At 41.2% G+C, this 55,813-nt stretch overlaps 1 protein-coding gene across 1 annotated transcript; it reads left to right on the top strand.

Moving 5' to 3' along the window:
- The first annotated feature begins 2,192 nt into the window (after positions 1–2,192).
- LOC129113538 (rho guanine nucleotide exchange factor TIAM1-like) lies at positions 2,193–54,841 on the top strand. The gene is given in 30 exon segments (XM_054625894.1): positions 2,193–2,412; positions 17,286–17,391; positions 18,888–19,320; positions 19,322–19,553; positions 20,275–20,552; positions 21,669–21,941; positions 22,028–22,259; positions 22,935–23,107; positions 23,833–24,057; positions 25,562–25,747; positions 28,296–28,442; positions 28,789–28,863; positions 31,621–31,791; positions 32,753–32,857; positions 33,789–33,870; positions 34,149–34,235; positions 36,737–36,949; positions 38,066–38,199; positions 46,579–46,803; positions 47,166–47,234; positions 47,383–47,508; positions 47,861–47,969; positions 48,347–48,526; positions 48,690–48,808; positions 48,921–49,029; positions 50,213–50,271; positions 50,690–50,786; positions 51,765–51,852; positions 51,935–52,107; positions 52,217–54,841. Coding segments are annotated over 28 exon segments (5,055 nt in total). The 5' UTR covers positions 2,193–2,412; positions 17,286–17,391; positions 18,888–18,894; the 3' UTR covers positions 52,879–54,841.
- The last annotated feature ends 972 nt before the right edge of the window (positions 54,842–55,813 follow it).

The following is a 55,813-nucleotide window of genomic DNA, read 5'->3' as shown; positions in this document are numbered from 1 at the left end:
TCACCCCTGTGGAGGCTGTGTCAGGTCTTTTTGTTGGGTAGATCTGTTACCTTCCCTGCCCTTTGTCCCGACATGTTTGTCCCTATAAATGTTAAATACTTCCAAACAGCAGCTATTTTAAGAGCTGCACAGTGCAGCAGACAGAGACCATGGGGATCATCAGCATATTACGTAATTGTCCCTGTTTTTTCTCATAAAATCCTCTGTCCTCAAGCCAAACATTTTGGTAAACTATTTGTTACTATTGTTTTGTATTGAGGATACAGAACAAGTTATCTTAAAGAGAAAGAAAGTAACTTATTATTGGAGTATGTTTCATTTAACTATTAGTAGATTTACAGATTTTTCACAATTTCAACAGTGAAACTGGCCACTGAATCATTGTAGGACCTCCTCAACTCACACATTAACAGGATTTTTCAAAAAAGCCTGAAGGATACCTGTTAAAAACCCAAATGAGAATCTCTCCACAAGTCATGTCATTTCATGTGGACAGTCAGTTGCACAGTATATTAAGGGCTTTTGTAAATGAAATCAGAAAATTTTCCTCAACAATGTGTCTTATAATATACAGAGTTTCCACCAAAAAAGGAAAAAAGACTGGAGGTTACATTAACAAGAACATGGTCAAATGTGAAATGCTGGGTAGCAAAATGCACTATTCTCATGACTACAATCATTTAATTTCTGCCAAACATAAATATATTGTCAAACACATTTCACTGTAATATGATTGTCCTAGTCTTGGTACAAAGGCCCTTCCAATTGTGTCAACCTTTACACTGTTTGTATTTACCTTTGTCACATGCACCTTTGTTTGACTGTGTTGATGACAACAGCAAATAGCTAACCACACAAGTGACAATACGAAGCCTTGACTTTACCCATATTATGTCCCATCTTAGCAAAAAGTGTCTGGAACATATACTGAACATATGGACTGGACTATGGGATGGTGCTGCAGGAGGGGTTTGAGCAGTTTATATGGATATCTTAATACTTTTTTGGCTATAAAACTGGGTCACTGTTGGAATCAATGATTTCTTGATACTCAAAACATAGGCGAAAAAAGTAAAAAATAGCTAAACCTCTTCAGGGGTTCATTCTTTTTTTATTTAATGCCTCTGTTACAAAAAGCCTGGTGGGTTATAGGAAAGAAAAGGAAAGATGGCTTTAAAAAAAATACGAGATTGAAGCAGCAGCATAGCACAAGCTTCAGCTGCTCTCATGGAAGGTTTCCAAGGAATGAGCTGGACTCTTCTTGTACACCTCACTGCACCTTTCTGCTGCAACCACATCTCTATTCTGACACTTTTTACTATTTTACAAGTTGCACAACCAGCTCTGCTCCCAGTAGACCTCACATACCAAAAAACTGACAATATCAATCCAATATATCCACTGTGCAATACTAACAATCATTCTGTCCATTTATATAATTTTATATATTTATTATAAACATTTTTTACTTATTTATTATACTTTAATGTGTGATTACTTATTTATTATACTTGTTTTTATCTACTTATGCCTCTTATTTGTTTGTTTGCACTATCCACTCTGCTGCTGTAATCCTGCAAATTCCCCTGCTGTGGGACTAATAAAGGATTATTTTATTTTCTCTTAGTTTATCTTAAATTAAGAGATTTTAGGATGATATTTCCTTCGTGAAAAAAAAACAACCTTTCTTCGATTTTTAAGATGACACTTCCTGCTTACTTTTATCTCGGACATTTTTCAAAAAAATAATTTACATACATTTACTGTATTATTCCATATATTTTAATGTGTTTATGCTTGTATTCCTATATTTGTTATGCATGCCTGTGCTTGTCCCGTCTATCTGTGTGTCTTTATTTATTTTTTTTGTGTGTAGAACTTGAGGCCAGAGAGCCAGCAATTAAAAAGAGGACTGGGACATCTAAAAGCTTAGAGGCACAGAACCAGCATACATGCTGGCAGTCAATTGGCAAGCCGGGGGAGGTGAAATTGGAGAGAGAGAGAGAGAGAGAGAGAGAGAGAGGGGAGCAAGAGAAGCAAGAGAAGGAGAGAGGGGAGAGGAGAGAGGGAAGAAGGAGGAGGGCAGGGTGAGTGCATGTGGGAGAGTAGAGAACCAGAGAGAAGGGGGCGGGCTCAGACTCAGCCAGCGCACACACACCCTCTCCTCTGCCTTCAGTCTGGTCTAAGCGTGCAAGAGGCAGCATGTGTGAGTATGTGCTGTAATGTGTGTGTGTATGTGTGTGTGTTTGCGTGTGTGTAGAGTGGAACGCTGCGCTGGAGTCCGGGAGACATCTCACTGATGCAAGGATTCCCCTGTTTGCTCTCGGAGAGGACACACGCGCTGACTGGGTTTAAACCACCACAGGGAATTAACTGTTACTCACACAGGAAACACTGGGAGCTTAAGTAAAGGTAAAGAGATTCATTACATTTTTTTTAGGATGTTTTCGGGGGGCTTTGTGAGTGACAGAGATGGAGTTGTTTGGGTGTTTAAGATAACTGGCTTCATGTTGTGTGTGTTTAGATGATTAGTTACCTGCTTGGATGAATGTTAATGTTTGTGTGAGACTAACGGAGGTGAAGTTCTAGTAAGGAGTTCAAATTAGTGCATCTGACTGCATGGTCCATACATGTACGTGTGCCAACATATTGGTCTCTCCCACTCTCTCTCACACAAGCACACAAACACAGTATATATTTAATACAAGAGAACTGAAAAGCAAAAAGCATTTCTTACATTTTGTTCAAGTAGCCAATCCAGTGTGTGTGTTGATTAAAGGACTTTATCAATCATTAATGTTCTCACTGGGACATTGCCTGGTTTCCTACCCGAGGTGATTTAGTGATAACAAAATCGCTTAATAGCCCTCTGGGCTGGTACCACCTGACATTTCCCCGCCGTTGAACAAACCACTCAGCTCAAAGGGCAAACAAAGTAACGCATGTGCATATTTGACAGTGTGCTTTTACCTAAGAAGTAAAGGAGAGATGAAATTACGATAAAGAACTTGAGCGGTACTTTCATCAATCCGGACTAACCAAAAGCTTGTAAAGAGCTGTACTACATGCCAGTCCTGAACATTTCTGGTTATGCCATTGAAGGTTCACAATGCAAAATGACAAGAGAGGGATCATACGCTGACGCATTTGGATCTGATAAAGACATTAGCCTACTTTGTGTTTATGTGTGCCTGCTGTGTCGTGTGGAAATATTAATAGAGGATAGGAGAGGAATCACTAAACAGACAAAGAGGGAGCCCTAAGAGCTTCTTAAAGACTTGGGAAAAGGCAGTGAAGACTCGGCAGAGAGCGACAGTAGCCCACAAGACAGAGTAAGAGAGAGGGGATAAGTTGCAAGTTAAACAAAAACAAAGGAGAAGCGTGTGCAAATGTGCACTTTTACCTCCGACTGATTACTTCAGACCTGTTTACCATCTGACACTCAAATGTGTGTGGGTTGGAAGATATGTTAGTTCTCAGCAGTGCAGAGAGTCATCTTTAGGCATCCAGACAGACAAAGAATTATGATGTGTTTAAGGGCATAGTGTCTCCGCTGTCCTTTCTCTGCCATCACTTTCATGCTTTTCTTGAGAAGAAAAATTGATAGTTGGTTTGGTCCCTTAAGAAAGTTAAGTACATATCAGATGAAATATAGTATAAATAAGATTATGTGAGTTTTGTGTGTCAATTCGATATCAGGACCTTTTGATCAACAGGACAAGATATTTACCACTCATCATAGTGTTTACAGTTTACGGCTTAATATTGCTGTGGCATGCCAAGTCCAGGTTTTTGGCGAGCTTATAAAACACAACAAGAAGTCAAAATACCTTTGATTTGGTAAATGTTTGGCTTTTGTCAAAAGAGATTTTCAATTTCCTGTTCATTCAACCTGCTACAATGCATTGGACTGGCCTAACCACCGGGAACAATTTAGTAGTTACTTAGTAAGTTAGTAACCTATTTCAACTTCAATTGAATACTGATAATGCATTTTTTAAAGAGTATTTGCACTCAGAATTTGCTATTATCTTTTCTTCATGTTATCTTTCTTGCTACAATTCAATGCTTCAGTTGCTGCCAGTAGGAAGTTGCATATTGTCAGTGTGTTTTGAGGAAGTGATCCGTGAAAGGATTTATAGTGGCAGATAAAAACTGGTGTGTGTGTGTGTGTGTGTATTTTTGTGTGTCACACTTTTTTTTCAAAATTGACAAAGACCTTGCAAAAGCCTGGGGATGTGAAATGGGGGGAAGCCATTATCTCACACACACTTACACACACCCCTCATCCAGGTTTATTTGTACGTGTGTGTCCATTTACTACGTGTAGTGTGTGTTCAGGACAAATATGTGTGCATCCACACAACCATGTGCTCCATCTGTGTACAGTAAGCTAATATAGTATGTGAGCGTGAAAGGGGGGATGGGGCTCCGCTAAGTGAGCCCTGTGGCTGTGCGGGTGTGTTTGTATTGTGTGTGTGTGCATGTGTGTGTGTGTGTGTGTTTAGTGACCCAGATTGTTACACTACTCTCAGGCTAAGTCAGCTCACCTATAGGCAGATATATGTCCTCTTTTACACACACATTCAGCCTCATGTCAACAGCCTAACTGAGACCATAACTAGATGAGTGCTGTTACTCCAACCCTTACCTTAACCTTAATCAGATAGCAAGTCTTAAACATAACGTTAGATTATAAACCTTGTATAGGGACCAGATTTTTGTGATAGGAACAATTAATCTAAGTTACAGAGTGAACAAGCTTTAGATATCCTACAGCCGAAGAATATACTATGCTTTAAGTAGATATATTTAAAGGTAGTGTTTTTAAATTATCCAAGCAAAAAAAAACAACACAGCCCTGTTTAACTCCTTTTCAGATAATGTTCCGCGCTCCAAAAGTCCTTAAATCTAGCAAGAAAGTTGCCAAGTCGACAGCTCGTCCCTTCAGGGCTCCCTCCAAGCCCACTCCCCTAAGGCAGGGTAGCCACAGGCAGGTAGCCCATCTACCTAATCATTAAATCAGGGCCGAATGAAATGATTGGATGGGCTTATTACACTCCTGGGACAGCCACAGACAACACATTTCATCTTTCCTTTTTTTTGTCAGAGCATTTGAATGCTATCAGGATGTAATGAGAACTACAACAAACATATCAAAAAATGTTTCGAAGAAAGATTACGAATCCTGCCTTTGAGTCGTACTCATCCTTTGATCAGCACATGTAACGCTCATACAGCGCTCCAAGCCTCAAATAATACATTATAGAAATAGAAATATTAATCATCGTCACCACCATGAACAACATGAAACTCAAGCTCGTTGCAAATACTCTCACATCTTTATCCTCCGCAGTGAATATGACTCTTCTGACCTTGTGGCAGAGCAGACGGACGCCCTCTCCTTATGATTATAGATACAGTACATAAGATGCAGTTTGATGAGCGTGTGGCGGGCATGATAAAGGGATGATGCAATTAACATGAAAGGGATGATCTCTCTTTCTCTCCCTCTCTCTCATCTTCTAACCGTTGTTAGAAAATGCTTCTCTTCCTCAGAGGTCTTCTTATTTCTGCTGTTAAGCAAATATAAGGCTTATGCAGCCCCCAGTGCCCATCTCCCCACATGCAATCAAGCTGTTTAAATGTTTGTGTTCGACTGTGTGCCTCTCTGTGTGTCTGTCTTTTGTGGACCCGTCTCTCAGTCTCCCAATTCCCTGCTGCTGTCACTTACAGCCCAAACTACCAGACCGATATCGTTCAAGTCTGTTTTGGGAAAAACCAAGACAAAACTGACAGCTGAGGGTGGAGGGACACTGAAATGTTTTTCCTCATCTATGGTTTCACTCAGTGTGTCTAATTAATGTGCCGGTTCTGTCATGGCTGCATTTAATAGTAGGGGGAATCCCTTTGCAGTGTAGTTATAGTACATGGAAATGCTTCATGGGAGGTAACAAGCTACATCTGAGTGTTTGTGAGATGATTTGAAAACAGGAAAGTGGAAAATAAACTTGCTATTGGTGATGATGATGAGACTTGTTTAATATAAAAGGCACACAAGTCAAATATGCTGGAAACCACTGGGGTTTTACATATATGTGTGTCTTTATTCCCTGGTATTTTGCACAACCTTTTGAGAATCTGAGTAATTGTGCATGACAAGAGAGGCTGAATGAGACGGTGTGAACATTATGTCACGCTGACGTGTTTGCTTATGTGCGTCCGTTAGTAATGTCACTCGTCTGGTTGAGCAGGACAACAAGCGTTGTTAGTGGGGGAGTGGGAAACATCAGGTGAAGAACTTTTGTGTTGTGCTAGACGCCTCAACACCAACCCCCTGATGAGAAGAAGGGGGGAAAAGATGCAAAGGGAGTGGGAGAAGCAGAAGGGGATGCCTGTAATTTGTGGAGAGGGTTCAGACGGGGGAGGGGTGTCTCAGAGCTGACATGAGCTGGCATGTTCACTCATTTCCCATCTTTTGTCTGTTCTGTGTCTATTGATGAATTGGGAGTTACTTCCTTCCTTCCTTCCTTTGCTCCCTCCCTTTTTTCTTTTCTCTTTCTTGCTCTCTTTATTTTCTTTGTCTCTCTTGCTATCTCATCCCTCCTTCCTTCCTCTCTTGGTGCGACAGCGTTGCCATCCCTGTCATGTCAGCCCATTATCTCTGATCAGTGTTGCGTTCCAGCCCACACATCAGCCCTGGCTGCCTACTGATGATGTGTAAATGCATGTGTCTGTGTGTATGTGCACGCATCTACATCTTATTTGATATACAGAAGGTTAGATCTGTATATTGTTCTAGGGTGCCTCCATATCAGAGGAACAGCAGGAGAAGGTGAAAATGTATACTTTATTTTACTGAGCAATGGGCAAATAAAGGACGTGTGCGGTTCACACAAGCTGATATGTGTCATGCCAAAGAAGTAAAATTTTAAGTCCATACATTGAAACAATGTTACCTGAACAGGAAGCTGGTGTAAGAGAGAGTGAGAGAGTGGAAACACATTTGTGTGTGAAGTGCTGAGTACGGATTTAAAGGAGGAATTACTGTGGCAGTGCGAAGAGTGTCTTCAAAGATAGTCTTTATGCTTTGTTTGCACTTGGGAGATTTAGCCTTCCTAGGATTTCCTTTTTTTTTATCTGCTTGGAAATCTTTACGCCCCCCCCTTTCTGACAGTGTTTCCGTCCAAGTTTACGTCCACGACTGTGTAATTAAAGCAGAGGAAACAAGCCACTTTGCCTTTGTCTCTTCTCTCCTCCTGCTTTCTTAAACCCCCCCACATTACATTAGTTACATAAAGAGAGTGCTGACCAGCAACTCAGTGCTCATCACATAGTCACACTTCACGTTCCTGCCTGTTGACCTGGAAGTGATGCAGTGGGATTGTACAAGGCGGTCTCAAAAGCCTGTATGTGCATTTGTAAGTGTGTGCATGTGCAAATATGCATGTGAAGATGTCTGAATATGTGTGTGTGTGTGTGTGTGTGTGTGTGTGTGTGTGTGTGTGTGTGTGTGTGTGTGTGTGTGTGTGTGTGTGTGTGTGTGTGTGTGTGTGTGTGTGTGTGTGTGTGTGTGTGGGGAGTTGACAAGAGCAAGGATGAAGGCTTACGGGCAGAGCTGCATGGATTTTTCTTTTTGTTATTTGGATTGGGTTTCTTTTAGGATAAAAACCCTGTGGTGAGTGCTCTATAAGGTTTCTATTAGACTGTGTGTTTTTGTTTTTGTCTCCTGGTGCGTTGGTTTTTAAGACACGTGAGTGTGTGTGCATGTGTGGTCAGATTGCCTTTGTCCTCTCCCCTCAGGCCTGCACTCAGATGTCAGTGAGTCGTGTGGAGCTTATACAGGTCACTAATGCACTGAGAGGGGAGGCTCTATTCACCGTAGCCACTCAGAGCCCAAACAATAACCCCCAGCTCAAGTCCGCACAAGAGCTCAACTCCCAGGAAATGGACCCATTGACCTAGATCCAAGCCCATCCACAGAAGAGACGCCGCATCGCTGACATGTTGTTGACGTCCTTGTCTCAATGATAGTTTTTGATGATTTAGTTTTTTTTGCCATCATCTTTCAAACACTGGCTAAAATCCGAGGGGACTTCATTACAGTTTACCAACCTTTTATATTGACTGAAGTATACCCACAATGGCTTACGTTTGTTACGATGCAAAATGAATAACTCCTAACCTGATAAGTAGCAGTTTCCGCAAAACACTGCTTTGAAAAAAGGGAAATTAAGGTTTTTCTTCCTGGAAATGACTTTATGTTGATCACAACCTGAAGGTCATATGGTAATGTGACACAAAATCACAGGGTGGAACTTGTTTCCATATCTTGTTTCTACTCTTTCACTTTACAACACTGGTTTGTGTTATTATGGTTCTGCTATGCAGCAGAAGTATTTAATACTACAATACTGTGCTGCGTGTGTCTGTTGATACACAAGGGATATACACAGGGACTTGCTTTCCAGCCTTAATCTCCACTGAGTTTAGTTTTAGTCTAGACTAGCTTAATCTCTGAGTGCGAAACTTGACCAATTGTTTGCTAAAGGTGCTGAAGCAATTTGTTGTCATTGAAATATGCAGAACCCTGATGCAACAGTCTGGGTGTTGGTTCACTCTTATTCTCTGAATCTGTCACACCTTACTGTCATGTTTGTGTGCGATGCACAAATGAAGAAGTAGGTAGCAAGAGGAAGGGTTGCTTTTTGCTTGGTGAACAGCAGACAAAAAAAACATGACCATGTGATAAGTACAGTTAGCAAATGTGTACATTCTGCATGCTTGATTTTAATGTAAGTATAGATTTTTGAAGTGCAGACATTGGCTACTACTATAGTTGTAGATTTTAGTTTAGTTATTATTGTAAGCTTTATTTTTTGTGCAAGTAGAAACCTTTTTAGCATTCTTCATAAAGTTTGAAATGAATCTTACCTTATCTTAACCCCCCCATCAGTGTAACCAGACTGTATTATTGTGGTGGTCTCTGTCCTCTGTTGGTCTGAGAGGCAGAGACACAACATAATGAGCTGCTGTTTGTCTGTCACATTCTTGCCGAACATTTCTTACCCACATCCCTCACCGCAGTGCATTGTCTCCTGTCTCTTCCTCAATGGGATGCTTTGTTTGCAAGCGCTGCTGTTGACCCAGGTGCAGGGATCCTCTAAGATAACTTCCCCTTCCACATCCCACTATCCCCCTCCCCCTCTCAGTGCGGCACACCTCTGTGTTGCCCGTTCCTCTGCCGCTAACTTCTTTCTTTACACTACCTGCTTACTCGCCTCTGTCAGGTTTACACTGTCATGGTGTCTCCTCTACTCTTTCCTCACCCTTAATCTTTCATTTCCTTTCTCCTCTTTCTTACCCCACAGTACCCTCTCCACTTTTTCTTCCCTCCCTATACCTATACTTGTGTGGTCAGGCTGAAGCCTCGCTCTTGCTCCCTGGTAGTGAAGTAATCACGAAGGATTTGCAGAGCCTCAGCAGAAATCTTAATTAATGAAGTGATAACATTGTCTTTGCATTACTCTAACAATTTCATTATTCCAGAGTAAGCTGATACCTGCATATTGCATTGTTGCAGCAATTAAACCACAATCACGCTATCTCTCTCTTTCTCACAGACGATCTTGTCACACTAACACACATAAACAAAAACTTACATTCACAATAACCTCGTCAATAAACCTCTTTAGATAGTCTTACCCCAGTCACATTGTTACTGACAACAAATCGGGCCTGTTCACATGTGCCCTACTTTGAACTGACACATAATCCATCTCTATCAACCCCTCAGGACCTATCAGCACCACTCCAGCTCTTTACCTCTCATGTCTCCTTCCACCTCGGCACACATCATTCATCTTTCTACCTGTGGCCCGACACTCAATTCCACCAGCTCTAACAGCCTCTTACCCCTTCAACACCATCATTTTTTTCCAGACCCTCTAGCTTCTCTCATCCTATCCCCCTGTCTCAACCTCGCACCTCAATCAGTCTACCTTTGCCTAAAACCCTCTTATCCCTCTCTCCCTCGCTCACTCACCCACCCTGTTATTTCACTGTCCTTTCAGCCTGCACAGAGCGGAATAGGGAGTATTACCCGCCAATTTGACTCCATTCACACCTGTCTGTGTTTGTCTGCGAGTGTCTGTCCGTGTCTGACAATATATGGTGCCAAAATTAAGTATGTTTAAATTCAAACCAATTACTCCAATAAATGTAATTGGTGTACTCCTTCACAGGAAGGAATGTAAACTTTGAATGGATTTTAAACTGCACTTTTTAAACTAAAAGATGAAATCAATACTATTAATAATAATTAAAGTATTAGACCCTTAATGTGGAAAATAGCAAGATAGTGCAACAAGCCATAGCACTGCTCAATTATTTCAGGCTTAACAGCTCTTTACAGAAGTGTGTCTTGTCCCACTTCATTACTTCATTGCCATGTCAACCAAGCTGAGAGGAATTTGTCTCAGCGTGACTCAGATAATACAGAAAGACAGGATAGTTTGCACACATCACGATAAAGTAAAAGAAAAGAAAAATCTGGTTGCACTAACAGCGCAGGATTCCAGTGTGTAAAACAGATTATTTAAGAAACACAACAGATTGATTTGAGAGTCAAAAAAGTATATAATTTATTAATAAGTTAGTGATAAATTTGCTGGGATGTTTTGTTTAGTTTTGACCTGATCAAATATAAAGGGAATGCCTATAATGTATTAATGTTTTTTAATAAAGAAAGGATTGACATTGACAGGGGGAAACCACACTAATTTTGGCTACAGATGACACTGGCTGCCATCTGTTGTTTAGTAAAACCCTAGTTAAGTCTTACAAATATAGGGGGTCTAAAAATGTGCCTGTGTCCTGTAGTTTATTTTGCCATCAAGCCTATTCAAATACGCTGCCACATCCTCATAGTACTCTTATTCTTTTTCTAACGGCTTACTCTATCTTATTTCCCCACTCCCAGCCGCTCCTCCCCCAGGCTGCGTCTTGCCCCGCAGGGTTTCTACGGTTACCGGCTGAATCTGGAGCACAGTCAATGTTTCGTCCCGCTCCTCCTGGATAATTAAACAACACTTCTTGTACTGCCGCTCACATATTTGGAGCAGCAAATCACCACATGAATATTCAGTTGATTGGTTTTGACGACTGGGTGGCGATTGTCTGTGCAATCACTATTTCATTAGGAAGAACCAGGGAGCGTTGATTGAGGACTAGCAATAAGACGATGATGATATATAATGATTTAACAAAAAGAAAATGATAGTTCGCCATTTGTCATGCAACCTGCTGCTTGCTGATTAATGTACTCTTAAAAACAAAAGGATTTCAAGTGGCATGGTAACCTGCAACAGAAGTCCAGCATGGATTTAATTTAGGCTTACGCGCCTTGATCTCCTCCTTCATCTCAGAACAAGCGGGAGAATAGAGCACTCTGATCATCCAGTGTAAATGGCCTCACAGTAAAATATACATCTTTAAAGATCATAATGGGAGGTTTAAATCTATGGGGTTTCCTGTCTTTGAATTCATACAGGGTCTCACGGATCGCTGAGTTAGCACTCAGCAGCAGCAGCAGCAGCAGCAGCAGCAGCAGCAACAGCTACAGAGTGTAGCGTCAAAAGCTCCACACACATACTCATTGATTCTCCCTGGGCTCACACTCAATGCAGGACTTGTGGAAGGAGGATTTTCTTTAAAATATGGTAATCCCTGACTGCACCGTGCTGCAGAGACGCTCTGAAATCTGAGTTAAGGAGCGTACAGTGTAAGCTGCTAGAAAGACGGAGGAGCGTATTTAATGAAGTTAGTGACACTTGAGGAGTAAAGTGGAGTGAATTGGCTGACACTGAATTCCACTGCCCTTTATCTTCTCCACTTGATCCTCAGATGTCACACAGACACTGACCCAAAATCTATAATCCATTGTATGTGTCATTTTGCAGATGATAAACTGCGCTGTATAAGAATGTATTTCCTCCTGTTTTTTAACTGTCATCTATATTTTTATTTAGTTGAGCTTGGTTTCTTGCTCTTTTCAAAAAAAGATGAATTAGCAGTGAATTTGTTTTACAACCACTATCATCGCAATCCCAATTATTGTCTCTTTTCTTCCACTACTTCTCTGTAAGGAGATGACAGATGGGGGGGGGAAACATAGTAAATGAATAGCAATCGTCTCATTTTTTCTCCCTCTCCACTTTGTTCTGTCATTTTAATGCTCTGCCCTCCTCTGTGGCCTCAAAATGAAAGCGCTCTACAGGAAGGAATTATAATTTTTCTCTCACTAGTAAAAAAGAAAAAAATTAGTGTTTGATTTAAGCAGCAGCCAAGACTCAATGCTTGCAGGCAAGCTGTTTGTGTATGTGCATGTGTGTGTTTAAGCTGAGAGAGGGGGGATGTGGCGCGTGTCTTGTCAGATCCCGAAAGGATGAATAAGAAGCTAATCTCCCTCTTCCAGGGAATTCTCCCAGTGATGTCTGAGACAGTCCCGCCTCAGAGGGACTGTGGGAGTGCAGTGGAGTGTGAGCTCCCATCTCCACAATAGAATATTTTCCGAGCAAATCTGACCGTTATCTCGACGTCGGATACATATAGTTCCTCTTCAACTATGAACAAGGCACACACGCCCGGACAGGCACTCACAAATACGATCCTTATTTGTTTGGACCACTGAGCCTGCACCCAATCCTGATTTGCATGTTATTCACAGTGTGTTTGTTATCTTTCATAGCAGGTTTGCGTGGCATAAACAACAACAACAACAACAACAACAAGGAAGCCAGATGTACATGCATGCATGCTGCAGGTGTGTCTGTGTGTTTTTCTGCAGGGGTGTGCAGGTGTGTATGCAAAATAGAGGAGCATGGAGGCTCTCTGATAAAAATGGCTCCCAGATTCCCATGGTATTCTATTTTGACTTGCTTGGAATGAGGTTTGCTCCATCAGGGAAATTCCTTTGTTTACCCCCCGGAGAGAGGGTTAACCTCAGCGACTTTATTCCCTGCCCTGAGGTAAGGGGTATGGTAACCATTTGAGGAATGTAAAAGGTGCGTGAAAGTCTTAAGGGAAGGGTGGGTCCAACGGCTGCATCATGTGATTTAATGCTTGATGGAGGGGTTGGGTGGGGTGGTCGTGGTCCAAGGGTGCAGTTAAAGGTCAGGGAGATCAGTCAGAGCTTCTCTGGTTACACCAGTGTCTAGACTACTGCTGCTTCCTTTAATGTCTCTTTTAGGGTTGGACTTTTGTCTTTGAATCATTTATTGGGGTGTCTATGTTACTATGGTACTAGGGTCCCCCAAGAATCTTCATGTCAAAAGAGACTGTGGGAGTGTCATCAATAGTTGTTCATTGATAATAAGAAACTATAAATATCAAATAAAAGAAGTTGAAAGTTAATATTATTGAAGCCCTTTTTAAACTGGAGAGGACTTGCTTTTTTTTATGGTTGGGACCCTGCTCACATGTTAGAGAAATGTATTTGCAACAGGTAATTTATTGTTGCTATAGACCACAGTTCGTAGTAGGGTTACACACATTCTAGCAGCCATTAAATCTTAAGTCGAAGAATATTTTAAAAGCAAGTGCATTTATGATGTTTTTTTTATCTTTCGGGGACGTAATTGATGTGCTCGTCTATGTCATAATTTAAAGTCTGATTTCAGCAGCCACTCCATGTGGTCTAGACAATGACAGGCTTATAAAAGCAATGGGACAGGTTTTGTTTGGCTTCAATCACGGTACGGTGCAGTACAGTAGCGCACATCCACGTCATGTGTGGTGCGAAACTGGAAAGCTGAGCTGTGTGTCATGTAGGGTGGAGCTGTGAGACAGGTGCAGAGATGAAAAGATTGGCGGGGGGGGAGTAGGGTGTGCCTGCTCCATGGCTGTTCTGACAGGCCTTTGGTATTTTTCCAAAGAGCGCGAGAGCATGTGTGTGTGTGAGTGTGAGTCGGAAAACCTGCTCACATTTCTCTTGGGATTGTGCAGGTGTGTGTGACTGGAAGCATGTCTGCCTTTGTACTATTTTACTCTATTGTTTGCTGCAGAAATATACCAGCTTGTGTGTGTGTGTGTGTGTGTGTGTGTGTGTGTGTGTGTGTGTGTGTGTGTGTGTGTGTGTGTGTGTGTGTGTGTGTGTGTGTGTGTGTGTGTTCACGTGTTAGGTGATGGACGTGAGAGCACATAGCTGTTGAGCATCTTTCCTAACGCAACTGTGGCAATCTGGCAATAGGAGTATGACAGCTCCAGTACAGAGATATCTCCGACAGCGTAGTTAAGTGGCATATTCAGTCCCAGCGAGATGCTGATCCGTGTCTCTGTCTCTATCTGATTTTGTGTCCAATATACTCAACCAGAAGAACTTCTACTGTGCTTGGAAAACAGTAGATGTGCTATTTAAACCTGTTGGGGTACATTCAGTAAATAAAAATCAAATACAGAGTTTAAAATGGAGTGAATGGACTCTTTTTAAAAAAATTTATAGTTGTGTTTTGCATAAGACATTTAACCATTATGGAGTTTTATTTAAAATCAACATTGTTCTTTGTCCGCTCTCAGTGCGTATGTGTGCTCGTCTATGAGGGGGCATGTCTGCCTGGTAATGCTTTGGCTGCTGTTACACAGTCCATTGTATTAATACGCTCTCTCAATGTGTTAATATACTGAGAGAATGAGAGCGAGAACGAGAGACTGAGAAAAAGAGAGCGAATAATTATGTCTCCCCCTTTTGTCTCGGCTCCCTCAATTAAGCCTGAAGAGAGGCAGCCAGAGCACATGTCTACTTATCCACTTAAACCTCGGCAACAATAGGACCCCCCAATTTGTCTCTATCTATCTCTCCCTCTCTCTCTCGTTCTCAGTCTTTATTTCTTCCTCCCCCTGTTTTCACAGTTTTCAATATCAACCATCTATTCATAGCACAGGACCTCCAATATGTGTTTTTTCTCCCTTCCCGTCTGGGTTGCACAACATCAACACCCCCCCACCCCCCCCCCCCCCCCCATCATGTGTTTCACCTCCAGCCTTGCCTCACCTCTCAGCTCTACGTGGGTTTAGCATGAGCCCCTTCCTCTCCTTGTTACCCTTCTCCCACTTCTGTGCTTTGCTGCAGGGCACGGGGAGAGGAAAAACGAAGAGACTAAACATTTAAGACTGTACACCGCCAGAGGAAATACAGCGTTTTGATTTCCCATGCGTTGTGTCGGACAGGATTGTTTTGTTTGTTTGGCCTGTGTGTGTGTGTGTGTGTGTGTGTGTGTGTGTGTGTGTGTGTGTGTGTGTGTGTGTGTGTGTGTGTGTGTGTGTGTGTGTGTGTGTGTGTGTGTGTGTGTGTGTCACACTGAACTCAGACTCAGACAGATAGACGTAAAAATGAACTTTGTGGCTTGGCAACTGTAATGTAATGTCAATGTAAATCAGCAGTAAAATAAAATATTCTTGTAATAGTTTTACAAAGCAAATGCTGTATATTTGTTTGTTTGTGTGGTGGCGTTTTTTTTTTACGAGTGAGTTATATTGCTTTTCATTCACCCACTGTATCATCCATCTATCTATAAAACATTTTAGGTATCAAGTCCTGTGTTTGCACTTACTGTCAACAAATTACACCAATGCCAGATTTAAAAGGAAAGCAGAACTAGCTCCTAAATAAATATCCAGCACCTGTCATGCATTGTGGGCGCATTTTTAATATGTGTGATTCTGTTTGTTTTGGGGGGGTAGGTGGCCAGCATGTGGGTTGGGATAAGTCCCATCAGGCCGGATGGGATGGAGGAGGGATGAGAAATAAAGGGTGGAGGGAGAGGAAGAGGAGGAGAAGTATCAGGGTCAAGTTAAGCTTATGTAACTGCTTCCCACAGCTGAGGAGAAATGTGCTGCAGTTAAGTTTTGAATACATGAACACACATGCTGGCATGTTGCAATTTGACCAGGTGAACAAAACACTGTGTATGTTTTCTATGTACTTGGCCTTCCCTTCTCTTTTTGTCCTGTCCAATTCTCCTTTTCAGAACTCTCATTTCTGTATATTTTCCCGGAACTGTAACACGGTTGATTTATTGTGTTTCTGCCCTAGAGAATAAACAAATTGACGGTACGTTATCTTATTGTTAACAACATTAAAAGCAGCAGCTGTCGGCAAAAATGTAGTAAAAGTAACAAGGATTAGTATACTCAGTCCAGCACTGTAGAGCTAAGGGAACACATGCTTTGTTTGCATTCTGAAATCACTCACCAGATGTGAAGGATCTAAAGACACCCTGTGCTGATTGACATCTGCTTTGCAATTGATAAAGGCTGTATTTCTCTCCCTCATTTTCTTTGTTTTTTCCCTGCTTATACGCTTATTAGAACAAAAATAAATCCGACAATATAATTTTGCAGCATTGAGATCAGCAGCCAGTCACCCAGCCTCCGAATGCCAGCCAACTGAGAAATATCATCAGTTATATCTGCCTCGTTCTACATATAAATCTACATTTTCAAAATATATTTATGAACTGAAAATATGTGCAAAACTACACACAATGATTGTGCTTGCATACCTTCACACTATACATAGCACATTATGGAAATAATGGTCTACTCTAAGCAGCTCAGGGCTGTTATTCGGGACAATTAGGTCATGTTGGAGAAGATCATTTAATTGAGTCTTAAGCAGAAAATCATTCTCCATAGCCGCTTTCATGTTCTGTCATTTTACCAACAGTGTGCATGTGTGTGTGTGCGCATGCACATCTCTTTGTCTGCAGGGAAACACGGGGTGTTATCCCAAAATGATTTGTGCACAGGCCTGTACATGCCTGTATGGTTTCAGGTTGGCAACGAGTTTCAGGGTGGAGTTTAAAGAAATTGCAGTTGTTTGGGATATTTTTTCTCCCCCTCAGGCTCAGACAATGACTCCGCTCTTTGTTTCTGATGATCTATGAGTTTGTTTATGTGTGTATTTAAATTTGTGTTTCTTGGTCTTACTTTCCTCACCGCATTATCTTAACTCCAGGCTTACTGACCACAGTGTCCTTTATTGTCTTTCATCCTGCACGCTGTCTCTTATCCTGTAGACCTCCTCTCTAGTGTGCTTCACAGCTTTCCTTTCAACTTTGCTTCACCTGCTTTATGTGCTGTACCTGGCAGATGCATTGCAATAGTTTTAGAACTACCTTCCCCTTCTCGTCTTCCTTCTCCTCCTCTGTGTGCGTTTGACACATCAGGTCACTTTGAAGCTGTGAGAGCTCCACTGAAACACCTCTCTCCCTTCTTGTTCCTCTCAGGGCAATCTGACACCGCCGTTTGAGAATGTGTGGAAGATCGTGCGGTCGGTGAGAGATGACAGCGCGCTGATGTGGAGCAATTGATGATGCGGCTGCTCAACCACAGGTAACCACAGTTTGTAAACCTTGGTCCCGCTGCGGGACTAATAAAGGATTATCTTATCTTATCTTATAACTGTGAAAAAGCACAGCAATACAACAGTAATTAGATTTTGTATAGAACTGTTAAATCCAGTATATTTTAATGCTTCTACTTTGCTACTTTAGTTTTACTAACTTAACTGAAAAGAATGATTCTTAGAGGTTTTTGTCCTTAATACAAGATTAAATGATTTGTTATAGATTTTATACTTGTTAGAAGAGATTTTGTTCGTTGCTCTCTGCAGTTTGAGCCCACACTGAGAACCTGATGGTGTGGGTTTGATGATGTGTGACTCACGGAGGACCAACTGATCTGACAGCATTTGACTCAGCAGCTTCATGTGCTTATATAACAGAGAGCATGAGGCGATGCAGGATGCTGGAATAACTTTACCATCAGCAGTTAAAAACAGATTTAACTCTTTAGGGAATATTGCTAATGAATAATTTTAACACCACTGAGTGGGAGAAGTGCTGCAGAAAGTATCAGGCGATCCATCCTTATATCAAACAAGCCAATAGACATTCATTCTGCTGCAGTGCGCAGTAAAGTTTCAAAGAATTCAGTTCATCAAAATTTATATTTACACAACTTAAATTAAATTGCAATTTAAAAAATAACATTGGATCGGACAACAGCAGAAAACCCCCAGGAAGCCTCTGTATGAAAGATTAGATGTGTTTATGCTCTAAATCAATTTTTAATTAACTTTGTGTCCCTGTGCTACCCCACTGAAGTGTGTTAAGCTAAGCAAATTACCAAATATTCAGGTCAGTTTACGTAGCCCATAACTGGCAAGGGAACCTCCACCTCCATTATGGATACCTGATCCTTGATGTCGTCTGCCTGACAGCTGATCTCAACAAGCCATTTAAAGAGATCCTGGATACCTCTGACATATCAGCATTAGTTAATGGACCATCAAATGTTACTCACTCATCCAGCACAGAGATTGACCTGGTTTTCTGCGTAAACGTGCCAATGCCATTAGAGGACAAAGCCTACAATTTAGTAATGATTTAAAAGTACATATCTTTAAATCAGTGGTTCTCAACCTTTTTTCAGTGATGTACCCCCTGTGAAATATTTTTTCAGCCAAGTACCCCCTAACCAGCGCAAAGAATTTTTGGTTGAAAAAAAGATGGAATACACAGCGCTGTGCCATCAGTGTCTGATTTATTAAACTGTCAACACTGAAGATTGCATTGTGGCATTGAATTCAGTTCATGAACTTACACTTATATTTTATTGAATATTTATTAAATAACTATTTTGAAAGGATTTTTGAATGGATGCTAATTTTAAATATATTCTTTAAAAATCTCAAGTACCCCCTGGAGTGCCTTCATGTACCCCCAGGGGTACACGTACCCCCATTTGAGAACCACTGCTTTAAATGATAGAAAGAAATCCACTTATATATACAAACTTAAAGAATGTGTTTCATCCTTAATCTACAGTTGAATCATGGGAAATGTAGAAAGTCAGAATGGGGACAGTGGTTTCTACGGCGATGCGACGGGACATCTCTCCCGCAAGCACACGTCCCGGTCACTCCGCATCCCCAGCAAGCAGCCAGTCACCCGCCGCTCCCGCCACTCTTCTTCAGTGAAACAGGAACACAGAAACTCTGATGCTTCGACTCGGTCCTCCAGCACCCCCAGCATCCCACAATCCTTGGCGGAGAACGGACTGGAACCTTTTAACGGCACAGATGCATTCGGAGAGTTTGGCATCAACCCTCACTGGACACAGCGCGTCGCTATGACAATGAGGCCGGAGTCCTATCAACAAGACGACGACCCGTTGGCCACGCCGACTCCCGAGACCTCAGAGGCGGACACTGTTGCTCAAGCTGGAGGAGAGGACTCCATGGGGGGGGGAGGGGGAGGAGGAGGGAGACGTCGTTGGTGAGGAAAGGTACCTCCAGCGAATGACTGAGGGTCCACGGGAGGGAGGGAGTTTTAAAAAGAAGAGGTCCAAGTCAGCGGACATGTGGAGAGAAGACAGCCTGGAGTTCTCTCTGTCCGACCTGAGCCAGGAGCATCTGACCAGCACTGAGGAGATGATAGATGGAGGAGAAGAAGAGGAGGAGGAGCAGTTCACACGCCCCAGAGGCAATGCAGGTGGGGTTGGTAAACACACACAGTCATTCAGAGGCATATCTTTCATAGTTACAAAGACAACCATTGTCATTGTCAATAGAAGTAAAAATAACATTTCTTATCATGAGTAGATGCAGCAGATATTAAAGTTTCTGGTATATTTTTTCAAAAGAATGGTGAGTGATAGCTGAGGAAAAGGTTGATATGTACGTCTATCTGTGCGTGTGTGCAGGGGTGTTCGCTTGATTTGATTCATTTTACAGGTGATGAGGGGGGGGGTTGGAGGAATTGCGCAAAGACACTCACAGAGTAGCGACTGATTGAGCACCAACTGCCCCTCATCAGTTGCAGTAGTTAAGTTGATCATAGGGTTGTTAGCTTTACCGGGGCTGGCCAGGAGCTCATGGTGTTCAGGGCTACAGCAGGAGGTAGCTGGTGATGAGTGTCTAAGCGCTGCCCCCAGGTTGTCAGCTAGCTCAAGATAATGGATGGGCTTGCTGCACAAGCACACACACACACACAGGTTCAAGCTCACTCACAAAAATCATACTGATTCACAGAAGGATGCAGACACGAATGGAAAAGGTTAATTTATACATCAAATGTGGCAAAGTAATTTGAAAGTAACTGACAGTAATCAGAATACATTAACCTCCCCTTGCTCCCACAATGACGCACACACACACACACGCACACACAAATTCACACACTGACCTGCAATAACCACCTGTGTATGTTCCAGGCTCAGCTGAAAGGGCATCGTCTCTGGACCATCTGTGCAGCCAGCAGAGTCCCGGCCTCAGGGGGCAGAGGAGCCGTTACGCTAAAAATCGGAGAGAAACCCAGTGTGATGAAGGGGGGGAGGGGCTGATGTCTCCTACCGAAGAGGATGGTGGCGGGTATGGAGCATTCACGCTCCCCTGCCGACGCTCCCACTGCCTGTCAGAGGGCTTGGCAGGACTCGGAATCCCTGCTGCACCATGCCCTGCTTTCCAGGGACGGCGTGCACAAACTACTCAGGTAAGATTATAGGTTATGAATGTATGAATAAATATGCAAAGCAGGCGAAAACATTAATCAGGTTAAGTCTTTTTTCTGTACTTTTCTGTGGTATCCTGTCTCTTCTGTCTCCTTTCTGAAATACAGATGCCTAAACATAGAATGATAGAGGACATTGTTTACCAGTAGTTTCCAGGAAGTTCGGGGGGTTCACAGACATGACAGAGGACAGCAATTAACATTTTGTTGACAACCAGAGACGTTTCCTGTGTGTGTTCATGCTGTGCAGTAGTTTGTGTGCAAGGATGTACATCCAAGTTTACTGTGTATATTTGTGTAGCAGGGAAAGGGATTACAAGGAGTCAGATAGAAAGTTTCTGTGTGGCTACTTGTCCAACACTGGCCTGATTTCCATTCCCCCTCTAGAAATGAAAGCATTAAAGCATAATATCTTTCATGCCCCGTTCACTAACCATACACACTGTCCTAACACTTATAAATATGCTAACAGAGATAATATGATCATAATTTAGAAGCTTTTTTACGATGTTACAAATGCAGATTAACCCAGAGGATAAAAGAGGAAGCAAAACTACTGTAGAATAATAATGTTCATGTGCTATCGGTAATTTCCATGTGTCATTGATTAAAAAAATTGCCAAATAAGAAGGAAGTACTACAAAAGCAAACTAGGCTTTTCTTTCAACTCATTCCCAGAACCCCCAAGCACCCTTGGATAACAGAGCACACTAAGTGCTTATTATAAATTCATCTAGCCAGGCTTAGGGGTTCTTTAGACCGGATATAAATAGACCGACAACACAGCAAAACAAAAAGAAAGAGAGGGAGACTCAGTCTGGTGAAAGAAAAGTGTGAAAGCACAGAGAAACTCAAAGTGAAAAGCTTTCTTTTAGCTGAAATCCATAAATACATTTTGTGCACAAACACACATTCTGATGCACTAAGGCACACACACACAAACATAAACCCAGAAGTCCTTTGTGTGGCCTCAGCTATGTGGTGATATGTGTTTTGTTGTTGTGTGTATTTTGACTATGTAATGTATTAGTATCTGTGTAAATTAATAAGTAAATAATAAAGTTAGTTATGTTTCTACCTTGTTTTTCTGTCTCATAGGACATCTCGGGTGTTTTGGGCGAGGGAAGTGAGTATGGCGACAGTGGCATTGATGGCGTCACCACGGAGATCGACGGGGACGGAGAGCTGGTGTCACGGCGCTGTAAGGCCATGTCGGCCTCTTTCTCGGTATACTCCGCTACTGAGAGCAGCGTTTTCAACGGGAGCGACAGCGGGAGCAGCAGTGCAGGAGGAGGGGAAGGACGAGCCGGCGAGGGAGGCAGGGGAGGAGTGTATGAGAATTTCCGGAAGGAGCTGGACAATCAGGCCTGGGTTGGTTACTTTTATATGTGTGTCTTGGTTTATTTTTTATTACAGGTAAAGGTTATTATTCAATTTTCCCATCTCTCTCTCTTCAGACACATCAGGGCCGGGACTGCACAGAGGAGGCTGGCTCCGCTGTGAGTGACGAGCAGAGCAGCTGCACACTCAGTGGTGCGTATCCATCGGACGCTCTGATTGGCTGTGCACAAGGCACAGTCAGGAAAGCAGGAGCTCTGGCTGTTAAGAACTTCTTGGTTCATAAGAAAAACAAGAAAGTCGAACCTGCAACAAGACGCAAGTGGAAACACTACTGGGTCTCTTTGAAAGGTGAGCATAGACCCGCCTACTTTATGTTTAAAGTTTCTTTGGATTTTTAACTTTGTTTGAGTTTCAACAAAGTCGTGCAGCCATTAAGCCACTCAGATAAACATCTTATCCTGACCGCAGCCTTTTTGATCTCTTTCTCCTGTTAGACTGAAATCACATCTATCTTTTACACAGTCCATGGTTGTCACCTCTGCTGTCTTCTCTCACTCTGTTCTGTGTAGCCTTACATTTCCTCCCCCTGGCCTCATCACAATTTAATTTTACGGTGGCATCCGTGTCAAATCCAATCTTTTTCTCGTCCTTGTGAAATGCATAAAATACAGCATCTGTGACCGCAACTCTGCCTGCCTCCTGTCCTCATATCCAACCCACTAAGAATAAATAAATCAGACTGTCTCATAGTATTCCTCCTGACCTCGTGTTATACGAGTTCCCATGATTTTGATTATTTTGATTATTATTTTGCTTATGATGATGATGAATGAAGTATTAAATACAGTATTAGTATAAAAGGGACGCAATTTTTTATTTATTTTGCAGATTATGAGGTATTTTTCATACACTTTAGATCATAATATCAAAATAAAATGGCAAATACAGTACTTAAGAGAACATCATGATGAACATTTACTGACTTTCTTTTTCTCTCTGTCTTTTTTTTCTGCGTTCTTCAAGGCTGTACTCTTTTCCTGTATGAGTCAGACGGTCGTTCCGGGATCGACCATAACAGCGTTCCCAAACATGCATTGTGGGTGGAGAACAGCATTGTCCAGGCCGTACCTGAACACCCCAAGAAAGACTTTGTCTTCTGCCTCAGTAACTCAGTGGGAGATGCTTTCCTCTTCCAGGTGAGAGAGACACTATTATCTACATTATCAATTATCAGTTAAAAGTGCACCTTTTTGGAAAGGGAAGTCTTATTTTAACATACAGTTTAGCTGAAACAACAGTTGTATTTCTAATTCAAAATTATAACGTGGGTCCACACTTTTTCAGTTATTTCATACATTTTTGGAACTATATGAAGTGACAGATCACCAAGAGTGACAGAGATGGATGGGAGTAAGAAGAGACTTAATTTCTCTTGGGTAGTCTTTGTGTTTGTGTGTGTGTGTGTGTGTGTGTGTGTGTGTGTGTGTGTGTGTGTGTGTGTGTGTGTGTGTGTGTGTGTGTGTGTGTGTGTGTGTGTGTGTGTGACACACAAGTACATGACATTTAGCCATGTGTGTTAGATAAGACAGTACAGTGTACAGTGTCCATGTGTTTGTTTTATGTCTGACATGTTTAAAGGCCACACTGTCATACTGTGACAGTGATCCACCACAGTGACCATTGTGTAATATTAAAATGTGTCTATTTATATGCATGGCAGCTGTCCACAGTGACATTCAATCAATCAAAGGGAAGATAAGTAATAAGATGATGATGAGATTATTGTGACCACCTTCTGGCAGAGGCTAATAAAAGGACTCAGTCTCATATTCTTTTAGCTGTCAATTTCTTGATTTTTTTTTACTTCCTTTTCTTCAGAAATGTCAACAATTATTTGTTCCCTTATTTTCTCTCCTGTCAGACGTCCGGCCAGACAGAACTGGAGAACTGGATCACGGCGATCCACTCTGCGTGCGCCGCTGCTCTGGCTCGGCAGCACCACAGGGAGGACACAGTGCGACTGCTGCGAACCGAGATCCGTAAACTGGAACAGAAGATCGACATGGATGAGAAGATGAAGAAGATGGGAGACATGCAGCTGTCCACCGTCACCGACGCCAAGAAGAGGAAGACCATTCTGGAGCAGGTACGAAGCAGGGACAGAAGGAGGCAGAGAGGAGTTATGAGTCAGGAACTCTGAAAGTATTCAAACAGATAAAAGCCTGTTTTCTCACAGTAATAAAAGGCATGGTCAACAATAGATGAATTATTCTCAGTGTGAAAGAGCCGTTATATATTTGCATACTGTAAATTAGTCATACTTTATGTCCATGTGATGCTGATATGAACCAGGTTTGTGATCTCATGTGTTGAGAACCCAACGGAGTGCCTTTAACCTCCAGTTGAGTTGAGTGAAAACACCTAAGGCACTTCACAGATGCACATCTTTGTACCTTCAAACTCACACACTGACATCTCAGCACTAAATCACATTTACTGCATGCCTTCATCCAGACAAAATGTTCTTAAGGAGTACTTGCAACAACAGATGTGTTCAAATATTCCGACCGGTGCTCATTTATAAACACATTCAAATGCAGCAGGATGCAGAATATTCATAACACATGTTGAAACACATGCAATGCATGCTATTAGTCGGCAGGTGAGCCTGAAATCTCTTTCTAATACTTCCATATTTAATAGCTGTTTTGAAATGATTAACAACTGGAATTTCAAAGCATTTTCTTAGGATCCGATTTTTTTCACTTTCAGTGGAACATCGCGTGTGGCTTTATTCTTACTCCATGCAAGTCTGGAGTTGCTGATGAATGTCAAAGCAGCATAGCATGTACACATTGCAATAGAGCTTAAGAATGTGCTCTCAAACAATAGGACTCCTTGTGGGAGCAAGACGCTGTGTCTTTGTATGTGTGTGGCACATGGTTGATAGTCAATAAAAGAAAACAATATTACATAAAAAAAGCACCAGGAAGTGGTTAATCTCAACCATGCAGAACATGTCCCATTTCTGAGAACCCACTAGGATTTTGATTGCCTACTATAAAGGCACATTAACTAAATTGTGGGATCAAAAGAGTGAAGAAGCCTTAAATTGAGTGGCTGATTACAACATTTTCTGACTTTTCACATTAATCTACAAAACGAGTTTACATAAACAGACAGGCCTGGGATCTACGTTTAATTAAAGACTTAAAGAAAGAGCAGTTGTATTAAGTCCCGTAACAAATAGGTGAAGGTAGGAACCAGTGCAAATTAAGCCTGGGTTGTGTTTCATTGCGAGTGTGTGTGTGAGTGTGTGTGTAACTGTGTTCCACCTCCCACGGCCCACCCTGTGATACATTTCACATAGCACAGCAGGTCAGGGACTGGTGGGGGTTGTGTTGGTGAGTAATACCTCTCCACAGGGGCTTCAGCCCTCCCACATCTCACTCCTCCTGAAATTACCAAATAACCATCTAACAAAGGTTGATGTGTTATGCATATTTTAATATTACTATTTAAAAATTCCATCCGTGGCCAAATCGGGAGCAACTCCAAGGATAAATCTGGATCTAATCAGCAAAGTTTGCTTATCTTACATAATCACAAACCATCCCTTTTCACTTTCAACTCATCTTTCCCTCTTTTAGATCTTCTTGTGGGAGCAGAACTTGGAGAAGTTTTACATGGATCTGTTTCGCTGCCGGTGCTACCTGGCCAGTCTGCAAGGCGGTGAACCCCCCAACCCCAAACGCCTGCTGGGCTTCGCATCGCGTCCCACCAAGCTGGCCATGGGACGACTGGGCATCTTCTCTGTCTCCTCCTTCCATGCACTGGTACGAAAAACGTCCCACTCACTCATTTATGAACACTCGTTGTTTAGTACTCATGTGTGACTATTCATTCTAACTGTCTCCCTCACTACCTGTAATTTGACTCTCAAACCTAATCAGAGCTCCTTAATCCAAAACTCCAATTCTGTCTCACATGTCTGTACATGTTGCAGTGAGCATTGCGTGAGAGGATCCCAGCGCTGACCTTTAATATCAGCCCAGCTTGTAGAGTGGGTGTGTTTATCTGGCTGTTAGAGTGAGCATCTTGTCACATACGCCCACTGAAAGAATTTCTGCTTGCCCGACAAATCTGCAAACTAAAGACACTGCATGTACCCTGAGGTTAAAACACACTCAAACTTAACTATGGTCAATTAGGAGCAAGCAGAATGGAAAAGGCTAAATGGTGAACATCCCTATATTAGCTTTGCACTGTAGCTGCTATGTTAGTCTTTTTGGGGAAAGTCTAACAATCTTGTGTAGCTGATTCTCAGAATAAATCAACAAAAGTCAGTACCAAAATACTACCCAAATTTTGCAGCCAAAAATGGGTCATTTACTTGTTAAAGTATCTGTCATTTACTTTTTAAAAGCCAGAACAAAAGTGTGCTGAAGCACAGCTCTGGGTTACAAAACATATTTGAAAGTTAATATACTTTCATAAGTATCATACATAATTGTCCTTTTGTTCATATTGGCATTGGTTGTTTATTTGGGTTATCTCTGAAGAAGTTTTGAAGCCTTCATTAAAAAGATTTCATCAGAAACAATACACAGCAAAAGCTCACTGCAGCTGTTACATAATTGGTCTCTATTAAGCGTCTGCATCACAGCTCCATTCTTTTAATTGTAGATTTGACCCTGATTGTGTGCTGTAACTTTTTTTCATTTGTATTTACTCCATGTGAAATCAATTTGACTCTCTAAAAATACTTTTCTTAGCCGTGAATCAGAGGAAATAAGGTTGAAAATCAATGATATGGCTTTTTAGCATTCAATTCTAATTTCAACCCAAAACTCATGTGTTACCTGAATGAAAACTAGCCTTTTAAAATATAAAGGAGAACCAAACGCAACTCCTCCTCACTACAGAGAATTCCAAGTTTTAGTTCTTTCATGGATATTTTGCTCCCTGTACGTATACAGAAGCTACTGGAGATGTGCACTTGGATTTATGTATCTGCACACACTGTATTCACCTCACACATTCAGAACATACTCATCACAAGCTGTGATCTTTACTGCTTTACCCAAAAGCTAAAAGCCATTTGTTTAGAGCTATGAACCGTGCTCGAGGTGACAATGCGAGCATGGTTCATAGCTCTAAACAAGCCAAGAATGTACAGGATAAAACTGCACCATAGATGGAATGATCTATAAGCTGTTGTGTATTATGCGGCTGTGCAATCTGCCAAATATCATCCAGGAAACAAAGAGCAGAGTGGAGAGAAAGAGGTGCAAATTATATCTCTAAAGGCCAGTTTCCTACAAGCAGGCCATCGGATACACCAAACACACACACACACACACACACACACATTTTCAACATCAGAGGTTGTTAGTGTTTTTGTGTGACTGGTGGATCAATATGAACTCTGTTAGTAAGCTGCCATCCCTGAGGCACTTTCCCACAAACAGGCTTAACACACTCTGCTCTGTTGACCCCCCCCCTTCCTTTTACTGCCTACACCCTCACTCTCTTTGTCTCCGTCTCTCTTTAGTCTCTCCGTCTTCATATCTGCCTTATTTTTCTTCATCCTCTCCTCCTCTATGTCTCACACCGTCACTGTTTTTCTCCATCTTCTTTCCCTCTAAGCTCACAAACAAATCCCTTTTTCTCCCACATTTTTAATTTCATTATTGCATTTGTCAAATATTGCTATCAATGGGCACTGTATACTTTGGTATATAAATGAACTAAATTAAAATTAAATACATTAACAGATTAAAGACAGAACTTGGTAATTTACAATGAAATACAAAAACATTAAAATTAATCAATTCATATTGCCTTTAGCAAAAGATAACTGTCCTCTCTCTCAACTCTCAACTGGGCTGTTTTCTTCAGTGACAAAGGGGAACTTCTCTGATGTTTTTGTTACTTTCTTCAGCAATTCTTTTTTCTCATCAGGGTTGTTATTATCCATAGCCAACATGGACATGGTAATAGAGTAGGCAGTAATAAGGCCTCATGCACGCAGCTTATATAAGAAGAGTCTTGAAGACAGTTTGACCTATTGTGTTTGAAGTGTGTGCGTCTCATCAGCAGTGATTGGTGAGGAGACAAATAAGCACACGTCCACACAAATACAGTATGTACATAAATTACATAAATGTTTGTCAAAGTATGTACTTATGTACCACACAGTGAGTCAGAGCTGCTCGTAGCCCAGCAGTTCATGTGTGAATTAACCCAGAAATGCCAAAAGTGGTTTCTCTTTGAATGTGTAGTGGGTCGCTGAGATATGAGTGGATGAGTGTGTTCAGTATGTGACATTTTATATATATATATATGTTTTATACCATTTGCATTGGATTCATGTTTTCACAGGTGTCAGCCCGCACAGAAAGCAGCATCAGGAAGCGGAACCAGGCCATGCCGCGAACTTTCAGTAAACGTCGTAGTCGTTTCTCATCTCTCTGGGGTCTGGACACCACCTCAAAGAGAAAAACCAAGGGACATCCTTCAATCAACCAGGTAACCATAGTGACACATCCATACTATAAGCTTGTGATTGATTTTATTTTTTAGTATTTGCATTGGTAAAACTATAAGATAGTAAAAGATTAGAGGCATAGCCAAAAAAAGGTTATATATTGAACTTTAGCTAAAGAATTAGATTTTGGTGATGCTCCATGTCCACTCAACCTTTTATGAACATGTTGGTTTTAATATGCAATACAAATGCTCGACAAAAACATAAAGCAGGTTTGCATGATGGATAAATGTTTCTAAGGACTGTCTTCTAGTAGATGTTATAACTGCTCTTGTTTGTGATATATTTGGATGCAATTGCAATGACCTGTTCTCTGTATGGCTGCAGGTCTTCGTTGATGGGATGGAGCCAGTGAGAAAGCCATTGGAGCGCATGTTTGAAGACTCTGCCAGCGAGAAATCTGTAAGAGCTCAGCCATCTTTACTAGAAAAAAGTACCAGCATGACTCAAATATAACTTCATATAAGGGACCATAACATAATTAAGTCCTATTTGACATTTTAGATGTGTGCTATTTTAATCTGCCCTATTTTAATCTTGACCAAGATAAACCAAAACTTGGAAAATGTTTGCTGTTGAAAATTAGAGGTAATATTTGAGTGAATGTAGGCCAAAGTTGTCACTATTTCCATTGTGGTGACTGTATATGTCCATACAGTAATACTCTTCCTCAGGCTAAACATTAAGTTCCTCCTGCCTTTCCCAGTTTGGCATTCACTACAGAGAACCAGATCACATGTAGCTTTAGGCTCAATCCTTGTCATTGTTTGCCTCTCGCATAAGCTAACATAAAAATCACTAGGGCATCTGATGAACCTTTGTACTTGTATAATGGATAACTGGCAGACCCCGAGGCCAGCAACATCGCTGAATTTTCCACCTCCATTCACTTAGCTGAGATCCTTTTGGTGCTCTTGCTCTTCATTTGGTAGGTTATCTGGGGGAAGCACTAAATCCCTGCATCCTTCTGCACCAATGAGCATTTCTTTGAGGTCATTTTCATGATCCTGCTTTAATGTTTTCAGACATCCACTTCTCTCCTAGCTGAAGAGTGAAAGGAGAAATTTGCAGACTATAAATCTTTAAAAGCTGCAGAATTTCATCTTTCCTCAATGTTATCAGATGATTCTCGAGTTTATTTGGGGTAGATAAACAACCCTTTTCCTCCTCTACAGCTGTTTCTCCTCCTGCACCACTCATCAAATAATTTGCTTCACCAGACTTTGCTTTACTTTAACTTTGGTTTGTTACTGCTTTCTCCTTTTTCTTGCTACTAACCACTCTGCGTCATAGCCAGAAATAATGCCATTATTCTCTACCATATTTTTGTATGTCAAACACTGTTTATAGATTAGGCTTGACAGATTCCTGTTTCTTCTTGTAATTTGCTTTAGGCAATTCCAACTCTATCAGCATCATTGGCTACGACTGGGGGGATATTTCTGTCTGCTAATCCCTCTGAGACAAATTTGATCCGATATGTTCAGATGATTAGCTTTCTGATGTTTCAACAAATTATGCAGACATTTGCTACCAAAGGCCCCAGCAGCTTCACACCATCTGTGCTTTTGTATTTCTCTCATAGTGACCACAATTTATGGATAGTTGCAAATATCTTCAGATAGAATAATATATTATCCAAGGCTACCATAGGATTGTAGTTGACCAGGAGTACCTTATCACAGGGTGGGTAAATTCAGATGAACTGTAAGGAAAAATGTCCAATTACCCATGGGTTGTGCAAGGACAAGCACGCCAGCTCAGTAGATGGAAGAAAACTCTTTAACGCTCACCCACTCTGATTGTGGAGGCCCCCAGTGGCACCATGGGAGATTGATTTCCTTCCACCCACTCCCAGCTTCAGCTGGCAGGGTATGGGATGACAGTGAAGAAATGCATAAGAAGTAACATGCTTCAGTTGGTTGTCAGCTGGAAATGCTGCATCAGTAGAAATGTGAATCACCAGTAAGATTGCTGGGGTTCCAAATGTTCACATCTGATGGGCTTGTCCCAGCTTTAATTCTGGGGAATCCCACTGATGGCAGAGAGAAATAGAGTGAGAGGGAAAGATAGTTTAGTGTGCCGCCTAGGACCCCCGCCCTCCAGCAGTGGCATCCTACACGAGCCAGGAGGGGAGCCAGATGGTGTCGAGCAGGGCTGGGGAGATCAGGGAGTTGGGGGGAGGTACTAGTTTGGGCCCCCGGTCTGTTGTCTGTCTGAGAAAATGTGTGTGCTTTTCTTTATTACTGTGTGTGTCTGTAGTTTGTTTGTGTATATGAACATGAGCATGTGTGTTGTGCATAAAAAAAAAAATAGCTTTTTCAAGCATTCACCCTCTGTTTCTTTCTCTATCTCGCTTTCACTAGCCAACACATAGATTCACACACACACACACACACACGCAGATAGTTTATTTAAACATGGACCACCGGCCCATATTGTTAACAGTCAGCAGATTGTGTGGGGTGAATGAAAGATGGGGAGGAGGGAGATGATGGAGCGATGTGCAGATAGAGGGTAAGGGGCACCAGAAGGCGAGGCAATGATTAGTGTTCGGGGGGTTGCAATAGAGGAATGAAAGAATAAACGAGTTTGTGGAATCTGTTACTTGATAGGAGGAGATAAGGTATCAGTGACAGACAGTGTGAGGTCGAATAGATGAGACAAACAGGGGAGAGAGGCTGACATGGCTGCCAGATTGTCAGAGGTCAGACTGATGGGCTTAAAGGTTACAGACTCTGCTTTGAACAGCATGCGCACACATATGTAACACATACCCACGCAGTGAAGACAATTGTATCAAGAGGAGCTCATCAACACAAATGAATTAGATTTTGTCATCAGATCTCCTGCTGTTTTCAGACCACCCCCAGTGTCCATCATCTAAGAAAATTTGAGTTTTTTTTATGTGAACAAAAGCGGGAATAATAATGAATTAGGAGGAAAACAACATGATTTTAGCAATTGTAATTATGGATAATAGTATATGTTTTTTTTCATCATTCTTCATTCAGCAGAGTCTCAATAAGAACTAAAAAGTTTTCATGATAATTTGCATTTATCATGGGGTAAAATTATTATTATTCTGTTTTCACTGAGCACAAAGGCTTCTCAAAGATGCATAAACTGTGTATGTGTGTGTATGTGTTGCATTTTCAGAAGGAGAGAGAGGGCTCTGTGAAAAATCTTCCTCAGCAAAACGTAGACAGCGACATTTGGGTTCCTGATTACCTGACTCCCTCCTGGGTGTGTCTGCCGAACAATCAGCCCGTCTTGGCCATCATACAGCCGGGTGAGACGGCACTGGAAGTCCTGAGCACCATCTGCAAGGTGGGCCATGGCCGATAGCAGTTCAAAAAGTGCAGCTTTTCAATTCATGGCATATAAGAGTGATAATTACACATCGCACATTGCTTTGTTGCACATCAGCCTGCACACACATATTTAGACACACATAAATGCGGCAGCAAAACTGGTAGCAGTCACCAGATGTCAAATAATTCATTTTAAAAGGTCTGTCAAATACGTGCAATCTTTAGGAACGAGTCTCATAAAATTGCACACAGCTCTGTTGATGTTAAAATGCATAATGTTACATAAGTTGTGGTTGCATAATGACATTTTACAGTCTGACAGCTGACATGTGAAAGTCAACTTTAAAAAAGAAAATCTGAAAATGAATCTGAGAATAGCTGACATGTGAAACTGTCTCTGGTACTTCTAGGAAGGCAAAAAAGTGAACACTTAAGATGTCACTAGTGCACTTCCACTGACAGTTTCACAGATCTTTTCTTCCATTTTCCTTCCTTCCATCTCCTCTTCTGCCAAATTGGTCTCCGCCAGAGACTCACTGGAATAATGATGCCTAATGATACTTATACGTTCCACTTACGGTTCTGTTGAAACACATGGGTAAAGCTGATCGACGTGTGTGTGGGCGTACTTGTGCATGCATGCTATAAACATGTCACAAGGAACTGGAGCATCTAATTCATGGTCCCTGTGTGTTCCATGCAGGCAGATATATGTGGATTATATACATGATTGGATACATGTATGTCTGTGTCCTCTTGTCAGGGGATGTCATGGGCTACATAGTGGTTAAGGGAATGGTGTCTTGATGGGGGATTTTAAAATATTATCCATGTGTAACATGTGATGACAGTCTTAGCTTTAAAATCGCAGGGAGAGAAAAACAAATAATTTGAGGAATGATGTCTCATATTTTGGAAAGAAGAATGGATACATTGGTTTCTTTTTCTTCATTGCCCTCCTGTGTTCTTGCCTCCAGACCCATAAAATAGACCCTTCCAACCACTACCTGCGTTTGAAGATGTGGATCGACAACCAAATGCTCTTTTATGTTCCCAAACTTGAAGAGGATATCTCCGATCTGGTGAGGAAACACACACTGAAGCGCTGTGATGATAATTTGTGATGTCATGGAGGGAATATCCCATATTTTTCAAGCCATGAAAGATATGGAGTTATTTCACTGTATGTTTGATTCAAGTAATTCTTTTTAATTTTTTTTTATACAGTCTCAGCTGAGACACAATGTCCTATTTGGAATTTTGGGTTCTTCACCTTATTACTAATTAATTTTTGTTTCATTCCAGGCAGATCTGGGTGCAAGCTTGTGCATGTTTTATGAAATGGTTGACAGATTTGATTTGCAATGCATACAGAATTCCCAGGATGCCAAAGAAAGCACCATCGCATACGCTATAAATTATGCAAAATAGTTTTCAGAGTGTATTATGTGCACTATTATTCATATAAACAATCACTCTCATTGAAAAAGACCTCACCTCTACATTATTCAGCGGCTGTAAACCCTAAAATGAATTCTCTCTGCGACAGTGCTTTGTAGGTGATACACTGAACTATATCTCAAAGCAAAGTCATTGTAGAACTCTCTCTTTTTCCTCAAGAGGTCTTTTATCTCCCTACTTTGATCAGTGACTCATTTCACCCTCTTTCATCCTGAGTCTATGATATTACATTATTATTTCTCCACAGTGAAGCGAATTACACATGGCAGACTTCTGTCCCTGTCTGTTGCTTCATACACACAGCTGTGTCTATGCTCTCGCCCGCTGTGAGGTCAAGCCCCTGTCTGAGCACCCACTCACTTCTCAGACTTGACTTGAATTTTGACCCCAACAACCTTCACATGAGATTGCTCTGTTAAGGAGCCTGAATAATACATGAATCTATCCATTCTTTATTAAGAGCAATAACATGACCTTGACCTTCTCCATCCAACAACACTGCTATCCATCATTTTTTTTGTCCAATTAAATATAATTTTCTTGTGTTTGCAGCTCTACAAAGAAATTGAGGTTTGCCCCAAAGCTACCAAGGTGATCCGGTTTGACAAAGCAGAGTCCTGCGCCGTCGGATATGGTATGCTTGTCTCTGACAATACCCCTTTTTTGAACCCTTTTTTTGTCATACTGTTAAATTCTGTAATAAATTGATTTTGTAATAGACTTCATTGAGTCATGCTCTGTTAGTGACTAAAGGGGGGGTGATCCAGTATGAGTGCGTTTTGTCTTAAGTGGATCTAATCACTCGGTAGTTATGAGTCAGAAGTGCACACTGTCAAATTGAGATTTCTTCAAAGAGGACTAAAATAATTACTGGCTGAATCTCTCTCCGTGTCTTATCATCTATGTCTACAGGTTTTTCTGTTGCAGTTATAGATGAGGAGGGAACACAGCAGCTCCATATTACTGAAGTGAAAGCAGAGGGACTAGCTTCTGCTAAAGGTATATATTCCTTTTTAATCAATAAACAAACATGAAGTGTGTATTGTATTGTACGTTTAGTGTCCTGAGGGTTGATATTTAGGCAAAGAAGACAAAACAAAAACCCCAAAATCCAGGACTGTTACCATAGCTGGATCGGAGTGCAGTAACAACAGAGATAATAGAAATGGTTTGTGAAAGCTGGGTACATATTTCTCTCTTGAATTGTCATTGCACACTCAACACCAGAACACCTGACCTGAGAAACACCTGATCCCAAATGACAGCTTATCAGTGCAGCTTTGTGTATATGCATCGCATCAGCTACAGAGCCAACATAGCTAAATCTCTAACGTATTAGAGAGAAGCCTGGTGGTTAAGGACAGAGCAGAGAAGAGATGAAGAAAAATAACACCTTGCCTAGAAAGGTGTTGGCTCGCCGGTTAAAGGAAAGAGAGGGAAGCTGCACACACATTACTCTGATGCAGTCTCTTTATTTTAAATTATGTGGATCAAAATTTTGGCACATCTTGCCCTTATCAGGATTTACAAGGCAATCAACATCAACTTAGAAATGGAGTCCAAAGCGTGGTCATTCACAGCCAAGAAAGGCCTCCAACGTCAGAATGTCCACATGATATGAAACAGCAACTACAACGTAGAAAAAACATCTGTGGGCTTGCATCAATAAGTCTAATAAGACTTGAATCACCTGTTCTATACACTATATTTGTCAGTCTGATGATTACTGGCTTGAATCCTGAAAAGGTAAAAAAAAAAGATTGCATAGGAGCTATGAATCTGTGGCTTTCTTCTTCTTCCTAAGAGCAAAGAAGAAAATCAGCATTCCTTTGTCTGCTTCTGACTGCTGTTTGAACACCCGGGTCTTTAGATCAACCCCCATTCGTTAGTCCCTTTTTTTAAAGAGCCAGAGAGACCTAATGGGATGGAGAAACACACGGCCGCTCTGTAGCTACAACACTAATGTATAGAAAATAACATGCCCCACTATCGTGCCCCAGGGTCAGACCAAGGTTACTCAAGTGTGAGATTGTGTCCTCCAGTGTATTACCAATCTAAAAAGCTGCTAGCTTAGCAGGCTGCCAGTAGCCAGAGGATACAGCTGTACTTACACTCCACCTCTAAAGGGGAGAATAGATAGAGAGCTTGTGGAATCCAGACAACGCAATGCATCTTTTTTTTGTAGGATTACACCATGTTTTTGCTGAATCACTGAATAAAGTAGGTCAGGCACAACATTAGTAGGTCCACGATAACGCTGCGATGAGCCTGTGTGTGCGTGCATGCGTTTTACTAACAGTGAGGAGAATGAATGGGGAGTGAAGGAAATTACACTTCAATTTCTGCAGGGTATACGCAGAAACCAGGCCATCTCTGGACAAGGAGCCCCAAAGGGTCTTCTCTCTCTCTCTCACACACTGCAATTCCGGCTCCCCCTCCCCCTGCAGAAGCACATAGAGACACATGCATGCAACACACACAGCCAAGCACACATCCACACTCAGCAGTATATGGCCAGAGGGGTGATCTCTCTCTCTGTCCAATAAAGACTCTGCTACAGCTGACATTTCACATCCCAGACAACTAGGTCATAACTTAGGGCTAAATGTGTGCTTTGTGTGTCTATATATGTAACCGTGTGTGTGTGTGCCTGCATGTGTCTAAAGCATTCAGTGCATTGCAAAAGCCATAGCTCAGAAGGCCTGCTGTTTTTATAGCAGTAGACGATACAAAATGAGACTGTGGAAAAGATACCAAGCAAACATGTGCTCATTTGTAACTGTGTCAACAGGAGCAAAACCCTTTGTCTTACTTAATCCTGCAGTGAGGGGCAGGTGAGATTGCTATCAGATCCCCTAGACAGCTGTCACAACCAATCAGGTTTATTGGGGAGGTTGCCTTCTAATTGGTCGGCTGATTGACTGCTAATTCTCAATTAGCAGGGCCGGGCACAGGTGGTTGAGGGGAGGGGCAAGAGAGGACGCCTCAAACTGAGGCTGTGATGCAGTGAAGTCCGTGGAATTATTTTCATATGTAGTACCACATATAGATGATATACGTGATGACAGGACAGAAATAGACAGGCATTGCATCCTCCTTCTTAAAGCCATCCAGTCTTGTTAGATCAGCATTTGCCTTAAGCAAATATGCCTAATGGGATGCATTTTTTATGTATTGGAAGACATTAGAGTCCCAACATGTCTGATTAGCTCCAGAGCTGCTGTTGAGGAGTACGGCACTAAAGTTTTGCTTGTGCAGATCATTTGTAGGCATTAGCACTCTGGAATTGATGGCCAACAGGAAAGCTACTGTGTTGGATGCTGCTTTGTTTTTGCCACACTATCCTTTCACTCACTGTGTGTTGCTTTTCTTATGTTGCAATGCATTCCTCTCCAATATAAGCCACTTTGAAGGATGCAACTGTTGTTTTTTTTGTTTTTAATTAAAGCCTGTATATCTTGATTTTCTCACTTAGTTTTGTCCTTTTAATTCTACACCAGATTTGAAAGCAGGTGATGAGATTCTGTTGCTGAATGGTAAACCTGCATCTGCCCTCCAAATGGAGGATATGAGGGCAGCGTTTGTAAACCAAGAGCTGACCTTGAGCATAAGCACCCTGCCCGAGCTGGACCCTCGGGTGCTTTGCTCCCTTCCACCGCGGCGCTCCGATGGAGAGCAGGACCCAGCCACGGACATCTTCTCCCAGAGCCAAGGTAAGAATCCTGCTCCACATAAACAAAGTTGTGGAGGCATGGGTTAGGTTGTTGTCAGTATTTGGGTTTTGAACGACGGCAGTTTTCATTAGATGACATTAACAAACAGTGTCCTTTAGTGACAAATATAGTGAGCTTCATTTAAATTTTTTTAATTATAACTTAAGTTTGTTGAGGGCCATCAAATCAGGTAAATGCGAAAAGTCATGAGTGGAAACTTGACATGCAGCTTTGACACATGACCCAACCTTCTGGTGTCACATAGTATCAGTCTTATCAAACTCTTAAGGTGCTTCATACAGTTTTATATTATAGGTGTTTCTGTTGGAGTTAAAATCAGATCAGGGTTAACATAAATAATGCCTATTTTATCTGTAGCTTGACAGCATGAAAGAGAGTTTAAAGGTGATTGGTGGAATCTTATAAAACAAAATAAAACTTCCTTTTTAGCTCATGGAATTTTAAATTACAGTGCTCCTTATAATTTCCTTTTTAAGTTTCAATTCAGGTCTGTTGACTTGTACCATTCTAAATCCTCCGAAACCATAACTTTGTGTATTGAAAAAGGAGTGTGCAGATGGAATTTTTTTTTTTTTAAGCAGGGGGTGAATAGGGCGAGCTGCAAATTATGCTGTCTGATAACCAACCTGCAGGCAGCCGCCAGTTTTTTTTCTCTGCCCTGCTCTTTTCATCCGTGCAAGGGCACCATTTGTATTCCTTTTATAAACTGGGGCTTGCAGTGCACAGGCTGACAAACTGGCATTGTTTATACAGGGACTCAGAGCACTATGAATATTAATAAGAATCCTTCAGTACTGTGGAGCTGTCACTGTGTAGGATAGGCCATACGCAAAGGGTCAGACAGAGAGTAAAAACACTTCAGCAGCCAGATGGAGGTTATTGATGATATCATGCTTAAGAGGTGTGTACACAAGGGCCCTTAAATCTCTCACGGATGTGGATGGAATAATAGACGACAAGTTCATATCATAACAAGAAACACTAACGGTTATAGGGATGTTTTCTGCCATCATTATCAATATAACTTGCCTACTGTCCTGATATTTGTGTACACATGGCTTTTATGTTCAGTTTTCCCTTTGTCTCTGTCTGTAGAGGACATCCTGGACGAGGTGTCAGGGTTGACAGTGGAGAGCCCCAATGAGAGTTTAGAGGAAGGATCTCGGCTGACCCTGCAGAGTCCCGGAGATCATCAAGAAGACAAAACATGCATGAGGACCGGACAAAAGGTAGAATATGGCCTGTAAAGACTCAACTTTGATATGCGTACACGCTACGACAAACAGACACATACATGCAACAGAGCAGGGGATTAATAGAGAAGTTTGACACAGTATCAAGCACAACGTGTTAGTGTCATGTGTTGTTGCAGACAAACAACAACAGTTCTGGTATCTGTGTGCGTGCGTGCATGCGTGCGTGCGTGCGCGGATCAATGCTGCATTACTGTGCGGCCATCTTTCAGCTTACTGACTTCAGCAGCAGTGTGGTTAATTTCTCCCTGTTTCTGATCTCAGATCTGTCAGACAGAAAATGAAAACACTGATATCACTGAGAGTCCATGTGTTTATGATTATATAGAAACCCTCTGGCAGGTCTTATCCTAAATGTTTCTTCATCGTGTCAGATTTTTTTTTGTGTGTGTGTGTGTGTAGCCTGTAGCAAGAAAACTGGAAGACGTTCAGAGGCTTTTTCCTATGTGATACTTGTGACCTTTTACACAAAGACATTTTTGGAACTGAAAGATCTGACACAAGAAACAGAAGTGTGTAAGTGGTCTGACACACACGCACAGCCATAGTTCACACACTCATAACTGCTTTGAAGTTGCTTTGTGGTAAGTTTAAGTCCAACTTGTTGAATAATGAATTCAGTTCATTTGTAATTTCTGTTGACACCTACAACGTACTGTTAGCATTATCATATTCTTACATAAAAAACAGTTTTTATAGAGTGCTGACAACCTATTGCCTGACTTCTTTGTGGAATGTTGTAAAGCTAGTGTGTCATTCCTAGCACATGAACAGATGTGTGTGTGTGCTCTGGAGCACAGAGATGAGGACAGACAGGTGAGTGAGAGAGTGAGTGAACGGCATCACTGTTTAATTAAGATTATGTCTGGTCTGATCAGGGTCGGCGCAGTGATGCTGGGACACGCCGTGTGCCAGCCGGTCTCCTTTGGATACGGTTGTCGCTTCCATTACCATGGCAATGTCTGATAACCAGTAACCACCGGAAACATTTTTTTTTTTTTTTTTTGTTCCTCCCTGTCGATAGCCCAGACATGGACAAAAGAGGAGAGGGGAAGGGACAGCGCTGTGTTCGGTCTTGGATATGTGTCAGTGAGCTTCAGTCTCGAGGGTGAACTAATGGGTGAGGTCAGAGCCAGCGACAGTCCTGTTGGACAGTGGTGGTTCTGTGACTCCAATGTGCCATTATTCGTTGGAAGCAAAGTATGCGAAGATGAGAGAAATACCGACAGATAGGGTTGCCAGGATGGCTGAATAAGGACGAGAGGCTTTAAGTCTCATTTGGTGCACTTAGTGTGGGGAAAACATCCAGCGATTCTAAACTTGTTAAACTTTACAACCGTTTGAACCTCGGCTGTACTTCTAATTAACATTTCAAGGATTCTGCTTTTCTAAGCTCAGTGTTTCTACACGCGAGAAGAAATCCATTCGAATCTATTCTAACAAGTGAAACACTTGAAAACACAAAATGCAGCATGTAATCTGGGAAAGTGTAACTTTTAATAATTTTAATGTGTTAAAGATTATGCAATTTCACTGGTGTCAGAGTAGCTCTATGTTGTTCTATATAGTAAAGAAACTCATTGTAGCATCTTATTACCATTAAACAAGGGCACATTTGCATATGCAAATAAAATAAAAAAAGTAAAGTCTTCAGTCGGAACAAAATGAGTGCAATATTTTTGTTTGTCACCCAATAGGTTTGTTGATGATGACACTAAATCCCTCATGGGAAACTATGTACTATGAGTCTAGCAATATGTCTATAATATGTTGTCCCTTGTTGTTCAATGCTTAGTCATGTGCCTCTTGGTTTATCATCAGATGCTGTTCCACATAAAAATAGAAGGACAAAAGCGCTGCAAGGCAATACTGGGGAAAACAGAACATCAGAGCAGGGCTAAAGTACTAACAAAGCTCTGAGAAACTATGATCTTCACCTCACCTTTACAGTGTCTCACCTCCTGCTCCAGTCTTAACGTGTGCTGTCTTTTATCTCTCCTAATTTACATCTGCTGTCTGTTTTGGCCCAATTTTCATCCTCCCTTCTCTCTACCCCTCTTTTTCTTTGGCTAGTTGTTCTATTGTCATATTTTATCCATATAATTGAGTACGACAATGTGACCCTGTCCTCTGTCAGACATGACAGCTCAGTGTTTTTTCCCTGTTTGTCCTTTCTGATTATCCTGTCTCATTATATTTGTTTTGAACTCACTTTCTCTTCTCCCCTCCTCTAGTTTCCTTGTGACTTCCTGTCCTTGTTTACCCTTCTCCTCCTCCTTCTCCTCACTAACACCCTGCTGATTAACATAAACAGTATGAGGCTGCTGTTGGCTTCCAAACTGCTCAGCTCCCTAGCTATCCAGCCAACCGTTGGCCCTTATCGAACGTTAAGCACTTGGATGCTAACTTTGGTCATAAAATTCAGTTCAACTAACCACAGACTCCCTGGGAACGTAAAAAAACACGTTATTTATCTTTTTAAATTTCGGTTGCCCTTTTTTGTTTCCCAACTCCCCTCTTTGGAAACCCTCCAAAGTGCTGAAGATTGCTTCTAACCTCATTTCACCCACCGCCCGCAGTCACATGGTGGCAAGATTGAGGAAAAGGAGGCAAAATGGGACAATTTTAATTATCCCCACATTCTAATTACTTCATTCTCCACAGTGTTTCACATCATTAAGTGGAGATAAATGAGTGTCTGGCTAGCCGGAGGAAACAGGGAGGTTCATTATTTTAGACAAAGCACAGAGCCACCTCCTCAATATGAAAAACCAACTGGAGGAAAAAAAAACGGTGATTGCTTGCGATAACAGCGATAATAGAGATGACGGTGATTATAATGTTCTCCAAGGTGTAGTCAGCCTCACTGACAAGTGCTGGTTGTAATTTACAAAACTCTATCAGTTTGGCTTAGGGGTATTTGAAATGGGAAATGCATTATTCATTCTGTGAAGGGTGGAGGGGACAGTTTCCATCAAGATTTGTTTTGATTAACTCCTGATTGGTATAATTCAGGTTAAATAGCTCCTTGCAGGAAGAGCATTTGTAGTTACTGCCTACTAAGAATACATACATGTAGTGTATCTTTAGCCTTAAAATCATCTTATTTTTCCCCTTTACCTGCTTCTTCTTACTACCCTCTAAACAAGCCTTACGGCTTTGTCCCAGTTGTTGCTGTCATCTCAAAGTCTTCCACTAGATGGAGCACTGTGCCGATTCATGAAGTCTGCAATACAACAGTAACACTAAGCATGCAACCAACAACAGATCTGGCTCAAAATGAATCAAGTATGATGCCATCTATAGCTTGTATTCCTGGTGTGTGTGTCTAATATATTACTATATGACTTCCAATTTATATTAATTTAAATGTGCAAAACTGCATTTTCTTATGATCTGTTATTAATGCCCAATAGTCCTTACTGTTTAAAAGAAAGAAAGAAAGAAAGAAAGAAAGAAAGAAAGAAAGAAAGAAAGAAAGAAAGAAAGAAAATAAATAATATGCACACTTTCCTCACCCTTATAACTTCCCAGAGTTGTAGGAGGAATCTTGCAGTCTGCAAATGAACTGCCTTAAAGTCTAAATGTCCATGCATTCAGTAGATTTGTGAGGACTCATGTCATAACATCCTTTTGCTTCAGATTAAATGATTAAAGTCTCTCCCTCTGTCATGGCGTATATCCCATCATTCCTCGTAGGGATTTATGGATTTGCATGTTTCCCTGATTTCAAATGAAACTGAACTTCAAGACTCTCCTGCCTTCCCCCTTCCCCCCTTTTCTGTGTTCGCTGACATTGACAAGTACAAGCCTGCTCTTGAGTATGAGTACATGCCATCCAAATGTATATTTACTTATACATGTGTATAAAACTACATGTCAATGTTCAGTACACCGAGTGTGTATACGTGTGTCATGTGTTTCTGTATGCCAGGTTATGTGTATATGTGTAATCTCTGTTTATCCTGGCTCTCACTGTTCGTGGTTTCAGCTGACGTCTGTCAGAGCAGGTCTTTACTTGCCTCCACGCTCCTCCCTCATGCTGTACCTCTGTCTCTTTGGGATGAAGGGCGAGTCTGGGATGTAGTAGATTTAGTAGAAGGGCAAAAATTCCTCTCTGTTGGATATGATTAGGAAATGCACGTGTTGGACTGACTGGAGAAAAGGTATTGGTGCCGGGGGTTTTATTTGTTTACTTGCTGCCTGCCTCTAATTGTTCTGTTCATATATTCTCTGTTAGGCTGTTAATGCTTTCACACGTCTGAGGTCAAGGTTTTGTGTGTTGCATGTGTGTAGAACTGTGTGTGAGCACACACATGCTTAATGACTGATTAGTGATTTGATTGTCCTTTTTAACCGACTTGATATACATCGTAGAAAAACAATTGCATTGTCAAAAGGTTACGTATCTTTATTGAAGTTTTGACAGCAAAGATTTTTCAAAGACCAATTTCAACTAAGACTGTGATCACAAAACTTGTGGAAATATCAACTGGTTTTCCTGCTTCATAGACCTTCCCCTCATATTCGACCTTAACATTTTCTTTCTTATAGTCGCTCTCAGGTCTGTAACAAACTGTCTTATAACTCCATGAATTATGTAACTTTTGTTCGCCGGAAAAGATGAGTGTGCAGCAGGTGTGGTGTGGTTAGCCATAACTCATTGGACAAGAGACTTTCAGGTTTTTAATGGAAGCAATTACGGCATGAGACCTTGAAGTTCAAGTCAGATCTGCTTTGACTACCAGGAAGAGATGTTTAGTGCATCAGGGCATTTCTTATTTTGCTGGGTATGTTTTCTGTTTTCATTTCCGTAAACATGAGATGGAGCTCATGCATACGTTTTGCACGTTTTTCCGTCTTACAAGGCTGCTGTCCTTTCTCAAGTGTGGTGACGAGAGAGAGAGAGAGAGAGAGATTCCTGTTGTCCTTTCGTGCAATTCCTGTGTTCGGCTCCCCCCACCCACTGCTTCCTCACCTCCCCTCCTCTCTTCCCTGCTTTCTCCTCCCCTCTTTTCTTCCAATCTCTCGTGGGTGATGTGACGTTTGATCTTGTTATTTTACGTTCTACATTTCTGTTGCTCTCGAACACCTGGACAGAAGTGAGATAGCAACACGGAAAGAGGAAGAACAAGAAAAGAGAGCAGAAATGGGTAGATGACCGGGAATCATGCAGAGGCAGTCGGGGGGGAATTAGACAGAGAGACTGATAGGATAGACTCTTTAGGATACAGTGACGTGAGGTTGCTGTTTTTTATTGCATCTGTTCTATTCAATCTGTGTTTTGACCTATTTGTCCAGCTGCAACGGTAATGTTTTTACCAGCAGTAGTGTTTTGCAGAGCGGTGTAAGAGCTGAATATTGGGCATTTACTTTAAAACTTTTTGTCAGTTTGGCTGGACATCCATACATCCTGCACAGTGTATCAGTCGAACATTTTGGCAGATGATACTGTAAAAACAATTCCTCCTGGCTCTGAGAGGAATTGAAGGAGGAATGGAAGCTACCCAGACTGAAAAAGCAGGACAGAAAACGGACACCTGACTTCTCCTTGACCTTTGTTTGACCTACCAGCATGTCAGCCTTTAGGAGAAATAGGGACTCCAGACGCTCGACCGAATCCATCTATGATATGTTACAGCTGGTGAGCCGTGTGTGTGTGTGTGTGTGTGTGTGTGTGTGTGTGTGTGTGTGTGTGTGTGTGTGTGTGTGTGTGTGTGTGTGTGTGTGTGTGTGTGTGTGTGTGTGTGTGTGTGTGTGTGTGTGTGTGTGTGTGTGTGTGTGTGTGTGTGTGTGTGTGTGTGTGTGTGTGTGTGTGTGTGATCCCTTGTGTTGTGGATATGATCCTGCAGAGGTCAGTGAGTATGTGATGGTGCCAACAATGTCATGGTTAGAGGTTCAATTCCCATCAGAGCATCCCATTATCACAACTAATGGAATATTTTTGACTCATTAAACATTATGATAACTTATCATATCACCCTGTTTATATTTTAGTGTAACGAGTAAAGCATTATTCATTGTGTCATTAAAAAGCATCACTGTGCCACAAATCTAATAATTGGGATGTTTTATCAGTAGGGCTCAGCTGTTTTACAAAGCAATTAGCAAAATGAAACATTGCTTATCTTAAATTTAATTGTTTTAATTACTACAATGTATCAACATTGTCTGTATTATTATTATTATTATTATTATTATTATTATTATTATTTTAATGCTACCCACAGGTTGCAGATTAGAAAGTGACTAGACTGTCACTGTCATTGCTCTTTTGTGTGTATGTGTGTGTATAGTAATTCATACTAAAGGCATGATCAGTGTTTCTTGCACATAGATCTATACATCAATTTCCTTATTTCCAATATATGTTATAACAGGATTTTAAGTTAATTTTACTTACATAAATATTAACCTTAACGTAAAAAATACATTGTGTGTTTGTCTGTTTAAGGAGGAGTTTTAAATGTTCTGCAATGTTGTTCTTTCATGAATATCCTTCTGTGAGTGATGCTCACAATGCGGCGTGAATGACTTGGACCTTTGCAAGTTTTTATGATAGGCAGGGTATTATCATTTCACTTGTATTACTTACTTCCTCGCTTGTGTGGTTGTGGTTGTTAGTATCTTTCTAGAGACTTAAGGACCTTATCTTGACTCGATGAGAGGAATTTCAGTATCAGCAGTATGTCAAATATGTGTGTGTGCGTGTGGACCAAGCATTGTTGCGAAACTGATTTGAATACCACAATGGAAAATTGTGTTTGTCAGCGCTGCAGCTCAACAGGAGACAAGCCATGGAATCGGCAAAGACAAGCCGTGTCTTCCAGCTGACAAGCTGTCTTTAAATCAGTCAGTAGAAACACACAAGCAGGCGCAGTGATTTGTCAAAGATTACAATTAATAAACACCTTCACTGACTCTACACAGATGTGGGATGTTTGTGTGACATACATTAGCAAAAGTACTTTATGAATAACCCTGACTACTGCTGTTTTGAATTGGAACCATTCATCCCATCAAACTCAATCATGGCTGAAAATCACTTCCTGTTTGGTGTTGACTGAAGATGCAGATTTTGGCTTGCAACACCCGATCAGTTGCACACAATAGCATTCCACTGCAATGACTCACTGTGTCTAGCCACTTTGCAATGGTTTGATTTGGCTTGTATGTACGAGTCTTCAATATCTCACAAGAAAATAAATTATTTGTAATTGCCGTACCTTAACAAATAACAGCTTTCAGTTTATTTTTAAGGTGTATTTTATCAAAGACAATCACACAGACCATTGGGGGAGTTGGGTTAAGGCAAGAATTAGGCGTCTAGTGACGGTCTTGGGCAGGACTCAAATTAAATGACGCATGTAGTACAAATCTTTTGCAATTAGTGTTCAGTGTGTGAGTCATTCATTTCCCCACATTTCAAGGAGATTCTTTTTTCTAGTTGTCATTTTAATGTTCTAGTCCTAGCTGAGTGGGGATAGTGAAAAAGTGTCTTACTTTAGTCTCTCAACAGACCTGCATGGTCAATCAATCCCACAGAAACCACAGATTAACCAATGTTTCATATAAATCCACTGAGAGAATGGAATATGAGATCATAGAAAGTAAATTATCAGGTTGTACTTTAAAGACATTGTAAAGATTAATATTTGTTTTTGGTATTGTAGGAGTTTTTGATGTATTATTCACAGTGCCTTTCAGATGTGCCCACCCAGCCTCACTTTTGATAACGCTCCCATGGCACTTTCTTCGCCTACGCACTGTTGCATCACCTTCACAGCCTTGGAAATATGAAAGAAACAGTCGAATGGGGACAGAGCCTATTGATCCTAACTATTCATGTTCTTGCGTGGGTTCCAATTTTTCATTCTTAAACTGCTGTTGCACATCAGTACAGGAGATTTCTCATCCAAGCTTTTTCCAGAAGTGGTTGACCCTCACAATGCAAAGCATGGTACTTTATAAGGAATGTATGAGTCTTTTAAGAGTAGCAGCAATGTCAACTGCTATTGGTGTGTCGAGCCAGAGAGGCAGAGGACAAGAGCCCTTAACTTTATTTTTCAAACATTACGGTACCAGTATTACCTGGCAGGTCTGCTCATGCTTGGCATTTTTGATACCAGGGGTGTTGTTATGGCAGGTTTTGCAAGCTTGGACACTGTATGTGTTGTTGGTGGTGCATATTTTCGAAGTTCGTTCTACGCCCATTACATGATATCTTTTGATTTTGGTTCTGTTGTATTTCCCTTTCCGCTTACAGCAGCTCTCAGGAGAACAAATACTTTTCAACATGTGAAAAATCACTAATAGCAGCCCTCTCTCACATGTTCTTTTTCTCTTCCTGTACAGAACACGGAGCAGGTCACTGCTTTCTGCCGCAGTCTGCATGACATGAATCCCCTGGAGTGCCCTATGTCATCCTCCTCTTCGTCGTCGTCGTCATCCCTCTCCCCGAGCCCTGTGTCAGCTTTACCGCCCACAGCAGGCATCGCCACCCAGAGACAGCTCTCCCACGCAGACAAACTCCGCAAGGTCATCAGTGAACTGGTGGAGACGGAGAAGACTTACGTCAAAGTCAGTATAAGCTCTCCTGGAGCCTTAAGACAATCTTTACCACACAAATCAATACTTAGTGAGTCATATTTGAATCTTTCTGATGATAATGGACACACAAGCTCATATTGTTGCTGATAGAACTACATTTTTGAGGTGTCATCATCATTGTAATAGGCATGCCCATTGTTAACATGCTTTTTGTGTCATGTTGGGTTATGTTCATACCTGCAATAGCTGATTTCTTTATTATTTGAAATCCTCAGTAATGACTCCAAATCCAACAGCCTTCACTTTAATAGACGCCCACACAAGCTCTTCCCCATTCTTCCTTCAACATCTGATAACAGGCTCATCTTATTCCTATCCCTTGTCTTTTTCAGGACCTGAGCTGCCTCATAGAGTGCTACTTGACACCTTTGCAGAAAGAGAGCTTCCTAACACAGGATGAGGTACCTCCTACCTGATCTGCATAATCCAAGAATATAAAACTGTATATGATTTGAATATATGAATTGTTGTAGATTTACATAACTCGGAACACTGACATTATTCTTGAGGTAGTTACAGTGTCAGAATGATGCTTTGCGTGTGTTGCAGCTGGACGTTTTGTTCGGTAACCTCGGGGAGATGGTGGAGTTCCAGGTTGAGTTTCTCCGGACACTTGAAGATGGGATCAGACTGGTGCCGGATCTGGACAGACTGGAAAGGGTGGAGCAGTTTAAAGTGAGGCAACGTTGATCTCCTTAAATCTGTGCATCTTTATCTTTTTAATAATTTTGTCACAATTTGGGTTACTGCTGTTTAGACCTGGCTTCTACTTGGAAAATGTATTATATTCTATGTGGTTTAGGTTGTTTATGCAGTTCTGTAGAAATGTTTGCCCTGTTGACATTTCCTCTAACTGCTGGGGGCCATACAAACAAAACACATTCACTTTAACTCTAGAGGCGTCAAACATTTGCTTAAAAGTTAAAAAAAAAAATCAAAAAAAATCCCATTTACTATAGTGCAGCATAAATTTATGAGCTAAGATATTTCTATGGAGATATCATGTAATGCTTGTGTGTTTCCACAGAAAGTGCTGTTCTCCTTGGGGGGTTCGTTCCTGTATTATGCCGATCGCTTCAAGATCTACAGCGCCTTCTGCGCCAGCCACACCAAGGTCCCCAAGGTCCTGGCTAAAGGTAAAAAAAAAAAAAATCATCAAGCACAGAGCCACCACATGCTCCTCGGAAAGTTGTCCCATAGTTCATTGCTATAAATTCCCATGCCCTGCAGTATAGAGGGCAAGCTGCAACTAGTATTAGCACACAATGAGGCATTGCCTAGAGACGTACAGGGTGTGTGTGATCACACAGTTGAGAGGCATTTGAAACAATGCAATAACTGCTTTGGTTGCTAACCTGACGGGCATGTTAGGGGCCACCTGTTTAGGTTTTCATCTTAGATTAGTTACTAAAGGTACAGAGGCTTCATCTTTGAGATGCAGCTGCCTGTATCTGTTTGTGTTTCCTTGCCCTCTGTGCAAAATGAACAAATGCTCACATTTCTGCTCCTCCAGCGAAAACCGATCGAGATTTCAAGGCTTTCCTGGCTGAGAGAAACCCCAGACAGCAACATTCATCCACTCTGGAGTCTTACTTGATCAAACCCATCCAGAGAGTCCTGAAGTACCCGCTGCTGCTAAAGGAGCTCTACTCTCTCACTGACCCTGACAGTGATGAACACTATCACCTGGACGGTAAGCCAGTGTCTTTGTTTATATTATTCACATTCACTTTTTAACACCAAACTGCTGTGAACCTGTATAATATCAGCTCCAGACTCATGGAACTATAATTAATGAAGAGACATTAAATTGTGGTAATAGTGATTGGGAGATGATGAATGTTTGTCCAATTCAGTTGCGATGAAGGCCATGAATAAAGTTGCGAGCCACATCAATGAGATGCAAAAACTTCATGAAGAGTACGGAGCTGTTTTCGACCAGCTCATCAACGACCAAACTGCAGATAAAAAAGAGGTAAACATGATAGTGCCCATTTTATTCACGGCTGGATCCTTAGTGAATCCATAGATTATCCAATAATTTAAATAAATATTTTACCATCTTTTATTACTTTCATTTGTCTCAGGTGGCTGACCTCTCAATGGGGGATCTTTTGCTACATTCTACTGTGATGTGGATCAACCCTCCAGTCTGTTTGGTCAAGAGCAAAAAGGACTGTGATATGGCTGCTTTTGGTAAGGCTTAAAGTGGATTTTGGTTTTTGTTGGATTGAAATCTTTTGTTTTATTATTCTAAAAAGTTTTTATAATTTTTTTTTTTTAAAGTTTTGTCTCTTAAATGGGCTTGAAACCTTCTACATAATTACAGATTCTTCATGCATTTAACAGCTTTTCTAAGATCCACCCATCTATATCCAAATTCAACAGCCTTGGAGTTAATCCTAATATATCTTAATGATGTACCGAAGACATAATATAATCTTCATAAAAGTATACATTATTGCATTAGTTTTGGTTGCATTGCAGCTCCACTTGATGTACATTTTGAGTTATAAAGGGTTAAAAAGTTCCATAGTCTTCATTTTTAAGTCAAACTCTTCAATTAGAATCATTTCAAACGATGACATGCAGTTTTGCATCTTTATACACTGTATTGGTTAACATATTATATAACATTGAAAATCCTGTCACATCTGCATGATTTCAAATAGACACATGATCTGCAAAGCATTCATCCCTGTGTATTCAATACTAAAACAGTGTTGAATACACAAATATTTCCGTATACAGTAGATATGCAGTTACAGTTTCTCTGCAACAAAAGAGCCATGCTAATGTATGTCTACTGTTCTGTGCTCTGGAGGAACACTGCATACTGTATCTTCACATTTGCAGGCACGCAACACTTTACTGTGTCCAAAATTATACTGCTATGCATAGTGTGAGGCTGGGTGCTATTTCAGACGGTGAGGAAATAGACTTGGTAAAAGGAAAAACCCAGTGAAGCATATAACACGTAACATATTTTTGTACTTTTCACGTACAATGCAGCGTGTTATCTTTTCATAAATGGGATTACATGAAATTCTCATACACTTAAAAGTGTCCTAAAATTGTACTCAGTTCAGACACATTTGACATTAAATATTTCATGTACATAGTATAAGGGCTTTTCCTGGCAAGTCGATAGTGAGTTGCAGAGCTTACTTTGTGCATGCAATGTCTTGACTTTGGATGCCAGTAGGTTGAGGCTATTTTACCTTGTAAAATGGGATTTAAAAGCGTCCACTGACAAGCTGCATCAAGCTGTTTACTGTAGTAAATCAAGGAATGAAATGTCCATTTTGATATCTGCAATGAATGAACACTTAATTCATCCTGTTCTAATGCTTTCCATCTTTCCTTTGCCCTCATTTAGTGTTTAAAACAGCAGTTGTATTTGTGTACAAAGACAGCTCCAAGCACAGGAAGAAAATCGTAAGTACTATTTTCCACATTTTCTGTTGATGAATCCAGTCAGAGAAACACTTTGTTGTAGGATGTATTGTGCTGATTGGGGCTCTGGGCATTCTCTTCAGTGGTTTTCCTTTAAATTGCTTTTTGTTTGGTTTTGGCTGGCACATTGAAAAATTAAAAAGAAATTGAGTTTAATGTCTTTCATCATGGGAAAATAGGCTAAGTTAAATGACGGTAATAATTGACATTTGAATACACTGAAGAGACTTTATATACACATTTCTACTACTCCCCTTGTATACTACAGTCAAGTACAGTATGGTGGATGGTTGTGTCTGTTAAGCCACCATTCTGTCATTGCACTCTTGTGCTCTCTGCTGTCTTCTTGATGTATTGCAGTGGTTATGTATTGGATATCTAACCAGTCCCTCTTTTTCAGGGTGGATCTCACCGTGCATCTGTTAATGATGACAAAGATCCTTTCCGTTTCCGTCACATGATTGCAACGGACTCTCTCCAAGTCCGTCCCCTTGCAAGTAGGTCTATTAATATATAGTTACACACTGAAAATGTCATGTTACAATCTTGCATCACCATTCCTCCAGGTATTATTAGCTAATTGAGGAGTGGTTGTTTTTTTGCCCCAACCTAGTCAGCTCTTTTTAGAAAGAAAATTGATTTAGGTAGCTATAAACTATACAAGAAAGAAGAAGGTAAAGCGTTAAATGTAAGAGCCAACCCACTGATGCATGTTTTTCTCGTGTGACTTAAAAAGCTCCAGCATAACTGGAACAGATGACCGTTTACGATCAAATCCCATCAGCCAAACATTTGAATTATCCGGTCTTTAGTCAAAAATATGTATTGGACAAGGATTTAAATATTTAGACAAAACTCTTTGAGGCGCCATGTGGAGACTTTAATTTGTCTTGCCTTGGAAGCACATATCTCATAATTGATATTGTCAGTCATCCAAAATAAAAGTCTGTTCAGTTGGGAAATGTATGCAGGGATTTTTGCATGTGCTACAGATGGTGCTCCTAATAAATACATGAATGTATTACACATTATTCTTTGATATTAATCAAAGTTAATATGTCCTCACAAGGGAGAAACTGGATTTTACCAAATGTATCTTGATTGTGCCTGAACTGTATTATTGCTTCTTTCCCCAGTAGATGAATCTACCACTTGAGCATATTATTCTTTAGGAATAAATGTATTCAGCATTTTTATATCGAGGTCACAGTAAAAAATCATATGCATGTGAGGGAGTCTGTCATCCAAACCACAGAGGTTGATTCTGAAGACTTCTTTCCCACAAAATAAATGATAACATGCAATCTTTCTCACATCTCTGTCCTAGATGAACCTTAAGTCACCCCCTGGCAGTGTGTTTTTTTAATCAGCCAAATGGCCTATTGCTTAAGAGGGCAGATATTAATGACGGAAACGCTTTTATGAATGAATATAACATCTCTTTTTTTTTCCCCCTCTTCACTTCCTCTTCTCAGACTCGGAGGGTACAGCGGTATGTGAGATAGTTCACACAAGATCTGAATCTGAAGGAAGACCAGAGAGGACCTTCCAGTTGTGCTGCAGGTATTATTATTTATTTTTCAAAAAACTGTACTCATGTATTCAAAACTTGTCAACTAAAAATTCTTGTTCTGTTTGTCTGCAGTTCTCCAGATAGTAAGAAGGACTTCCTGAAAGCAGTCCATTCTATCCTTAGGGAAAAGCAGCGCCGGCAGCGTCTTAATACAGAGTCTTTGCCACCCAACCAGCAGTACGTCCCATTCGGGGGCAAACGTCTGTGTGCCCTAAAAGGAGCGCGGCCCGCCATGAACAAAGCAGGTGACACAGCTTTAACATAGCTTCAAGTTCACAGAAGAAGAAGGGCCTACAATGTTTGTTCATGACATTAACAAGACGTCGTCTTTTATCTTTTTATCTGCCTGTTTAGCATCAGCTCAATCACGAACGCTGTCCCGCAGGAAACTGGTGAGGAACCGCTTCACCATCGACACCGACCTGGTTTTCCATGGCAGCAACAACAACAGCAACGATTCAGACACTTCCCACCCGTCGGCCTACCCGTCTCTGTCCCAGCATCCTCCTCCGCAATCCAACAAACCTCAGGGAGAGGACACGGACCGTTGGGTTGAGGAGCAGTTTGACCTGCGTTGCTATGAAGAACAGGGTGAGGCCATCGACGTGGGGCAGATGAAGGAGACAGACATTTTGAGCGACGACGATGAGTACTGCAAGTCTGTCCGAGCTGCTTCGGCAGAACCAGCCGACCTGGAGGGGAGGATGGAGGGACTCGACCTCCAGGGCGCAGAGGTGAGGAGCCAAAACCTGAACGGACCGGTGGAGTCTGGAAGTGAGATCATGCTGAGCTTCATGCAGGAGGAGGAAGTTGTTCGAATTAAGCACGGTGATGATTCAGGCTTGGTAGACTCCTTCACCTCTTGTGGTGTCTCTCTGTCTCGCTGTGCAACCCCGACTATAAAGCTTGCCCCCTTGAAGCAGTGCGCTGTGGAGGGGGCCACAAATAAGGACCATGATGTCATCTGGGTGCGGCGGGACGACTTTGCTAACGGGTGCAACAGTGACGTCTTCTGAGTGGGAATTATGGAAAACGAGATGAAGAAAGGAGACAAAGGGAGGCCTCTTCTACTTTTACATAAAGTAGGAGGGCAAGGAAATGGGAGAGAGATTAGTTACAAGCTTTAAATATGTTGAATTTGGAGGTATTCGTATAGAAGGTATTGAACCTCAGCCATTCCTCCCTGTGTCACTACACAACCCTCCTCTTCCCACCTAACCTGCATCCTTGTTGTACTGACAATCCTAAAGTACTGAACACAGCGAGTAAGGAAAAGTTGGTCCTCACTGTTTTTAGACATACACCCAGGCAATACACACACCTGTGGAATTGTATGTGAACATATGAACACAACAGCACCGCATGTGCACGCAAGTACAAAAGCAAGTGTGTGTATGTACACTGTAAGTGCATAACGTACACAAGAGCACAGACACAGAGACGCTATAGGTAGCTGTACTGTGCACACATTGTACTGAAGAGACATCATCACTGAACTGTGATCTTGTGGCCAAAAATGTCTATTTTTCAACACAGGAATGTGGGTGTTATATTTTTCTGATTCAGAAACTGTGTTTGTACTTTAACACTCAAGGGCTGTGTGTTACTGAACTTCTCTTCAGGGGCTTTTGGCTTAATGACTGCTGTGTAAGAAGATGGTGAGATGATCAAACTAGCTTTATTGTGCTTTTTATTGTTTTAACTTAATATCAGCTGCACATTGGTGTAAAGTCAGGAGTACAATAGAGTGCTGTTAACCTCGTATGAAACATTTTGAAGCTCACTTTTGTCTCCTAGGATATTCTTTTACAAGGTAGTCTACCAATTCTTTATTTAATTATTGCCTTTTTACTGTAATTTTTAATGTTTACACCACACTCGGCTGCCCAGTGTTACAAACCACATTTTGTGGGTTTGGTGCCGGAAACAGGCTTGAGAGAGCCATCGCTTGTGCCCTTCAAATGAATATCCAGTCTCCAGTTTTGTTCCTCAAATAACACTCCATTGTCATTTTGGTAAATAATGGACTCATCAATGTCATTGATATACTAGATCCACTCCTGCCCCAGAGGCCATGCTCTCATCATGTCCCATATCATTCAATATGCCATACCTTGAGTCATTGAAATGGCATAATAATTCCTCCAACAATCCTGTTTTACTTGACTTTTTTTTTTTTTTTTTCTTGAAAGGAGGTTTTCAATACAGCCATGTTAGTGACTGGACTGAAACTCCACAGAGAAGGGCAATCATGCAGTTTACCTGTCATCCTCTGACCGATTCAGACATCATCATCATCATCTTCTCTCTCTCTCCAGCTCCTTTGACCTTTGTCATGTCAAGCAGCATCACAACCACGGAGAAGCTGGCTGAGACTTTACATCCATGACATTTGACGTCAATCATTACTATAGTTCCACTTTCCCCCTCCTGCATTTCTTCCTTTTTTCCACCAGGCTGTGCTGTTTCACTATGTCATCACAACAACTCTCCCCCCCCCCATTGCTGAGCTCAACACCATCATGCGCACCTTAATGGATGTATTGAACATGCACTTAATACCTAACAGTGAGGGGGGGAAATCTGAGAGCTACTCTGACTTACGAGTGTGGGGTCAGTGGAGGGAAATAATACACTTTGGATGTTCTTATTATTGTCTTTTTATTATGATGCTGGTTTCTTAGAATTTAGCTTTCTGGGTGATGATGCCCATTATGGATGCTCAGACTGTGAGACACAATCACCTGGCCTTGGAGGCAAATCCTGTGAGAACCCCTTTGACTCCTCCCTTTGTACTTTTAAAACTGTGTTCGTACATAAAATTGTGGAGTATTATCATTTTTATGGTTAAAATAAATTTTCTAAATTTAGTTTTGTGTGAGAGTGCTAATTATTTTTCATTTAACACACATGAATGAAGTCAAAGGTCTGCTTTCCCTCTTCTACAATACTGATGGAGAGCTAACCAAATGTTCTCCTTCACAGGGACACCTTATTATGAACTCACAGAGGTTGTTGTAAGATCACATTCAGCTGATCAAATAAAAATGACAGATGCCAGATGATTTTGCAGATTCAGTTGCTGTCTTAAATTGTGTTATGTTGGATTCCAGGTATTACAAAGGATGACATAAAGACAAATTAGTTTTGATGGATAACTGAACAAATATTCTGAAACTAGAGGCAGTTGAAACTTTAAAAGAAAGTGGAGGCTTGATTTAATAAAGCTGATGCCTGATATAAAGTCAAATATATCACACAGTCATTTAAAAGTAATTTAGACTCAAAAATGTACAGTAAATTAAGACATTTCTTTGAAATTAAATTCAGCTAATCAGAATGGGCCAACACTGTTTGAAGAAAATTCTCTATTTTATAATGTATTCTTTAATTTAATGTGAAGTAGTCCTTATTTTGCAGCTTTAGCAGACATTTACATGCATGCCATTTATCAGACGCTCCACAGAGAGACAATTCTGTTCAGTATTCATATCAGGCAAGTTTGGTGTTAGGGCTCCTGCCCAAGGACTCCTTCTGGAGAGGCTGGATGGTCATTCCCAAGTTAATTAAGTTTGTCCATAGGCTGTTTGTCAGGTTGAAGATGGCAGGTTTTTTTTCAACTCAGTTTGGCTGCCAGCTTTGAGAGAGTTCCCAAACATTGTAACAAACAAAATGTCAGTTCTGACGTAATGCAGAATTTGCTTGAGGAGAGCAAGACTGTGAGATGTCGTGCACCTGGACTCTTAGCCTTTTTCAAATGTCACAGAATCGCACAACAGTGTAGAGTTAACAAGCTTCAGAAATCCAGTAGTGAGTTGATGTCGCCTATCCACATAAATCTATGTGTTATGCTACTCCAATAACAAAATAAAAGAATAATAAAATAATAATAAATTATTTTTAGTTTCGATTTGTTTATGTCTGAAGCTGGATGTTAAAGCACATCAGCTG

Source organism: Anoplopoma fimbria, chromosome 24, assembly GCF_027596085.1.
Source record: "Anoplopoma fimbria isolate UVic2021 breed Golden Eagle Sablefish chromosome 24, Afim_UVic_2022, whole genome shotgun sequence".
In the NCBI taxonomy this organism is placed as follows: domain Eukaryota; kingdom Metazoa; phylum Chordata; class Actinopteri; order Perciformes; family Anoplopomatidae; genus Anoplopoma; species Anoplopoma fimbria.
The sequence above is the reverse complement of the archived record's forward strand: the minus strand, read 5'-3'. Positions and strand labels throughout refer to the sequence as shown.